This window comes from Pinus tabuliformis, chromosome 3_2 (genome assembly GCF_031772625.1).
Source record: "Pinus tabuliformis cultivar Carrire ecotype Pingquan chromosome 3_2, CPIR1, whole genome shotgun sequence".
Lineage (NCBI taxonomy): Eukaryota > Viridiplantae > Streptophyta > Pinopsida > Pinales > Pinaceae > Pinus > Pinus tabuliformis.
Genome location: NC_142302.1, coordinates 743,730,464 through 743,802,552, shown reverse-complemented (window position 1 = coordinate 743,802,552; position 72,089 = coordinate 743,730,464). Strand labels below are relative to the sequence as shown.

At 36.7% G+C, this 72,089-nt stretch overlaps 1 non-coding gene across 1 annotated transcript; it reads right to left on the bottom strand.

The window, feature by feature from the left end:
• Positions 1-47,609: 47,609 nt before the first annotated feature.
• TRNAS-GCU (transfer RNA serine (anticodon GCU)) lies at positions 47,610-47,691 on the bottom strand. Its single transcript has one exon. It is a non-coding gene; the product is annotated as a tRNA-Ser (tRNA).
• Positions 47,692-72,089: the final 24,398 nt, after the last annotated feature.

The window sequence follows — 72,089 nt, the reverse complement described above, 5'->3', positions numbered from 1 at the left end:
TAGATGGTGAAGTTTTTCTAAAAAGGATCACTAACATATATAATGTAATGCCATCAGATGGAAATATTGGCCTCAAAATTAGTTAGCGAAGAACCACTTGAGTTTTAAGAGTTAATTAAAAAACATAAGAAAGTATTATGAGATTTTATGTTGGAGATGCCTCCTAAAAGAGAGATTGAGCACATTATAGAAGTCAAAGCAGGCTCAAATATTGTCAACATGAAACCATATCGGCACCCCCATCATCAAAAAACATAAATAGAAAGGATATTCCAAGACCTATTGAAGTGTCGTATCAATCGTAATAAGGATGGATATTTTAGGCTATGCATTGATTACAGAGGATTGAATAAGATAACAATGAAAAACAATTTTCGTATTCCCTTTATAGATGGCATGCTGGATGAACTACATGAAGCCAAGTATTTTTCTAAATTGGATTTGAGATCAGGATACTACCAAATCATAGTAAGATTGGAAGATATGGGCAAGAATTCCTTGAACTCATGAACAATACTATGAATTAAATGTTATGCCATTCAGATTAACTAAGGCTCCAACCACCTTCTAGGAAACCATGAATGAAGTATTCCTACCTATTGTAGTTTCTTCAACAACACCTAAAATTTTGGGTGTATTAAAAATTTTGGGTCCCCCTCTGCTCGCCCCGATTCATTAGGGTTTTAATAAAGTTTTTCAATTGGTTACTCTCCCTATGACCCTTCCTATCAAACCCTATTGATGTGCCCTCTCACACTTTACATATTGAATGTGCACATCATGTTTTTTCTCAGATATTGACCTTATTATTTCATTAGGGTTTTGAATGTTTGCCACTTCAATCATGTGTTAAGAGTCTCCCATGACTTCAAAACTTATCTTTCCATAATATGCATCACAATAAGTAGAGGCATTGTGTCTGGATGAGCAAGATTTCATTTGGCTTTCCTTATGTTGACCATATTAGGGTTTTGGAGAAACCCTAGATTGTCAAAATAAGGGTTCCCCCTCATGCTTTAACCTGACTCGTATGCCTCTAGGGGTGAATTCTCATCAGCATAGCATGACATCATGGTAAGAATAATTGCATTTCATACTCCCCTAGGCTCATCATTGGTTTCCCATATCAGTATGTGCATTAGGTTTTGAGGTAATTGTTATCTCTTTCGAAACCCTACATGATCATAAGTGCCTGCATCACCCTTTTCAAGGTTTAGGTTATAAGAGCTCTGCATTTTGATTCACATATCAATATTTCAAGATAACATTTGAGCATTTGAGGAATTTTCCTTCACGAAGTCATCTGAATACCTCTTTTGAAATCATTGTAAGTCCTACTGGTGTTGAGGCAAATCAAATCCTATTTTCCAGGTCTCTTATTTTGCATGTCTTAAGCCTGTTATTTAAATTTATTGAGGTTATTTTGTGTTAAAATAAAATGAAAGTGATATCTTACTTTCTTACATGTGGCATCACAGGTCCCTTATCCAACCGACGAAATTCGAGTCTTCAATAAGAAAAACACGAAGAACCTTGGCACACTATAGACAAGTTGTATTGAGACAAATGCAAGATGTGTTGGGACAAAAACCAACATTAACACTAAAGCAAAACATTATTTTAATTTATATGCAACTAGGTACCAAGGGAGCATGTTTTATAAAGCCCACTATATAAGGCTTTCTCGTGCATTAACACTACTTCAAAAGGGAACTTTATATGACATTTATATGTCAATGGGAGCCCTCGAGATGCACTTTGACATGGGTTATTCAAGACTAATAGGAAATAGCATGTTAAAGGAAACCTACATAAACACTAAGGAAACACATTCTCTATGCAAAATATTCTAATGAATAACATTTTATAAAGCCTTCATGTATGAGGCCTTGAAATGTATGCTATCAACCCATCTTGGATTTTTTGAGCTATCCACATTTTCCAACACACAAGGGACAAAGAACCATGGGTGTTTACATTGGAAAAACAAGGGTAATCTATTTTCATAATCAAGGATCTTGTCTCCTCACAAGTGCAATATATATATATATATATATAATGAAACATTTGACAAAGGGTTTGCATGGAAGCACATTATTAAGGCGCAATCAAGACCACAATGGCCAATGCATGATGTAAATTTGGTTTAATATATTATGCACATCATATGTACTAATGATTGATACATAAGCCCATAACATGTTGAGGCATGGTAAAGGTTGAAGGAAATGTGTTTCAAGCCAAACCTTGTGCGTTTCAGGAATTGCCAATCCATAATGCATAAATCATCATGGTGCATGTAGATACCACACATTATTTTGGTTTATGGAAATTATGGGTGGAGTTCTCTTGCTCCCAAGTATATGTTTCCTTTCAATACGAGCATATACATGAAATGAAACCAAGGAAATTGACGAAGAGTGACTACAATAAGTAAACATGTGTTTCTTTCCATGCATTTTCGTTTGGTAGGTGATGGTAGGATTGAGGCCATGGATTTTGTGCTAAAGTTTTGATGAGATACCAGTATGCGTTAAAGTTTCCAATTTGACGACAGCTTCATTTTCCTCATCTTGGGGATATGGTAGGAATTCAAAAGCGTTTAGGAACATAGTCGATCTTTAATTTTGGGTCATGTAGAGTTTTTTAGCCAATTAAGAAGGCAAAAATTTACCCATCTACTCTCCGGTCAAATGTCACCTACCCCATTTTAAAGAAAAACCAATTGAGATATTTTTTTTTTGCATTGAATGTGCCTTTCAAGAACAAATGTTTGCATTGAAAAATTGAATGGTGACAGTAGTTCTTCCTTTGGTCAAGTTGTTAGATGTAATCTAGAGGCACAACAAATCATTGAAGTTGGAAATTTAGTAGAAAATTTAGGTTCAAGATCAACCTTGGGCGAATATTTTCCTTCGAATGGAAATTATGGGATTGAGGAGGAAATTGTGAAATCCTTCAAAAGAACATAGTATGTTTTGAAGGCATCAGAGAGAGAAAGGTTTATGTATTTAGGTCGCAATTCCTTCCAAGTCGTATAATCACAGTCTAGGCTCAGGCAAGCCTCCAGAAAGTGTGACTAGTATTGTGTTGTGACTATGCAACTTCTAGTAAGTTGCACTCCACCCAGGTCACATGATCACATTTCAATGCCTCAGGAAAGCCTCTAGGAAGTGTGACCTCCTGTAAGTCACATTTCCGCCCAAGTCACATTAGCATTTCTTATGCCTCAGGAAAAGTAGCCAAAAGATGTGATTTTGTTATAGTGTGACTATGCGACCTTCATAAGTCGCAAACTACCTCACGGGTCGTTATTTCTCTCAAAGGTCATGATGTCTTCAACAGGTTGTGATTTCATTGAGCTTCTTTGAGTCACATTTCTAAATGCAATTTGTCAAATGATTGCAAAAAAAGGGATTTGTTGGAAAAACTTTGGGAACATGAAGTAGATAGAATTTGTGCACATGATTTTTCATATGAATGATAAATGTGCTGATAGATTGATAAGTGTGTAGTTCACTGGTTACAAACTAACTCTTATATAACATTACTGATGACAGAGTGAGATATTCTCAATATCCAAATGACGAGCCATTTCGCTACATGACAACTATTTATAAGTGAACACCATTATATTATGTCTAAAGGTAAATGGTTCCATGGAGGAAGTATAGAGAAATATTGTATCACCTAGTGTTGTAGGAAGTTAGAGAAGGGTCACGCAATAGGAAAAAAAGGCAAGGAAGATCAGTCTTGTTAATGGAGTTGTCTCTTATTCGAAGTAGTGGAAGCTACATTGTTGGTTTTGCTTATAGGATTCCATTCTTGAATTATGGATGAACATCCATGGCATTGAGAAGAAACCTTCATAGTTGTCCAACAACGGATTAAAGGAAGTGGGCCACATTCATTAGAGTGTTTAATCCCGAATCCCAAGAAGTTATATGCCTCTTGGAAATGCGCTTTCTCCATAGAAGATAAAAATGCCTTGGATCCTTCACCCTAAACAACACTTGATGATTTATTCAAGAAAAGAGAGAGAGAGATGGACACTTCTTTCAGGAATTGTTGTACACATTTTGAAGCCCAAGGGCACCCCATAGAGATCACATTTATTCACAACACTTTCCACAAAAGGGGACTATATAGGCGTCCAAACTGATATTTTACTTTCAGTTAATTTTTCATGTTTCTGGCATTATTCTTTGTCGGCATATGTATGAGAGTGTTATTTGTTTGCAGGGGTGAATGCTTATTTGCATGGAGACATTTGGTGTTTCTTGCAAGAAGCCTTACAATCAAGGTTTCAAAAATAGGCTAGCTGGATCCACTCAACTGCCTGAAACACTACAATAACCATGATGGCAGAGACCGTGGAAAGAAAATCAACATTAAAAAAAATGGATCGTAACCCTATTGAGTGGCTCATCATGTGTTTGCAACAATATTAGGATATTCGAAAACCTTACTCATTCTTCGCACAATTACTTTGCTAGTAGTATGTACATATTTCTCACCATAGTTCCCACAATTACACATAAATCAATTGAGCATGTACTAGGCAGGAGGCATGAGAGAGCAGTGAGGAAGTTCAAGAGTCATGAGGGTAGGTCAAAGGTTACGGTAGGTGAACGATCACCTCACCTCTATAAATGTACCTTCATGCCTCATTGTAAGGGGACTTTTGGCACTTGAGTTGGGACTAGGATTACATAGTTGATTTGTACTTGAGATCTAGACGCACTCGGCTCTTAGAAGCTAGTAGAGTGAGCTCTAGTGAGGCCAGGGTTTTTCATTTTGCAATGGTATGATCAGCCTATGTTCCACTATTGGTATTTGACAAATTGCAAGATATGTACTCGAATTTGAAGCAAAATTATTAATATGTTCTTCATGTTTGGCATAGATTCCCATGCCTACTCATGGTGGTTGTATTGATTGTCTGATATTTTCACTATATTTGTATGTGTCCTTTCATATACACAATACGTTATGGACTGCGTCATAGTTGTTTCATGTATGTTTGTTTTTAAATTTGTACTTGCCTATTTCTCGCCATGCCGGTAATCTATTGTGAACTAATTTGTAATTAAAATCTGGCATGGTCTTCTTTATGTATGTATGATTGTGTTTTGCGTCACTGATGCTTCTCATGGCATACTCCTTTTATGATTTTTGTGACTTGCTTGTACCTATTTTTGTAGTTTTTCAATCTTGAGTGGACTTTGTTTCATTTTCTACGCAGTCCATTCTTATCCTCACTATAACACATTTTCACTTGAAAATCAAGAGTGAAAACATCCATGATGGCAGCCAGGCTCAAATACCGGATGGGGCTCCTATCCCAAACGGTGTGAGGTCTAGTTGGGACTTCACACCGGGGATACCCCCTAGTTATTGGTGGCATCCAGGACCGTCAACAGATTTTTGTGCTAGAAGGAGGGCTAGATGACAAGCTAAGCCTATGGAGCTTGCACTTAGTTTCATATCTATAAATGGCTTTGTCCCAAATCTCTATCCTAGGCTATTTTTCTGAAAAATAGTAACCTTTCGGTTCCTGTAGAAATAGTTTATCATTTGTCACAAAGGATGTTTGATGGCAAGGGTTGTATAATGGTATTTGGACACATGCTTCAAGTTATGTAGTTTTGTCACTCTAATGAAATGCATTTCAAAGATGTTATTGGAAGATTGTTTACCCTCATGCTTGAAGGCCACGTCAACTAGTGGTGCCATATGTTGCTAGCAGGTTACATCCATTCATTTGAGTAACTCATCAGTAACCTCCAACAAGCCTTTGACATGTTTTATTTTCAAGATGTTTTTTAAAAGGATAAATCAATTTAGGATGAATTCTGAAGAGTCATTAGAGGATTTTGCTGCTAGGTTTGTTCATCTTTGTTATGAATTTATTGAAAGAGATGTTAATTGGGTGTATTTGAATGAAAAATTTCGGTGATTGGTTCGTATTTCTAAAAAATTCCTTATTCTTATGAGCATCATGATAATCTGCAAGTTACAAATTATCCAAATATTATCCCTAATCTTGTCTTTCCTATCTTTATGAGTCGAGAAAAGCCTCAAGCCTCCAAGGAGGAAATTGCTACTTGTGAAATTTCTCATCCTCCTTATGATTTGTTATCTAATGAATTTTTTTTCGTAAAACGTTTAGATGATGAAGAATGTTTATAGGGAAATGAATCAAATTGCCTTGCTTCCGAAGCTCTCGTAACATCTCTCCATGTTGGTGAAACCCAACTCCAGCCCGTTAAACATATGCTAGAATCCATTCCTGAATTTCATTCACCAGTTTTCAATCACTTAGGCCTTATCTCAGATAAAACTAAATTTTCTATCAAATCTACGGACCATGACATGCATGCAAATTCATTGCTCCCTTTGTCTGACACTAATGTGTAGGATGTGAGTCTTGGTGCAATTCGTGACCCTTCATCTAAACCTTTTCATCCACTGATATATTCCATGTCTACTACACAAACGATTTATTCAAATCATTCAAATATTTATCCTACTAGTGTTGATTACAATCATGTACATGGGGGTGATGTCTCACAATCATAGTATGAGAATGTTGAATCTCTTATTCCTTATCTTTCACATTTGCAGTCTTTAATCGGTAAAAGAGAATATCTTACATCTCAAAAAATTCAAGATGGTTCTTTATTTGATTCATCTTCAATCTTAATCCAAGAAGATATTTATGTGCCAGATACCAAACTTGATCAAATTGGTGGCTTCAATGATTTTCATTCTATCAAAAACATATTCACTCACACCTTTAGTGATTCTAATTTGTATCCATTTATTGATCCTATGAAGCCACTAGAATTATATGATCCACCTTGAAAAGGCTTAGGGAATGACCATGAATTTGAGGCACCTTAGCTTCCACTGATGGTTATTTTAGGTTCTCATGATCCTGATGAGACCCCTGAACCAAGTCAAAATAGGTTTTCTTAGATTAGAGTTTTTGTGTTGGAAGGAGAAGGTCGAAGTGTTGCAAGAGGAAGTAACTTGAAAGGAATTAACCTGTGCTTGGAGGATCTTCTTATCAAGGGTTTAAGGTTTGACATTAATCAATAGAAGCTTCAATAAGAGAAATTCAACATAGGGTTTTCCTCTCAAGAGAAGAGAGGTTTTGGCCTTGGCAGAGAGCCAACATCTTGTGTTCTTGTTCTTATTTTTTTAAGTAGTTTGATGAAGTACACACACATGGATTAATAATAAGAAGAAGAATATTAAGCTAACAATAAAAAGTAAAAAGACTCCACAATTTTTTATCAAGTAACAAAGAATCACACTACACCTATTTTCCCTAGATTCTTCAACATGGTACTAGAGCTAAGGTGACACATCAAGGAAAGGGAAACTCAAGAACACTCATAAAGGAAAGTCATCTACAAGGTTGAAGCATCAAGCCAAATCTACTCAAGGAAAAGAAGGTCTATCACCTATCATTCACCAAGGAATACTACATAGAAATAAGAAGAGCCTTACATAAAGGCACCTACAAAGAAGAGCAGATTGAAGCAGGACCTACATCAAGCTACAAGTCATCGAGAAAATCTCATCATCAAGGAAGTCCACTTGGAGAAGTAAACTTAAAGAACATCAAGATCCTAGGAAGACAAGCCATCAAGTCTTCAAGGAGAAAGCAAATCCATTACATCTCAAAAATCTATCAAGTAAGTTTATGTCCCCTTTTGAATATACATCGATGTCTTTTTGTAAGGAAAACAACAAACTAGTAGGTACCAATAACTTTCTTGCATGGAAGAAGAGGACGGGTATACTTCTCAAGGAGAATGAACTTATAGAACATATCAAAGGAAATATCGCTATCCATGCTAAGGAACAAACTCAAGCCTTAGCTAAGTACAATAAGGATGAGACAAGAGCAAAAAGGATTCTAATAGAATCAATCAAAGACTCTCTCATTCCTTATGTCTCCAAATTCTAAACATCAAAAGAAATTTATGATAAGCTAGTAGAGTTATTCTCGGTATCCACAACCGAAGAAGTAGTCTCTTTAAGGAATTAACTGTACAAGATAAAGATAAAAAAGGAAGGAATAGCTCCCTACTTCATGAAAATCTCTGAAATGAGAGATCAACTTCAAGAGCTTGGGGAAGTCATGTCTGATAGAGAGATGACAATTGTAGTACTCATTGCTCTACGTGAGGATTGGGGCGACCTCACATCAAGCATATATGCTAAGAAGGAAGCAACCACACTCACTGAAATGTGGTATCTATGGAGGAAAGAGGAAACCAAACTTAAATCAAAGGAATATGTGGGATAAAAGGAGCAAGCATTTTCTACCATGGCCAAGAGAAAGGGAAAATTTGGCAAATTTGGTCCACGAAGAACAAACAACAAAGACATTTCCAAAATCCAATGTTTTGGATGCCAAGAATATGGACATTACAAAATGAATTTTCCTAAGCTTAAGAAGGACAACAACAACAAAATAAAGAGGGAAGTAGATCACATGACTCAAGAGGTGAAAGAAGAAGAAAAGAAGCAAAAGAAGGAAGACCCGTCAGATCTCTACTATGACTAAGACAAACTATTTACTTCAAGTCTTATTTCAAGGTTTTGAGTAGGATAGGAGCATGTAGGAATAAAATAAAATTGCATGACTAGAAACATGTTCTAGAATCTAGAAGCATGAAGTACATATAGTTCTAGATACTCATGAAGACGTGGCATTTATAATGAGAATAAAGATGCATGGGTAGAAATATCTTCTAGAATATAGGAGCATGGTAGATATAGCTCAAGATATTCATATAGAAGTAACATACCTAGTATAGGACCTCATCCATGATAAAAGAAGATTGATCATGATTAAGAATCTTAGAAGACCTCCATCATCAAAAGAAAAGAAACATTTGCAAGGAAAGGGTTTTTTAGATCCTATAATGGAATCTTCAAAAGAAGGTTCATGAACCAAAGTAGATGTCTCATCAGGAATCCCATTCATGGGATTCAAGAAAAGGATGATATGCAGGCAAGCTAAGATGAAGCAAGAAGGGCCACACCAAGGACAACCAAATGAAGCTAATATGATCAAAGGAGAATCAAGATTAGGTATGTATACATCAAAGTTTAGTCATGTTATCATTTGTATATTATTGAGTGATGGGAATAGTTCTATAACATAATCAAGTAAGAAAGAATCTCTTTCACCAAGGACATGCTCGAAGGCATGTACTATAATGCAATGAAGGTCAACAAAAGAATATGCTCACAGAAGGAGTATAAGATTTTTGACTACGAAGCAAGAAAAAATGTTGTCTAGTCCAGGAAGCAAACAATAAAGAAATTCTCTTACAAAAAGCATAAGATGGTTGACCTATCTATCTAAGAAGAAGAAAATGAATAAATAGATCAAGCATGTGAAGGACACCATGATCACCAAGATTCACTATCTGACGAGATACTTTGAATATATCTACCAAAAGAAGGCACAAAAACTCTGACAAAGGAAGGAAGGACCCTTGACACCTATGAAGGCCTTAAAGATATGAAATATGCAGATAATTGATTCTACTCTACAAAGATGTCATGATGAAGAAGACATCCAACAAAAGAAAAAGCAATGTTGAAGCAATATTAGGATGAAGTCATGATGGGATACTAGGTCGAAGCATGTAAACAAGAAAATACAATGAAGCTCCATGAGAAGAGTATTTCGAAGCATAGACAGATGACAAAGGAGTAACCAGATGACAAAAAAGCTTGAGGTACGATAAGAAAAACGATTTCCACGAAGGAAGCAATGACATGACAAACCAGGAAGGAAAGTGATTGATGGATGGTGCCCTACATAGAAGAAGTTTGAACAAATACTTCATGACATCAAAGAAAGGAAGGAGATCAAGCAACTGAAGAACCCATGAAGAAGAAGTTGCTGATGAATGAAAGAGTCCCTAGTTAAGAGGGAGCTCTGACAAGTCCCTGATCAAGAGGGAGTTTTGGATCACCCTTGATTACAAAGGAGTGATAATTGTATTTTTCCATTGCATGGGTCATGCACTAGACCAGGACTAACACTTGTAAGTCTAGAGAAGGCCATGAATGGAAATGTAGACACAAGATAGATACAAAATTCTTGTCTTCACTTGGGAAGAAAAAATGGGAGGATTAGGTAATCATTTGGAATTCGATACTCTTTGAGGATGTGTAGAGCATCCAAGACAAGATTAGGCAAGAGGATTGATGTTCTTTGAGGGCTGGGAACTTTGTTGTACTGTTCAACAACCCCCATTTTAATATACTATAAATTTCCTATGAAATTTATTATATTAAAATAGGGACCCTTTAGTTTTAGAAAGCCCTTTGATTTTATTTCCTTAAAAACAAAAAATAAAAAAATAGAAAATCAACATAAAAAAATGTTAATAAAATTCTATAACCAAAGTTTAATACTTTGGCTTTTTAATTAGAACCCAATTATTAAACCTTGATTATTAAAAAACCAAATTTTAAATAGCTCCCGAAACCAAGACTATACTTAGGCTTTAAAAACCTTAAGTATTAAACAAAATGGGTTATTTAATTAAAAACAAAATAATCATAGTTTTTTCAAATTCTCGAAGCTTAAAATCTTTATAATCTGCCATACCCCGCATCACAAATCGACATAATAAAAAAATTCCAAAGGAAAATACCCCTCTGCTAACACCGATTGCAATTTGATAAGGCTGGACCCAACAGGTTTGTGAACTTTAGTTTATAAAATATTGCATCTGTCGAGATCGCATAAACCATTTCCCAAGTCTTGTGACCTATATCTTATACAATAGTGATAGCTCAGACCTGACAGGAAAGTTAATTCCAGTCCATAAAATCCCGCGTTCGTAGACTATCACAAATTCCAAAGGCCAAACACTTTTCCCCTTCCCGATTACGATATGCAATTATAAGAACCGGACCCGACAGAAGAGTTAATGCAATTCATAAATCTCCAACATCTATAGATTGCAATAAACGCAGACTTAAGTCTTAGCTCTTACCAATTGTGATACGCGATATAGTCGGATCCGACGGGATTATACAATGCAATCCATAAATCCCCCGCGTCCATGACTATCGCAAGATCCAAAGGCTTAAGAACAAACCCTACTCCACACCACCGATTACGATATGCAATAAATACTGGACCCAATGGGATTATACATGCCAATTCATAAATCCCTCGCGTCCACTGATATCACAAATTTAAAGAAAAAACATGTCACCCATTCCAAAATTCCTCGTCAATTCGATTGCGATCTATGATAAGACCCATTCTCCACATCATAGTACATCACCATGACATCATCCCTTACATCATCCCACAGATCGCAAATCACAAATATTTCAAAAATGTTAGTGTTGTGTCACTTCGTTGATGCCACTGCGATTAGCCTATCCTCGGTCTTCCGCAATTGTGATATCGCAACCGAAAAATCCACAGGCCTCATGTTATTTCTGCCTCTGTTTAAAGTGCGATTGCGATAAGGATAATTTCTTCTCCCTGATTAATTGCGATTGCGATTCAATCTTTTCCATTGTGATTATGATTTGATCTTGATAAGGAATTCTCCCTGTTTTAATGCAATTGTTTTAATATAGTCCCTGTTTGAGATCTGATTGTGATATGGTTCATACTCGCTCCAATGTATTGCGATTATGCTAGACTCTATCCCCGATTCCAATGCGATTGCAATTTAAATAAATGACCCATATATTTTCATTCGATCTTATCTTTTTCTAAAAAGCACAGTTTTGATTTATGTTTTCTTATCCATGGTTTATCATTTTCCAGGTATAAACGAAGAATTCAACAGTGAAGAAAACAAAGAGGAAAAAGCTGCGTAGAGAAAGAAGTAGATCAATTCCACAGAATCTGCAAATGCGAGGATCCTTTGATTGAAATACAAGGCCAATAAGCCAGAATGACATTTCAAAAGATTATCTTTGAAAACTATTTTTATTTTTTCAATATTTGAGGGATTCCATTAATTTCCTCAGTGTTGTGCGCAGACCTATTATTTAAAAAAAATGTATTGTTATTTAAACCCATTTAATGGATCGAATAATGGTCCGGAATGTTAGAAAGAAAGCCTTGGGGACTTACATTTTTGTATCTCCAAGTTTGTTCTAATAAATTGGGTCAGGTCCATAATTTGAAAAGAAAGCCTTTGAGTCTTGCATTTTTGTACCTCTTAGTCTTTTTAATAGAATGATAGGATCTGAATACTTTTTCTTTTACTTAAAGAAGCTTCAGCTAGTTGCATTTCTGTACTTTTGGAGAGCTTTGAGATGAAAAAAGGAATCGAGATTGTGAATTTTACAAAATGAGCATGCTACATCAAGTATTTTTATCAATGTTTTAATGTTTTGTTTTGTATAATTTGTAGTCATTCCATCTTTCAATTTTTATGTTATATGTATATTATTAACACAGTTCAACATCATCTCATTTCTGAATATGCCAGTGTTGTAATTTTTCAATACATCTAGCAACAAATTGTTATTTTATTTGGATGGCGATATATGCTTTAACAATTCTTTTAATTAATTATTTAATTAAAAGAATTAACTTAAAAGTTTTCATTTCTTTTAGTATATGATTAATTTTTATTACCATGTACTAAAGACAACCATTTTAGATCACATTCAAATAACAAGTAAACCCGGGAAATAAATAGTTTTTATATGCATATACCTTAGGGATTGAATATAATTATATCAAATACTTATGTAACTATTTACTAAGTTCTTGATTGTTAGTATTTAGATTAACAAGGAGTTAGATCTCGAGAGCTATCTCCTTGATCTAATTCCTTCATTTTTACTTCAATTCCTTAATGTTTTCTTTTAATAAATCAGCTCTTGATTGGGAGAAGGATTCTTCTTTCCTTCAATCAAGATAGGATAGATTAATTGCATACTAGTTAAATCATGCATGTGTTATCTTAGAAGTCCTCTCTTCGAGGAAAAGCTTTAGATTGGTTTGGTTGTTCCACAAAAACAACTTAAGGGTCATTCTTCTTGCCTGATCAACTAGAAGAATTGATCTGATGTCCCTAGCTATTAGCAATTAAAGACATATTTAAAGCTGATAGTGATTGGGAAAAGGTAACTGGACCTAATTTAACCAGTCAGAGCCACTACCCCAAACAGAAAAGGAGCTGCTTTAAGGTCTGGACCGGGTGGTTTTCCCCCATGTTGGTGCAGTGAATTTCGAGGCATCAACATTTTGGCGCTAGAAGGAGGGCCTTGAATTAGTTATTTGTTTAAATTTTGTTATATCATTTTTTAACTAATCATGGCTCCCATATGCATTCCTACACTTGGTCATGCATTCAGTTCACCCAAGCCTACATGAGGCATGCCCAAGAAGCAGATTGAGTCCTTGTCAAAGTTAAATTTCGACGGTGAGAGTAATATTTCTGCATTAAATCATATTTCTGATTTTGTTAATAGATGTAAGTATTTTAATATAATCATTGATAATGAGATTTGCAGGCTTTTCACTCTCAAATTTAGAGGACGAATCCATAAATGGTTCCTGGTGCTTCCCGCGAAGTCAATTCATTCATGAGAACATTTTTCCTAGGTATTTCTCAAAGCGCATCAAAATTACAATTATAATAGTTTGTGTTTAGAATTAGATCATCTTTACATGTATGATAATGAATCTTTAGATGATTTTTATAATAGATTTTGGTTATTTTGTTATAGATGTCATTTAGATGATTTTCCTTCAACTGAAGATTTAATTGAACATTTCACTTCTCTTGTTTCTTCCCATTTTGAAGATAATGAATCAATTAATGAAGAACAAGACACATTTAACTCATTAACTAGTCTTGAATCACCAAATGATTTTATGGAACTCGAACCTGAAATTGTAATTAAATCACAACATTCTTCTTTAGAAAATTTCAATTCTCATTTTTTGATTTCTGAAACAAATATTTCCAATATAAATATAAAATCTGAAAATGTTATTGCAATAATTTTTTATGATGCATGTGATCAATCAGTAGTTCCAATAAAATCCAATCTACAACAAGACTTAGATAATGAACATATTAATTTATCTTCTTTCAAGGAAAATTTAGAAAATTCAGAACATGTTTCTCTAATTGAAAGAACTTCCTTAAACCTAGATTATAATACGACAAGTTATATAGATGAATCATTTCAGCCGTCATTATATTCTGGCATGCATTATTTTCTTTATCTTGATGTGTTTTTAAATCAGAATATAGTCAATGATGATCACCTTAATCTTTCAAATGATAATCTTCCTAATCTTTGTTCTGAAAATTCTGCATCTATTACTCATTTGGATGATAATTCTTTAATTGCAAAACCCTCTTCTTTTGTATTTTCTGATTCTGTTAGTTCAAATCAACCATTTAATTTTCATAAGAAGAAGGTAATTTATGATGATTATCATGACAATGAGGATAAAGAATCACATCTTGTACAAAGTGCACCAATTTCGAAAATTGATCTATCTTGTAAAGATTCACACACTTTAATTTTGTCTCCTCTTACTGAACACAAACTTAATTTTGAGAATTTTGATGAGTTAATGTTGCGAGTTTCTAATGTATTTCATTTTGATTCTCTTTTAGAAACTTTCATTTATAAGTTTTCCAAAGAATGTCCTTCTAGTGGCAATTCACTGACTGAAATCCAAGATGAGTTCCAAAATTGCCTTGTAAAATTATTTTGTAATTTTAATTTTCATAACAATTAATTTGTTTTTTCATCCTTCCATTTTGTTTTCTTTTCCTTTTGCAAGCATGTTCAATCTTGCCATATTGAATATCCTCAAGATTTATTAAATAAAAATGATGAAATGGTTACTCATAATCCTGAATATAAAAATCTTTTTGTTTCCAATTTAATTCGATATTCAGAAATTCATTCCAATCATTTCAACATCAGTCTAATCTAAATCTTGAGAGTGTTCCTTCACAACATGTCTTGCCATCATCTCCTTTGGAAAGTTTTCACTCTCTAACAAATATTCATCCATTCTTTGATGATCCCATAGATATTTGCTTAGAGAATGCTTTTAAAAAGAGATGGTTTACTAACAAGTTAATTTTAAATAAACTTATTTTTGTACATAATTTTACATTAAATGTAAATAATAAATTTTGTTTTATTTTGATCGTTTTCATCATATTGTTACTAATGTTTGACTTGTACATACAAGTAGGTAATAAAACGAGAGAATGGTTACATTGGAAGTATGACTATACCTAGTCATTTTTCCCTCCATTTAGTTAGTAATTAGGAGTAGATTAATTTAGATTAGATTCTTTTCTGTTTTCATTGCAGATTTCAATAAGCAAGTAATGAATTTAATATTTTCAACATCTATTTCTCATTTTATGATAAAGTGATTTAAAACATATCAGAGACTTTTAAATCGCATGATTGTCTTTATTTTGCAAAACTCCATCACACTGACAATAACGCTTTTAGAAAAACATGTGTGGAGAATTGCTATGTTTTGGCAATCTTTGATTCACAAGTACTTTTGAGAAAGTTATAGTCACTAGTATTGTCATCCTATGTGAAATCGAGGTGAATGTAATCCTAGAATTCATTACTTAGCATTTTAAATTTAATAAATAATTAACAAGTTAATTTTAAATAAACTTATTTTTGTACATAATTTTACATTGAATGTAAATAATATATTTTGTTTTATTTTGATCGTTTTTATCATATTGTTACTAATGTTTGACTTGTACATACAAGTAGGTAATAAAATGAGAGAATGGTTACATTGGCAGTATGACTATACCTAGTCATTTTTCCCTCCATTTAGTTAGTAATTAGGAGTAAATTAATTTAGATTAGATTCTTTTCTGTTTTCATTGCAGATTTCAATAAGCAAGTAATGAATTTAATATTTTCAACATCTATTTCTCATTTTATGATAAAGTGATTTAAAACATATCAAAGACTTTTAAATCGCATGATTGTCTTTATTTTACAAAACTCCATCACACTGACAATAACGCTTTTAGAAAAACATGTGTGGAGAATTGCTATGTTTTGGCAATCTTTGATTCACAAGTACTTCTGAGAAAGTTATAGTCACTACTATTGTCATCCTATGTGAAATCGAGGTGAATGTAATCCTAAAATTCATTACTTAGCATTTTAGATTTAATAAATAATGATTTTGAGTTAGTTACCTTGCATTGGAGAAAGTCATATCTCTCAGGTAAGATTAAATGAACTTCTTCAATGGTAAGTCTCACATACTCACTTTCATTCATTTCTTTACTTTTTAGATTCAATTTTGTTTTTAGTTTTTGCTGATATATAACTCTCTTTTGCAGCTCTTCACAAGCATTTTTCACACCTCCACTAGATCAAACTTTGAGCTCATTTTCCTGATTTTCTTTAAGTTTTTAAAGGAAACAGTAACGAGTTTCATCGAATCAGCCAAAATGGGGGATTTCTAAACATTAATATTTTTCTTTAAAGCATTACTTTGATTTTAAAATGGTTAATTTTTTTTTGCAAGTTTTGCTTTTGAAAAAGAAAATCCATAGTAAACAGAAATTTCCTCATTTGAACTGAATTTTATTGTTACTAAATGCTTATAACTTTACAAGTTAAAATTTATCTAAATTTCAACATAAGAAGGAATGTTTACATGATTATTTTCTTTTTCTTTTGTTAATAAATTTATATAAACAATCTTGTAGAGTTTTCCTTTTAGATTTGGTTTTGGTGATTTTACCAACATACTTGTGAATAGTCGTATCTTGAGAAAATTTTGTTATTATATCACATTTACATTTTTATTTTAGATAATAATGTTAATAGCATACCTTTGGCTTTTCACAAACATCTCTTGAAACCATTTTATGATTTTTTCAAATTGAAAGTAGAAATTTTTAAGAAGAGGTTACCAAAATTGAAAACTAGATAAAAATTATATAACTTTGAAAATTTTCCATTAAGTTGTGAAATATTTAAAGAACCTCAAAAATTATATCCTTTTACTCTAGTTTTAGTCAAAAAGGTTATCCTTAAAAAGTAAAGACTGTCCTACGACTAAGCACTTTCCACTTGGATTTATCATCCAAAACTCTTAGGGAGTTTCTCCCCATCCATTGAAAATATAATTTTTAGAGTGTAATTCTAAAATATAATAAATCTAAAAAGATAAGAGGTCTCATCACAAGCCTGCTTACCATGATCATAGGGAACCAATTAAACTGACATTACCATACTGAACACCAAATTAGGGTAATGGCTTATGATTTTTCAATTATAAGACAAGGGGTCTCATCACGAGCCAACTTGTTCAGTTTGATTATTACCAGTGAATGGCATTGTCATTATCTGGCCACCAAACTAGGACAATGGATTTTTAGCATCAATTAAAACAAAAAAGAAAAGAAAATAAAAATAAACTTACCTCTAATTATTGCACTATTAAATGGATGGGATACTGGATTATTGTTGGTTAAAAGGTAACCCTGTCAAAGTTATGAATGCTTGCTGACAGTAGTGGCTCTACCTGTGACAAACAAGTACATCAGAAGCTAAGTCGTAAAAGGCCCCCTACTTTATTTTTATAACTGATTAATGACTGATACAAGTAAATAGGTGTTTTTCATTCATGAAAGGTTTTTAAAAGAAATTTCCATTTAATGAGTTCTATAGTCAGAGTAATTTTATTTATCTAAATGTTTCGAAAAGTAGTTTCCACTTCCTAAATTATTTTTATTAAATCTTTGAAGAAATTCGTTATTATTCATCAAAGATAATTGGTTCTTCCAGTGAATCGCCAATTGTTGTACTGTTCAATAACCCCATTTTAATATATTATAAATTTCCTATGAAATTTATTATATTAGAATAAGGACCCTTTAGTTTTAGAAAGCCCTTTGATTTTATTTCTTTAAAAACAAAAATAAAAAAATAGAAAATCAACATAAAAAAATATTAATAAAATACTATAACAAAAGTTTAATACTTAGGCTTTTTAATTAGAACCCAAGTATTAAACCTTGATTATTAAAAAACCAAATTTTAAATAGCCTCTGAACCAAGACTATACTTAGGCTTTTTAATTAAAACCCAAGTATTAAATCTTGATTATTAAAAAACCAAATTTTAAATAGCCCCCGAAACCAAGACTATACTTAGGCTTTAAAAACCTTAAGTATTAAACAAAATGGGTTATTTAATTAAAAACAAATAATCAAAGTTTTTTCAAATTCCCAAAGGTTAAAATCTTTATAACTCCGCCATACCCCACATTGCAAATCAACATACTAAAAAATTTCCAAAGGAAAAGACCCCTCCTCTAACACCGATTGCGATTTGATAAGGCCGGACCCAACAGGTTCATGAACTTTACTTTATAAAATATTGCATCTGCGGAGATCGCATAAACCCTTGCCCAAGTCCCGTGACCTATCTCTTATGCAATAACAATAGATCGGACCCGACAGGAAGGTTAATGTCAGTCCATAAAATTCCACGTCCGCAGACTATCGAAAATTCAAAAGGCCAAACACTCTACCCCTTCCCGATTATGATATGCGATTATAAGAATTGGGCCCGACAATAGAGTTAATGTAATTCATAAATCTCATGCATCCGCAGATCGCAATAAATGCAGACTGAAGTCTCATCTCTTACCAATTGAGAAATGCGATATAGTCCGAATCGACAGGATTATACACTGCAATCCATAAATCCCCCACTTTCGTGACCATTGCAAGATCTAAAGGCTTAAGACCAAACCCAACTCCACACCACCGATTGCGATATGTGATAAAGACCGGACCCAACGGGATTATACATCCCAATTCATAAATCCCCCGCATCCACTGATATTGCAAATTAAAAGAAAAAAAACATGCCGCCCATTCCAAAAGCCTTGTCAATTGTGTTTTCGATCTGCGATAAGGCCCATTCTCCACATCAAATGCCTCGTCATAGTGACGTCACCATGATATCATCCCTTACGGCATCCCATAGATCACAAATCTTTTGAAACTGTTAGTGTTGTGCTGCTCCGTTGATGCGATTGCGATCAACCTATCCCCGATCTTCCGCGATTGTGATATCACAATCGCAAAATTCAGAGGCCTCATGTTATTTTTTCCTTCTTTTAAAGTGTGATTGCGATAAGGATAGGTTCTTCTCCTTGATTAATTGCGATTGTGATTTGATCTTTTCCATTGTGATTATGATTTGATCTCGATAAGGAATTCTCTCTATTTTAATACAATTGTTTTAATATAGTACGTATTTGAGATCCGATTGCGATATGGTTCATACTCACTCTAATGTATTTTGATTATGTTGGACTCTGTCCCCAATTCCAATGTGATTGCAATTTAAATAAATGGCCCATATATTTTCATTCGATCTTATCTTTTTTTTGAAAAGTGCAATTTTCATTTATGTTTGCTTATCCATGGTTTATTGTTTTCTAGATATAAATGAAGAATTCAACAATGAAGAGGAAAAAGTTGCGCAGAGAAAGAAGCAAACCAGTTCCATAGAATCTGCAAATGCGAGGATACTTTGATTGAAATACAAGGCCAATAAGTCAGAATGACATTTCAAAAGATTATATTGAAAATTGTTTTTATTTTTTCAAGATTTGAGGGATTCCATTAATTTCCTCAACGTTGTGTGCAGACTTGTTATTTAAAAAAAAAACGTATTTCTATTTAAACCCACTTAATGGATCGAATAATGGTCTGGAATCTGAGAAAGAAAGCCTTGGGGGCTTACATTTTTGTATCTCCAAGTCTGTTCTAATAAACTGGGTCGGGTCCAGAATTCGAAAAGAAAGCCTTTGAGGCTTCCATTTTTGTTCCTCTTAGTCTTTTTAATAGAATGAAAGGATCTAAATACTTTTTCTTTTACTTAAAGAAGCTTCAACTAGTTGCATTTCTGTACTTTTGGAGAGCTTTGAGATGAAGAAAAGGAATCGAGACTGTGAATTTTACAAAATGAGCGTGCCACATCGGGTATTTTTATCAATTTTTTAATGTTCTGTTTTGTATCATTTGCAATCATTCCAACTTTCAATTTATCTGTTATATGTATATTATTAACAAAGTTCAACATCATCTCATTTTTTAATATGCCAGTGCTGTAATTTTTCAATACATCTAGCAGCAAATTGTTATTTTATTTGGATGACGATATATGCTTTAACAATTCTTTTAATTAATTATTTAATTAAAAGAATTAACTTAAAAGTTTTCATTTCTTTTAGTATATGATTAATTTTTATTACCATGTACTAAAGACAACCATTTTAGATTGCATTCAAATAACAAGTAAACTCGGGAAATAAATATTTTTTATATGCATATACCTTAGGGATTGAATATACTTCTATCAAATACTTATGTAACTATTTACTAAATGCTTGATTGTTAGTATTTAGATTAACAAGGATTCATATCTCGAGAACTACCTCCTTGATCTAATTCTTTCATTTTTACTTCAATTCCTTAATGTTTTTTTTTAATAAATCATCTCTTGATTGGGAGAAGGATTCTTCTTTCCTTCAATCAAGATAGGATAGATTAATTGCATACTAGTTAAATCATGCATATGTTATCTTAGAAGTCCTCTCTTCGAGGAAAAGCTTTAGATTGGTTTGGTTGTTCCACAAAAAAAACTTAAGGATCATTCTTCTTGCTTGATCAACTAGAAGAATTGATATGATGTCTCTAGATATTAGCAATTAAAGACATATTTAAAGATGATAGCGATTGGGAAAAGGTAACTGGGCCTAATTTAACCAATCGGAGCCACTACCCCAAACATAAAAGGAGCTTCTTTAAGGTCCAGACAGGGTGGTTTTCCCCCATGTTGGTGCAGCGAATTTCGAGGCATCAATAGTATGGAAATGTTATTTTTTTGCAGGTGGGAATTCTTATTTGCATAGAGAAAGCCATGGTTTCTTGCAAAAAGCCTTGCAATCAGGGTTTCGAAAATATGTTGGTTGGATCCATGCAACTTCCCTAAACACTATGACAACTATGATGGCAGGGACTGTGGCAGGAAAATCAACATTCAACATAGCAAATGGATTGTAACCCTAATGAGTGACTCATCATGATTATGCAATAGTAGTAAGGTTTATGGCAACCCTACTCATTCTTCTCACATTTACTCTGTTGGTAGTATGTACTTATTGCTTACCACAATGCCCATAATGCCCATAGTTACACATAAATCAATTGAGCATGTATTGGTATTAGGCATGAGAGAGTAGTGAGGAAGTTCAAGAGTCATGAGGGTAGGTCAAAGGTTATAGTAGGAGAACGGTCACCTTACCCTTATAAATGTGCCCTCATGCCTCATTGTAAGGGCAATTTTAGCACTTGAGTTGGGGCTAGGATTAGATAGTTGATTTGTGTTTGAGAGCTAGAGGCACTCAACTCTTGGCACCTTGTATAGTAAGTTGTGGTGAGGTTATGGTTTTTCATTGGGAAATGGTATGAGAAACCCATGTTCCATTGTTGGGGTTTGACAAATTGCAAGATATGTACTCAAATTTGCAACAACATTAATAAGATGTTATTCATGTTTAACATTGATTCCCATGTTTACTCATGGGACTGTATTGCCTGTCTGACAATGTATAAAATAAAATACTGAAAATAGAGAATAAACACAACTATAATCACCCACAACCATACTAATACAAGATATGACTGGTAAACCCATATGGGAGAAAATGTCAGTGGAATGTGAGATTTCTCTGCTCTCTCTAAATTCTCTTATTGAATGGAAATGGATGCAAGTACAAAGAAGTGAGACCTATGGCCCATGGGATGGTATAGGAAAAAAAACATGGTTGTTTGCTCCTTCTCTCTCTCTATCCACTCTCGACTACTTTTTTTATTTATGGAATAAAATGCACTCGAATAGAATGGAACCCCTTTCCCTACTAGTGGTTAAGTTTGACTCCCTTAACTCTTGACTAGAGTTACAATATTGACTCTTCTAGATTCTTTTTCATCATGATCATGTATATATCCCCTTTCCCATTAATAATTTGGGCTAACATGACATCCTCTTGAATCAGGGTAGTCAAAGCAGTAAGGTCAACTTCTAGATGGCATAAATTTTGTATATGGACTCTGATTGAGGTGATTCTTACATTGCTAGAAAGGTATCTATGTAGAATAATACTAGGGAGTGCAAAGTTTAGCCAAAAAAATTACCCTAAAAAACATCATTTGAATCAAACAATTTTTTTAGTGTTTCAGAACCTAATTCGCCAAACTAAGACCCACTGATAAAAGTGGTCCCGTGAGATGATTCCTCCCATTTTTCCACTCTAAAAGCATCAAGATGAATGACAAATAATATAATGATCCAATCTGCATCGATGTTGCTCCACTAGGTTTTCTCTACAATAGATTTAGATCTCCTAAAACACTTGAGGAAAACATGAAATTTTTCATATGATGTCATAGAGGAAAACATCCATAGAATTTAAAACTACGATTCATTGTTGGATCCCAAGTGTTAATTAAAATATGAAATGTAAAATGTACAGGTGAATGTAAATTTCCATGTGATGGAATGTAATGGAGGGAAAAGTTTTCACTATATATTTTTATTAAACTATTAAAATATTCCCTCATGCATTAGAAAAATATTAGGGTTAGGGGTTTTGAGGAGCATGTAAGGAAGGCTTTGAGTCTATCTTTTTGGTAGTGTTGGACATGAGGGTTTGGTGGCTATGTAAGGAGGAGCTTTGGAGGTAGCGCAACCTCCCTACCACCATGGCAGGGAGGGATGCACCTCATGTAAATTATTTCTTCTGTTAATGTAATAGAGAATCCAGATTCCAACATCATGTGTGTTGTTCAGTTATCTATCCAGTATTTGTAGTAGCTTATATTTATTTGCAACAGTTTATTTTTGAATTCAAGCTTTTGTGATCCATATTACATTAAGAAGAGTCTTTTCGGTAGAAATCACATAGGAGAAAAAATTTCCGACACGTTTCGAACCAGCTAGTGTGGTGTTTTGTGTTTTCGCAGTTGGTGCTAGTATAGATTTCCATGTTAAATACATGGCAACAGTTTCTTGGTGGTTTCAGTAGTGTGCTAGTTTATTTTATTTTGCATAGATGTTTTTCTATTGTTGTTTTTGCTGTTAAATTCTCTTATTATCCCTCCTTGACAAAGGGCATCCAACAAATTGCATCAGCCAGGAAAATCTTAGTTCCCCTCTTCAACCAGGGGGTGAAAGTGGTGCAGAGAAACCCAAGTGGATGAACTTGTGGGACCGGCTAACCTATAGCTTCAAGAAGAATGAAAATTAAGTTCTTGGTTTGAGATTTCTTGGGTTCTGTGGCTTGAGATTTTTTAGGTTCTGTGTCTTCAGGGATGAAGCTACATATAGATTTGGATAGACTCTTGATAGTGGCTCAAGTGTCTTCAGGTGACAATGATCATCAAGGATTTTCACTATTAGCTAACAATGAAGCTCCTTCATAGCTCCAACTTAAATCCATGGGAGCTATCGATATTTCCTACTAGAAAGGGATCGATAAGCAAGCCTCAATGGAGGAGGTCATTTTATCCCCACTTGATGCAACACACACCTCTCTCCTCTTCTATTTGTCCCTAAGCATGAAGGTATTGCTTCTTTGTGCACAAAATGGACCAAATTCCAGTGCATCAAGAGCAATGTACATTATGGAGACTATTCATTATTTAGACTTAGATGGAGTGGAGAAATTTGCAGGACATAAGCACTTTATTACGAGAAAGAAGGCATAATGGAAGCGACGTGCAAGAGAGAGAGGCATTATGCATGAAGAGGAGCATGCAGTGCCCAATAGGCATGCATTAGACCTTCTCCATGTTTAGAATCGAGTCTTGTGTGGAGAATTTAGATCAAAAGTGAAGTCATGGGTCCTACATGGATGCCCTTCTAGAGGATGCATGTTTGTCAAAAAGTCCAAATCATAGAGTCTGAAGCTAGAGGAAGGAGCACCGAAAGAAGACGCGGGTGTTTTTCAAGCTTACATTTTGTTGGTGTGATAATCCACAAACTTCCTAGGCATACTGAGGTGGAGCGCACCACGAAGTCATTGTGTCAGAATTATGGAGAGCTTGGTTATGTTGCGAGTCAATGTTCTAATGATCCTAGTTGTCATACATGCACCAAATCAGTTCATTTATTAGTGCGCTCAAAAAACTGTATAACCAACCCAATTTACATAAGTAAAATTGTGCACGATTGTGTTTATTTTTGCAAAATGAAGAGCGTTGTTTGAGAATTTAGCTCAATTATGTCTTTAGCACTTGGCAATGAATTGTGTCAGGGATGTGTTGGGGGAGCCACCCAAAACCACAAAAAACCCATATTTTTTTGTTACAACGACCTATTTAGTTTTTTTTTTTTTAATTTTATTATTATGTTGTCCTGTACCACACACATTATCTCAATTCATGCAAGCAGACCCGAGAGCAAGGAATGAAGCCTAGGATAGAGTATATGGGTAGTATTCATAAAGACTCCCACAGGTACTATCAGTTGGTTCCTGCGCAAACCAGTGGACACACCGCAGTTTTCAGATGTCCCAAAGTAGCATAAAATGCAGAAAGAGAGGCAAAGTTTTACAAAAAAGACTCCAACCCAGCGGAAATAGAGAAATCCAACAACACTGACAACTAACAGAAGATAAAGAGTCTGAGAAAGTGCGACGGACATGGGTAGTGGAACAAAGGAGAGTGATAAAGAGATGATTGAAATATGTTGTAGATAGAGTATAGCAGAGAAGAAGAAAGTGGGATCTTGCGAGCAGAGGCTGGGATGCCCATGGGAGAAGAGAAAACATGGGGTCTTACAAGTAGGAGGTTGGGATGCCCACAGAGAGAGGAAGAGGTGTACCAAGAAGGATCGCAAAGTAGAGGTTACTAAGCATCCCTTAGTCCAACAATTAGAAGTGGTTTTGGATTGTGTAGTGATAACACAAGTGAGTGTGGATGTCTACCTGCAGCTAGCTTGAGACGAGCCATGATTTTTGTCGGGGGCTTATTATATCCCAAGTGTTAATTGAAAGATGAAATGTAAAATGTACATGAAAATGTAAATTTCCATGTGATGGAATATAATGGAGGGAAAAGCTATTACTAGATATTTTTATTAAAATATTAAAATATTCCCTCCATGCATTAGAAAAAGATTAGTGTTAGGGGTTTGGAGGAACACATAAGGAAGGTTTTGAGCCTGTCTTTTTGGTAGAGTGTTGGACACAAGGGTTTGGTGGTTGCGTAAGGAGTGTTGGAGGCAACACAACCTCCCTACCGCCATGGAATGGAGGGATACATCTCATGTAAATTCTTGCTTCTGTTAACGTAATAGATAATCTAGATTCCAACATCATGTGTGTTGTTCAGTTAGTTGTCCAATATTTGTAGTAGTTTATTTTTAATTACGAAAGTGGTGTTTTGTGTTTTTGCAACCAGTTTCAGTATAGATATCCACTTTAAATACATGGCAACGATTTCTTGGTGGTTGCAGTAGTGTGCTAGTTTATTTTTCTATGCATAGATGTTTTTAGGTTGTAGTTTTTACTGTTAGCTTCTCTTGTTGGCCCTCCTGGACAGAGGGTGTCCAACAATCATCCTTATTTACTCAAGAAAATATACAAGGAGGTCACTCCCAATCAAGGATTATATTTTGATTACCATGATTTATGGACATAATTAAAAGGAAACTTTTCGAGGCAATCCAAGTGTCTATTCCAAGAATTTTTCTATTCTATTGAGTAAATATATGACCATTTGAGAGTAATTTCCAAGTTATTTTATATGTTCTATGAAGGCTAGTAATTTATTCAATTTATTAGAAAACTCTAGCATTTAAGCTACAACCATAGACACTTCCATCCAACATGTCCATGGTCGAAGTTATAAGAGGGTAAGATAACCCCTAGATTATTTATCATTTCAAATCACTAGAAAGTAGCATACTCATAAGGACTTTTCCATCATCAAATAGTCTCTCAACATGCCATTAATTGTCCATACACATAAGACTCTTTTTAAAAAAAACATCCGAACAAGAGCATTTTTCAATGAAAGAAAATGTTACAAGTGAAATTGATTTGCATGAATTCTAGGAGAACAAGTAGCGACACTTATTAATTTATAAGCTTCTAGTTGAATAGGTTTGGGCTCTTTTCTACCCAACCATATCCTCAGTTGCACATATTTCTTTCTACAACTGACCACCCCCTAGCTAGGCCATCATACCATAAGGGAAACTTCTTCAAACACTTAAGACCAGGTTAGGTGAAGGAAACTCTCCCTCATATCACTTAGCCTAGGGTCTCCATGATTTTCCATATGCACCTCAGTTGGCTTGCATAACATATGAGGAAATTCCTTCATTGCTCTAAAGTCCCACAATTATTTCCTTTCCTTATGCCTCGTATGCTCACCTAGCACACATCAAATTGCAACCCTCTCAACATGTTAAGGATCTCATAGGTCCCCTGCTCAAATTCAAGGAAGAAAATCAAGTATATCATATTTGAAGTCCTCGATCATGGGCATCTCAATATGTAGAAATTTGGCCCCACCTTCTCTATTCTTATGTCTCTCCTTTAGAATTCTTACACATACATGTGATTTTCCTCTTTTTTCCATGTAACTTTGTGGTCAACCTCCAATTTTTAGTTGGGTACTCTTGCACATAGCCCCCAATGATTTTTAAGAGACCTCCTCAACCACCACCCTACTTCCATAATTATGGAAGGTGGATTCTCCAACCACTTGTCTTCTCTCAATCAATGAGATTTGAGCAAGAGGGAGAAATAAGAGGATGATTTCAAATTCAAATTTCACAACATGGCTTTTGTGAGTTTCTTGGCAGGTAAGGTAATTCCCATAAACCCCTCACCAGTTCTTGCTTGCAATATCATAGTATCGATGTTCATATTCCTAGTCAGTTATGTCAACACTTTTCATCAATGAGAAAATAAAATACATACATAGTGTTTCTAGTTTATCTAATTCAACTTGTCAAAATCATGATATATAATGTTAATATAAACAACATCAACATAATTAATAATAGTAATATTGAATGCTAAAATGAAGATGTTAGAAGCCAAAATTACAAATCATTGTGATCTTAAGCTAAATTTGAAGTTTGTTTCATGTTTCAATACAAGCTCTAGAACTATCAACAACAATGAACTTGTTACAACTTTTGCTAAATTCAATTCTTTCATTATTTTGTAGAAAGCCACTATATTGTTATAGTAGCACCTCTATATTTTAATATCATGCTACCATTTGCCAAAAAATATATAAAATATAGTGAGCATATTCATGTATGGGACACTGAATAGCCGATTTGAAAACTATATGTCGATAAGAGAATGGTAGCGACACACACAAATGGAGGGTTGGTTTAACTAAAGAAAAGAATCTACTAGTGTGTTTATGAGATATGCCTCATGTTCACATGACCCTTACAACTTATGATAGGAGAGACACATAATGAAGGGGAGGCATGTGGTTTTTAAAAACAAGTCATAGACTCAAATACGTTTCCTGGTGGGTTTTAAAACCAATCCATGGAGTCAAACATATTTCATAAGAGGAGTGGGAGAGACACATAATGAAGGAGAGACAGATATATGATAATCAACATCAAAAAGGAAAATTTTGTTTTTTTGTAAATTAAATCTTTGTATTACTCAAAAATCAGAGATACATGATTTTTTCAGATTGCTCCCTGAGGATTTGATCCTCCTCAAAACATTATTCAAGATGAAAATAGGACTGGAAATCCCATATAACACCAACCACAAAGTTCCCATACAAAGCTAAATGCCATGGATGACACCTAACCCACCACAGAGCACCAAAACTGAAAAATAGACCAAAAAAAGTAAGACCATCATAAATGCCATAGCTGACTCATAAACAACCAAAACATAGCAGGAAGCCAAAACCAACGATTATATAAACAAAAACTAAGACCATCTTAAAATACAAAGACCATGTTAACAAGGCTAAAGACAAACATAGGATCCAACAGACTGCATAGTCGACCAATTGAATCAGTAATGATTTTTTGAAGAGGAGATAGTTACAGGAGCCCTCACACTTAAACCCATTTGATCCATTAGATCCTCACTATCAGATTCATAAGCTATATCTCCCTCCACATGTGTCAGGTGAGAGTTAATCCCGTCTAAACATAATCATCGATTTTTAAGCATCCTTTTAATTCCTTCTAAGGCGGTGAAGACGTTATATCGCTCCACTTTCTTATCTTTTAGGACCAAACCCAATAAAGTTTTCATTTTCTAGTGCAAAATTACAAAATTCATATATTACTTCTTCCTTCCCCTGATGTGCCTAGGGTTAGGAACCCATGATTACATGTCCTCTAGGATTTTTGAATCAAAATGGTATTATCTCTCAATCCCTACTTGAGTCTCCAACTTACGAATTTATTTCCTAGTATCCGGCTAAAAAACATTGAAGTAGGTAGCATCTGAATTGTGAGCGAAGAATCTCGCCTCTCTCTACCCTTGTGGAGCACTGCCACCTCCCCCCCATCTACAATGCATTCTTTTTCTTAGTGAGATAACTGAGACATGAGGGGGACACCTAGAGCACCCACTGTAAATTCCTCCCCCTGTAAAGAAACAAGAGAAAAAAAAGGACGCACCCACTACAGGACCAGGACTCAAACCCACTAAATCATAATTATAGCTCGAAACACAAACCTCAAAATCAATAGGGGTAGATGCATGGAAAAAAAGGTCACGATAGACACAATGAAATACCCACACCCCAACACCATTAAACAGAAACACACACACAAATAGGACAAAGAACCCTGAGTGATTGAGACACGCAAACATTCACGATAATCAACCCCAAAGAGGCCTACCGAATGATATATAAAATTCACACATCACCCCAATTCCTTCACCCAGACAATACCCACATGCCCAAACATTAGCAGATCCAAGATGCCTCAAAAAAATGACGCGTGCAGGCTACCATGCCTCCTCAACTCCTATCTACAGATTGAGACTAGAGTTCAAAACACTAAAAAAATAACCCTACCACCTTAGACCCAAACAACAAGCTACATATAAACAAAATAACCAGACGATGAAAGAAATTAACTTGAAATTTCACATTGTGATAAGCAATTGACACCCCCACCATCCCACCAAAACACTAGGTTATAGACAACCATACACAAACTTATTCACTAAGGGAAACTTCATTGCATCCTCCAACACCCATGCAGGACAACAAATTCGCATCTCACTACCTCAATTGCAGGCTCACTTAAGGACCCAAAGCTCCACATTATCCCAACCAAAAAAAAATACGTGTGACTAGAGGCCAAGGACCAGCCATCGCCTCCACTCAAACCACAATAACCATACTTTGTATCCTTAATAAGACAAGTAATTAATAGCGATTTCCAACTGGAGATATGCATGTAGGGGCAGAACGCGCCTCCCTCCTACTCCCCACCTCCCCATTTACATAAATGCACATCACGTCTAAGGGGTGTTGGGCACTACCTCCAAAGCCCCCACTTCAACTTCATTAACACCCCCATCAGGGGAACAAAAAGTGATTTAAAAGTAAAGGTAAACCATAAATATATATACATAAATAGATGTACCGAACTTAATGGTTTTAAGACAGATAAATTTTGAATAAAAAATTTCTCCAAATAAATGCCTTAGGCATAAATAAATCCAATCATAACAAATTCAACAATACCTTTTTACTTAGTTTCTCAACTTCATATTCATATTTTTGTAAGGAAATTGGGACTAAAACACATTTATTAAGAGTCTTTATATGTAGTCCTCTTCTGAATCTGTGTGTGTTTTAATCCTAACCAAATTTATTGCTTCTTGCTTAAACCTTTTCTTCCTTCTCTCATCCCTGAAAATCAAGGGGGGTTCCTGGCCAATAGACAAATAACTGATTCCATTCTCCTTGTACAAGAAGCCATTCACTCGAGTCAATCCAGAAATGAGAAAGGGTTTATCCTCAAACTTGATCTGGCCAATGCATTTGATAGAGTGAGACATTCCTTCCTCTTGGCCATTTTGAAGAAGATGGGATTTGATGCAAGCTTTCTAAATCTCATCAAAGCTTGCATTTCCAGGCCCTGGATCTCCCCTCTTGTTAATGGCAAACCAGGAGAAGCTTTTCAATCCTCCCGTGGTCTAAGACAAGGTTGCCCTCTTTCACCTTATCTTTTTATTTTGATGGTTGAATCCTTTAGCAAAGTGTTGGACTTCAATCGGAGGGTTGGCCTCATTACAGGCATAAAATTTGGGAATGGAGTCAAGAATATAAATCACTCACAATTTGCCGATGACACTTTATTAATTGGAGGGGCATCCATCACAATAGCCAGGCGCTTCAAGTCTCTCCTAGACAAATACATGAGATACTCTGGTGGTTTGGTTAATCAGCTAAAAAGCTGCATTTATGGTTGGAATACAACAACACAGGTTCTCCACAATATTGCCAACACTTTTGGAGTCTCATGCAATTATGATTGGACTCATTTTTCTTATTTTGGCATGCCTGTAAGCGCAGGTCCCTTGAGGGCAGAAGTCTGGGACACTATAATCGACAAGATGAAAAGGAAAGTGCAGCAGTGGGGCTCCATTTGGCTCAACCCAGCTGGTCGCCTCATTCTTCTTAAATCAGGTATATCTTCTCTGCCTCTATACCAATTCTCCCTTCTACAAGCTCCGACCTCCTTTCACTATAAAATGGAAGTCATCCTCCGCCAATTCCTGTGGCAAGGAGGGAAAAATGACAAAAAGAAATTCAATTTGATTAGTTGGAAGCAGGTAATTCAGTCCCAAGACCGAGGAGGTCTTGGAATCAGATCCCCCAAATTTCTCAATTTAGCTTTCGGAGGTAAAATTGTATGGAGACTCATAACCGGCCTTCCTGCCTGGTGGAAAAGGGTGTTGGAAATTAAATATTTAAATTTTCCAAGGCAGCAGCTTCTTGATCAAGATATCCCCAACAGAGATTCTTCCAAAATTTGGTGCTTATGCAAAAGAGAAATTCCTCTAATTGCTCAAAACACTTCAAAAATACCCAAGGGAGGTGCAAGCATCAATATTGGAGCTGACAAAATCATGGGTCAACAACCAATAAACAGACAAGTTGGAGTTAATCCTATACTCTTTTTTTTTGAAAGAGTAGGCATACATCATCTGGATCAGATCTCCCAGTGGGATCCTTTCTCCCTTCTATGGTCTGGTTGGTCTTTCCCAACCATACCCAATGACCTCAATGCAAGCCTTTCAGCCCTTCAATCTCATCTGCATAGTATAGCTCCTGTTAAAAAGAATGATTTAGATGGGTTTCGCTGGGATCCATCTGGATCTATTTACACCATACAAGCTGCCCACCAGTACATCTGCAGCAATAACTATCCCATGCCAATCTGGAATCATTGGAAGGTGGTTTGGAAATCTGAGGCCCTTCCAAAAATCAAATTTTTCCTCTGGACTCTTCTTAAGGGGAAAATTCTTACGGCTGAAAATTTGCAAAAGCATGGCATCAATGGTCCTTCTCGTTGTCCCAACTGCCTAGCTGCTGAGGAATCCATTCAACACCTCTTTATTGATTGTCCCTTTGCCATCGACTATTGGAGAAACTTATCTCATAACAACCAAATCCCGTGGAGCAATCAAAACACCATAGGATAAATTCTTCATAAATGGAAAAAGAATTATCGATGGCAGCAAAGGAAGAATAACATAGTGAAGAGAGTCTGGGATACCCTCCCCTACACTATGCTATGGAATATTTGGCTGGCTCGAAATCACAAAGTTTTTAAGGATAAGGATTCGACCATTAGAAGTCTTTGCAACAAGGCAAGGGGTCTCGCCCTTGAAACTATATTAGTCAAGAATCAGAGAAACATAGACATCATTGAACTCAGCGTTGAAGAGCGAAGTTTCATTGGATACTTGTTGGATAAAAACAACAGCAATCAAATTGGCAACACTGCTAGTAACTGACATAATAATGTTCCTCATAATTGGAAAATTAGATTAAAGGAAGAAGAGTTTGCAGTCTGGATTCAAAATTGCAACAGGCATTGCCTTTTTTTTTATGGGGCTTCAAAGTCGAATCTCGGAGTTGCAGGAGTAGGAGGAGTTATTTTTAATGCTAATGGGGATAATGTACTATCTTATGAATGGGGACTTGGACACATTTCCAACAACAGGGCAGAAGCCTTGGCCCTTTATCAGGGACTCATTCAGCTTAGAAAACTTGGTATAGACTCAACCCTAATTTTTGGAGACTCGGCGGTTGTTATCAGTTCAATGGTTTAGAATAGGGAATCCTCCAATGCTCTTCTTCAGTAGAATATTAGTTGATGCCAAATTTTAGGACAATCCATGACAGATTTGCGCTTCCATCATATTTTTCGCTCTCTCAACAAAAATGTTGACAACCAAGCCAACAAAGCATGTGCCAGGCCATTGGGCAGCCTAGTTTGTAATGGCATGGAGACTCTACAACATTTGCCATGACAACGATCCTTTATATCCTCAATCAGTTCTTCAATAAACCTGAAATCCCTGACATGTTGGAAAGGTCAAAGATCCATCAAATCCTCTTCGTGACTAAGATCCGCATAGGGATCTGGAACTCACTCAAAATCCTCAATCACACGCTTCTAGTCAGTCAATCGGCCGTCCTTCTTCCCACTGGCCATCCCTCCCCTGCTCCTCCGAATCGCCTCCTTGATCTTCCCTGTCCCTTCTCGATTCTCCCCTCATGCCCTGTGACTGCCCTTCCGAGCTCCTCCTCTTCTTTATATGCCCCTCCTATTTCCCCATTTCACACCCTTCCATTTTCCCTTACTGTATTTTTGAATCCATGTTCCGCTCCCTCATTCTCGTGGTATCCACAGCCCTTGTTCTTTCTTTCGATTCAGATTACTCTCCAACCTCTGGAACCTCTGGGCTCCCTTTTCTTAGTGACCCTACCTTCTGGCAGCAACTCCCGTTTGTGCCATCAAGTGCAGCGCCTCAAGCTCGTTCCCTGGTTCACTCAGTTTTTTCAGGCTCAGCCATCTTCTTCACCTATGGCGAGGAGCGAGGATTGCCTCCATTGTGCGGATCTTCAAGCGAAGTTAGAGCAGTTAAGAGCACAACAAAGGATCTTGGACAGCAAGATTGATAGCCAACAGGTGATCATGGAAGCAAAGATTGATAACCAAAGCCGGCTTATTAAGGAAAAATATGAAGTTGACATAAATTTGTTCCTGCACAGACTCTCTTCTTTGCATGAGCAGTTCAAACAACTATCCAATAGATGTGCTCATGCTGAAGAATCTATAGAAATACTGAAATACATGATGGAAAAGAAAAACGCAATACCGACAAGCTCTTCAAGTATCAAGCAAGCTGGAGAAGATGATAAGCCTGAAGAATCGACAGCGAGGCATATCAGCCACATCAATATAGATTGATGATGTTCTGCAAATGTTGTTTTTTAGTGTTTCAGTTTGTTAGGATTTATTTCTGTTTAGTCTTTACTTCAAAGCCTAAGTGGCAGGAACAAGGAGGATTTTGTTATTGTAACTCCTACTCTCCTAGCATCTCATGGAAACTCATTATGTATCTCAGGGGAACAACCTTCTCCTCTTTTTTTTTGAAATTTAATACAGCAACCGATGATGTTAAAAAAAAAAGAGTCTTTATATGTAGTCCATACCTTCACTTTTCACATATCCATTCATTAGGTGTTAAATTTCATATACTTAGGTGCTTAACTTCATATTCATATTTTTGTAAGGAAATTGGGACTAAAACACATTTATTAAGAGTCTTTATATGTAGTCCATCCCTTCCCTTTTCACATATCCTTTCATTAGGTGCTAAACTCCATATTCATATTTTTGTAAGGAAATTGAAGGACTAAAACACATATATTCATATTTTTGTAAGGAAATGGGGACTAAAACACATTTATTAAGAGTATTTAGGTGTAGTCCATATTTTATTTTTTCACATATCTTTTCATTATCAACTTTGATTTTACGTTTCTCAAATGTGATATGATTTTATTTATTTATATATTTTTATTTATTTTTAAAATCTTACATTACTTAAAAATTGCAAAATACATCATCTCAAACATCACAATTTATATTATCATCAGTGTTAATTTGGCGTAAAGGAAACTAGATTTGTTGACCGATAACTTAAGAGCAAGTATATCAAAATAAAGTGTCTTCTATTGAAAACTACTAGAACTATCAAGAACTAAACTACATAGTGAAGAAAAATAATTGCTAAAAGATATATCATGTGATCAAGAGTCTGAAGAAGTCACTGGAGTAGGATATTGGGGCACTTACATTAGTAGGATTAATGGATTTAAGCTCACATTTAAGATGACTTTCCAGGTGAGAAATTCGAGCATCAAGGCTAGCCAAACAAGAGCATTGATATCGCCACACCCTCTTGATTTCGTTCAAGGAAGAGATGACGTCATTATGGTCTTCATGTTTCTCTTTCAAGGCCCTACCCAAAAGAGTTTTCATCTACCAATGTAAGGTGTTGGGACCGTCTTCCCTTGGTATGACTAGGGTTAGTAACCTAACTGGTTGCTTCCTCCAAGATTTCAAAGTTGGAATATGCTTTACAATCATTAGTGTTAAAGGTTTCAAGCTAGAAAATTTCTTCAGGGATGTCAGGAGGAGTAATAGAGTGAAATATAGTAGTGGCTCCTTGGGTCTAGGCTTGGGTATGCAACCTAGCCTAGGGACCTCTACCACCAACTCCTCGATCACTACGCATATGTTGTTGTGGAATTTTACACCAATAGTGGAAATATCAGGCAAGACAACTGCCCCACAACAAACTAGGACTAAGGGGGTTGAGACTAAAAATGTCGAAACAAATGAAAGGCTAGGAGATATAGAGGATTTTGGACGACCCAATCCAATAAGAAAAGAAAGACCAATGAACCAAAGACACATATGAACAACTCCAGGCAGGGTCACTCGCTCACTAGGAAACATCAAAGTGCAGATCCTAGTGCACTCCCATAAAAATTAAAATGAAGCTTCCACATTCATTTTGTGAAAACTTAGAGACATAACAACAAATAACTGAGATAGAGAGATAAGCCTGTAACCTAATATCAGTAGCCCACTTTGCTTAAGTCAACACATTCACATACATCGAGTGCAAGGTGGCGCTGCTAACAACTTCAACCTCTAGCTGTAGTGAAATTCACAGTGTCATGGTGTGAAGTCTTAGTGTGCCTAGGATCTAGCTCTGGTCCAAAATCCAACATCCAAAGCAAGCAACAGTTCCCTCTAGACACAGAGGCAGAATTAGCTGGCGTACAAACCCAAGCCATTTCCACTTCATTATCAGAGGCAAACAACCTGTCTTAGGAAAAGGGCGTGGATTATACCATGGCTCTGCAATCTTCTCGTCGTGCATAGACCTGTCACTGCGAGACAACCAAGAGAATACTCATACCAATGGTGATGTGAAATTTATATTTAATTTTGTAAATCCATTTAAATAATATAATTTTTTTATTTTTCAATTTTACGATTTTATTTTGTTAAATTAAATTTATTTTTTAATTAATTTAAATAATAATTATTTTAAAATAATAAAATGCTTTACAATTTAATAAGAAAGAAATGTTATCCCACTAAATAATATTATATTAAAAAAATATAAAATACATATCATATAACTTATATTAAAAACTTAAAGAAACACAAATTATTAATTATTAAAAATATGTATTTCATCAAAGTTATAAATTTAAATCTTCAAATAAATTATATAACTTTAGAAATATGTAATGAAAAACATATATTTTATCCTTAAAAATTATAAATTTAAATCTCGATATAAATTATACAACTTAAATAAACTTAATAATTAAAAACATGTATGTCATTTAAAAAAAATTAAATTCAAATTAAAAAATAATTATCAAATTACTTAATCCATAATTTTTCAGACAAATTTCATTTTATGAAACAAATTTTTATCCAAATAAATTTAATCCCTCCATAATGGATAAATCCAAATTTGTAATATAAAATATACATTCAACTTTTATGACTACTATATATTTATTAAAAAATTGTAATTTGCTAATACATACTTTTATATGCATGTGAATATTTTACACTTTTACTATATGAATATTCCAATATCTCTTTTACATTATACTCTATAATTTTAATTTTTCAAAATATATTTTAATTCAAAATTTCATTCTCTCTTGTGTTGTATGTGTGAAAACTCTCTTATATTTTTATAATTTTATCTTTTTCCAAATGGTAATTTAATTCAAAAAAAAATTATTTCCAAATTCACATATTCTATGTGTTTCAAATTTAACATGAATTTTATTTCCAAATCCACAGATTCTATGTGTTTCAAATTTAACATGAATTTTTATTATTAACTTTGGATTAATAATTTTTATTATTAAAAGCAAATAAATATTAATGTAATAGTATTTTTTCATTAATTGAGTTACTTTAGGTGGTTGAGTGGAATAATTGTTATTTTTTTATTCTAAATTTAAATTCATATTAATGACATAATGAGCTATAATACTTTGATAAATATTATTATAATAACTTCATAACTATAAATATTATTGCATTGACATAAAATTTTGTAAACTCTGAATCTAAGTTCAAATTCCCACTGATAATATAATGAACTATATTATTATACCTGCCTCCGGCATGGTATGAGGCATTCAGGCTTGGTATTAGTTTGTCTTTGACAAAAAAATTATGACGTTTATTCATAGTTTAACATTAGGAATTCAATTTTTATTATTTTTTATTATTATTGAAATTTATTTATTTGTAAGGTGATTGGTTGAAGTCTTATTATGGGTTGTTTAGTAACTTCTATTTATATTAGTTACTAATTTTTTGTTTTTAATTTTATTTCCTTTTTTTTCATGAATTATAATTTTTTGACAATATTTTCAATTTAAGCTGACTTATTATTATATTGAAAACATATTTTAATAAATTTAATTATAGACAATAATATATATATATATATATATATATATATATATATATATATATATATATATATATATATATATATATATATATATATATATAACACATATAAATATATGTATTTTAATATAAACAATATCAGTGAATCATCTTAATTTTTGGTAATGACATTCAACAATATAATATTTTACTAGTTGTTTTATTTTTGTGATCAAATTTTTGCTTTTATTATTTTTTTGTTTCATTTAGCAATATTTAAACTAAATTGCAAGTACAAGCTACTATATAACACGTGTTTTAATATGGAGATCCTTGAAGGCTACCTGGTAGGACGCGGCAGCTGAGCGGTGGAGTGCAGGGACGTGTGGCCAAAGGAGAAAGTCTGATGAAGCTGCAGCCAACCAAAGCGCAAGAAGGAGGGAGACTGGTGGAGCTGTAGCCAATGCTTGCTAGCCTTTTGCGGAGTTTGCATGCGACTCTCAAGACTCGTAGAATAGGTCGTTTCGACACTTGGCTTACGGAAATGCATGCTATCCTGCTCTAAATACTCAAGGGTGGCATGAGGAATGTTTTTTCGATGGTCAGAATCTCTATAAGCTTTATGCGTTTTAGCCCTCCTTGTCATGGGTAGATTAACTCTTCAGAGCCTGAGGACCCTCAGCTCCTCTGAAATCCGCCATTTTTAGACTTTTCAACTTCCCCTGTCATATTCCAAGTCCGTTGTTAGGCTCAAACAAAAGGATGGTATGATTATCGTCGTTCTTATCTGCGCGGCAAGGCATGCTCTATCCTGTCCCTTAGGTGTCTCTGTTTCCTGAACATCTTCAGTTTCGTTTTTCTATAGCCTTCGCTGTCTCCTTCCAAAATCTCTTTTACGGCTCTGTGTGGGAGAAGTTTCTTTGGTTATGGCTCACTATCAAGTATGGTAGGACGATTATCGTTCTGAATCTCTTTTTCGGCTCTGTGCGGGAGAAGTTTCTTGGGTTATGGCTCAAGCCTGCAGCTTGCTCCTGCACTTTCCGCTCAGCTCGCCTGCGGCTCCAGGTCAGTACCTCTATGCTATGATGTTCATATGCTTTTTTAGTTAAAAAGGAATTTTTAAAGAATGGTAATTAGCAGCTGAATTTCGTTAAGTTTTTAGTTAAGTTTCTATGGGTCTATGAAAGCTTGGAGTTGTTATTCTGATTTTAGAAGAAAGGAAGTTAAAGAATGGATGTAGAGTAGTTTGTCCTGTTTTTGCCTCAAGGATTACAGAAAGTCTGTAGTTTTTTCCATGTCTGTGGAAGCGAGACGATCATGGGTATCGTTACTCAAGCCTCAGAAATATTTCGTCGTCTCAAAACCTTGCTCGGACTTTCGGTTTAAGATTGGCCACTGGTGGTGTGTCTGTCAATTAGTCTGTTGCTGTATTGTCTGCCCAGAGGAATCATCCTGAAAGTCTCAGCTAGCTGAATCCTTCTGATCCCTGCAACTTAGGCCCTTTCGCACTCTTGCCTGAATCCCCATGTGTCATGCGGAAAGAGTCAATTTTGCGGACAAAACCGACCTCCCTAGAAACTAAGGCTTTTCTAGTGACAAACAAAACAATCAAGCACTATCTTTCCCTAAATATGCATTTAAAATAAAAGCAACCAGGTGTTTAAGGCTTACCTTTAGTCCAACGATGTTTGTAGCAGTCAAGCCTCTTCGATCCAGATGAGCTCCTCTCCTTGAAGCCTGCATACACAAACAAGCAAACGATTACATAGCACCTGAATAACTCATATAATAAAACATATTCATCATAAAGACCAAGGAGTTTATGAAACAAATTATATATAACAACTTGTTGAGAAAAATGAACTTAGTTGTATTAATTGGAAACAAAAGAAACCTTACAACCAATGCCTTGGTGTTGTGCAGGTCCCTCCCAAGGTCCAGCAAGAGTTCTCCTCTACTTTGATCAGCTCACCCACTTCCAAATGAAGCTAAGAAATGAATGTGATCTCTCCTCTCAAGCTCTATAAGGGAGTCCTAATTTCAGCAGCATCTACCCTTAGGAATGTTCAGCTTTCAACCTCTCTTGCCTCTAGCCCAATGCCTGTATTTATAATGCTTTGGAGGAAGTTAAACAGGTCCACCATCAATGTGATAAGCCCCTCTTTCAAATGGATAGCTCCCCTCTTCATGGGATAAGTTCCTCTTTCATTGGGATGCATGAACCATCTGGAGGCACTCAATCCACGTCAAACCATCTTCTAGAATGCTCTAGAATCGACCGCAAGTAAGTTTTTTGAAGTAAAACTTGCGCCTTTTGACTTTTACAGGGGTACACACCCACCCCTTTACAGACATAGCGTACAAGTACGCAGGTATTATGTACTTGAGGTGCGGGCACGCAGGTAAGAGTAAGAGAAAGTGCGGAACCAGAGTTATATTGATTTTTTAAAGGCTTTCTCTCTTTTTTGGAGTTTGACATGAGGAGCAGAGGTATAAGACTTGCCAAGGAGGACAGTATGGTTATTGATGGAGCCATACTGACTGCAAATAGTCATGGTGACAAATTTTAGTGTAACACCATGGAATTTTCCAGGTCGGTTTTTTTTCCGAGTTGCTGGCTTTTGCCTTCAAAAGTAAAAGTCTTAAATCCTTCTCTGACTAAGAATTTCGGGCAAAGGAAAGATTAGTACTTTCTCTGGTTTTTCGAAATTTCTGCGGGGACAGATCAGATATCTAATTTAAGCCAAGCCGTCATAATTCAAAAATTCCTTATTGCTGTTAGAATCCTGTCAATGACATAGACCATCCTCTTAATAGGAAATCCGATCGAGGGACTTATAATTAATTTCCTTAAAGTTCAAATTAGGGGTATCCTGATCCCGAGGCTTCACGGGTCAGTACTGTAGCTAGAATTTCGAAGATCAAGGTTTTCTCTCTGGGATTTTTGTTCAACCCCATCTGTCATTTCCTGTCAGTCCACCCTGGGCCATATCTTCCCTGGATTTTTCGTGATCCCCTCGTTTTCAGAAGTAGGTGGAGGAATAAAGAATGACTGACACTTCTGATCTGGAGGTGATGATTCAAGCAACTATACAGGCGGAATCAACACATAAGTTTGCCAAAGTGGATAGTGAGTGGCAATCCACGCTGGAGGAGATGTTGATTCACCCCTCGGTCCCACAAAATGAGAAGAAAGGTCTGTTAAAAGATAACCCTTATAGACCTATCCGTCAGCCCAGAAATGACTTCTCCCAAAAGACCTGGCAAGAGGACTGTCTTAAGGGAAATAATAAACCTGTTAAGACTATTCCCCCTCCCGCTGCTATCAGAATAGAAAATAGTCATCTGACAGATCGTATTGAAAGTCTCCAAACTAAGGCCTTAGTCGGGAGATGGCATTTCCCGGAACTAGATGACTCGAAGATGAGGTGCTGGCTTGAGCAGCAATGGAAGCCGTTAATTGGATATGTTCCAATTATAGCCAGGTTACTAAAAGAATGGTACTGCTTTCACTTTCTAAACTCAAATGACCTGGAAATCATTCTAAAACATCAATGGGTTTACAAAAGAAGCTTCTTGGCTTTACACAGATGGTATATGGGCTATAATCCATTGAAAAACATTCCATCTAATAACTTAATTTGGGTCAAGCTTCCCGGATTACCATTAGAATTGTGGTCAAAGGAAACTCTAGCTGAAATTGGCAATGCAATCGGAAGATGTGTATATGTGGATCCTTGGGTTTTAGGTGAGAAAGACAAACGAGTAGCATGGATATTAATAGACAAACCATTCAGAGGAGGGTTCCCGGCTCATATAGACATTCAGTGGAGGGATTCAAAAATCAGGCAAAGGCTCGATTTTTGGGGGATTCCCTTTAGATGTACAGCTTGCCACCGCACTGGGCATCTAATAAAGAATTGTCCAAGACGCCTGTCAAATAGCCGAAAACAGCACAGCCATCATCGCTTTGTAGCAAAGCCTTACAAAGTCACATCTCCTTGCAGGGAGTCAGAGCGATCTTCATTCTCAAAGAACTTGTCTCTCTCAGGATCAGAAGTCCACCCGGATCTCTCTGCCAAAGACCATCGGCTCCCATCTCTTCCAGATGATTCAAATGCTCCCCGCGAGCCTATATCCCCATCCATGCCCCCTTTGGAGCCAGCCTCGGACCACGTCACTCCTTTTAATACAAATATCCCGGAGCCTATATCCCCTTCTATGCCTCCTTTGGAGCCCGCCTCGGATCATGAGATCCCATGCCCGCGCCCGATTCCGCATCCTCTTAAAGTGACCAGTAATGAAAGTCAGTTCATCCAATCCTCGACTCCTTCTCCAAATAATAAAAAATTTTCAATAGAAAGAGGAAAAGAGAATATGGTTACTCCTACACCTGCAAACTCGCCTACATCTTCGCCCTCGAATTCGGTAGGCAGCGATTTGGATTTCCTGCTAAATAAAAAATCGCTTCAGCTCAGGGCGCTTACAATTCATAAACCCCAATCTCAATTGTCCCCTCAAATTAGTCCGAAGTCGGCTAGAAATATCACGGTGAGGAGGAAAACAAAAGGGGGGAGCAGGCACTTCAGGGGGAGAGGTGAGGGCAGAGGGGTCCGAAATTTATCTCTTGTAGAAGTCCCAATCATAGACATGACTGAAGACAGGCCTCTTAGAGCAAGCAAGGCCGGAAAATCTCCAATATGAATTTTGCCATCTCCATGAATATAAGAGGCTTGGGGGCAGGACCCAAGTTTTTGGCCCTAAAAAATTTCTTCCATTCAGTAAGTCCCAAAATTATTCTAATACAGGAAACAATGCATGATTCCTCTGTTGCTATTTCTTACTTCAGGAAGATGTTTCCTTCATGGCACATCTCTGCCATCGAAGCGACTGGTCTCTCGGGAGGGTTAGTAGTCTTATGGGATCCATCCTGGATCAAGGCAAAAACATATAGATGCTTGGCAGGAATTCTGATCTCGGCAAAAATGAGAGGACACAATTTTCCTATTAATATCCTCAATATATATGCCCCCTACAAGAACAGAATGCTATTCTGGGAGAATATTTTGGATTCTGAAATTTTTGATGTGGAAAATTTATTGATTGCAGGGGATTTAAACCTCACTTTAAGCATGGACGAGATATGGGGCAGTAAAAGGAAGAAGGATCCTCTTGCCGAAAGGATTAAAAATGAATTACTTAAGAGAAATTTTGTTGACATCCTCCCTCCTCGAATGATCCCGACATGGGAAAATGGCAGAATTGAGGAAGCTTATGTTGCTAAAAGGCTGGACAGGTTCCTTATTCATGCTAGTGTGATTGATTGTATGGGTATGCCATTCTCATCAATTGAAAACATCTTCATTTCAGATCATAGGCCAATCATTTTAGGCTGGAAGGAAAAACGTTTCAGGAAAGGATACTCATTCAAGTTTAATAGCTCTTTTCTGGAGGATCCAGGCTTTAATGACCTCATCAAAAAAACATGGAATGAGCTGGCAAATAATAGTCCTTCCACGCTCTTGATGACATTTAGGGACAAAATGGTTTATATGCGGAAGGTGGTGAAAAAATGGCAATATGAGAAAAGGAAAGCCAACAGAAAAGAGCTCAGGAGCATTCAAAGGGCTTTAGACATGGCGTCGGAGGCGATGGCTACTCATCATTTATCTCTTGAGACGAGATGTATTATAAAGGAGTTGCAAAAAAAGAAAATAAAAATTCTAGAGCAAGAGGAATCTTTTTGGTGTTTGAAAAGTAGAGCGATATGGATAAAAGAAGGGGATAAGAATACAAAGTTCTTTCACAACTTTGCAAATGCCAGGCGTGAAAAAAATTCCATATGGAAGATAAGAGATGGAAGTGGTCAGTTCATTTATTCCCAGCAGGATATATCAAATGAGGCAGTGAGTTTTTTTGGTAAACAGTACCAAAGATCTTAAGAATGTAGGTTTCGGGATATTCTATGGGGCATTGAAGTTTTTCCAAAGATGTTTGATGAGGAAACTAATCATAAAATTTTTCAACAAATCTCTGAGGAAGAGCTGCTTGGGATTATGAAATCATTTAAAAGAGATAAATGTCTAGGGCCGGATGGCTGGACAATTGAGTTTTTTACTCATTTTCGACATTTTCAAAGGGGATTTGTTAAGGATGATAGAGGGTTCAAGAATGGCGGGCAGTATCAATACAAAGGTTGCTTCCACCAACATAACACTCATCCCGAAGAAAGATGAAGCAGAGTCTTTTATGGACTTCCGGCTGATCTCCCTGTGCAATATTACTTACAAAATTATTGCAAAAATAATTGCAGAGAGAATAAAAGGAACATTATCCAAACACTTATCATTAGAGCAGCATGCTTTTCTTAAAGGGAGGAACATACAGGATGCAGTGGCAAGTACTTAGGAAGGATTATTTGCTATTCAGGCAAGAAAAAGAGATGCAGTCATTCTTAAGATTGACCTCCAAAAGGCATACGACTGCCTCGATTGGGGATTCCTAAGGTGCTTATTGGCAAAGATTGGCTTAAAAGCTGGTATGACAAACTGGATAATGGCATGTGTTGAGTTTGTGAATTTTTCGGTGATCATAAATGGGATTCCCTCTCCTTTGTTCTCTGCCTCCAGAGGTCTCCATCAAGGATGCCCCTTATCACCACTTTTATTCATTCTGGCAATGAATACTCTCAGCCTTCATATCAATAAGGTTGTAGAGGAATCCAGATGTTTTCCGCTTAAAATTTGCAAGAGCATTTCGATTTCCCATAATCTTTTTGTTGATGACATTATAATGTTCGGAATGTTGTGCAGACTTACATGGTTATGTTACTATGAGATTTTAAAAAATTTTCAAAGGGCAACAGGCCTTCAAATAAATTACGAAAAGTCTGTCTTTTTCCATAATGATTCGTGCCAAGATGAGATTGAATGGTTATCAGATCTGTTTGGAATCAAAGCCCAATCTATCAGTCTAGGATTAAAATATTTGGGCTTTCAGTTAAAAGTCGTTGGTTACAAAAAGGCAGACTGGGGATGGATATTAGACAGGTATTACAAGAAGATTTCCGCCTAGCAATACAGGTACCTCTCTCTTGCAGGAAGAGTGATCCTCGCCCAATCGGTTTTAAATCAGATGGTTGTATACTGGGCTCATTTATTCTTCATCCCAGCAAGCATAATTATGGCAATGAACAAGCTTACGGCGAATTTCATATGGGGAGGTCAAGTGGGTAAAAAGAAATTTCATCTCTCAACTCTATCCAATATTTCTCAACTGAAGAGCTGCGGCGGATGGGGGCTTTTAGACTTGAAATCTTTTGGAAGGGCTTTAATTTGTAAAACTCTGTGGAGAGGCATTTACTTTGTAAAACTCTGTGGAGAGGAATTCGGAACAAATATCTAAGAAGAAAGGATCTGGCATTTTGGCTCAGAAAGAAAAATTTAGGCTCTTCTAAGGGGTCTCCTGTTTGGCTAAGCCTCTGAAAGATTGGCAAATTTTTTCTGGAAAATTTATATTGGCACTTCCAAACAGGTAAAAATATACTCATTGGAAAAGACCGTTTCATGAGTGGTGCTGAAGTGATTGAGTTTCAAGATTCATTTCTAAATTTTCTCCATAGGAAAGGATTGTTTTATTGGGAGAGTCTAATTGCAGGCTGGCAAGGCCCGATTCCTCTTTGGAAGGAAGCTGTTTGTATGGGGATGCCGACAGACATAGCTTTTCAGTGGGATCAAATCAGAATCTATCTTAGGAACTATGGAATCTTTCGCACAGAGAATCAGGATGGTCTCATTTGGAGAAGTTCGAAAGTTTTGTCTGTTGTACAGGTAAAAGATGTTTATAGAGACCTGATTAGGCTTAAGCCTTCTCTCCTTAAGCCTACTTTCCCGCCCATCCTCTGGAAATCGGGATGTCCCTCTAAAATGATCCTTTTCTCCTGGTTGTCCTTCCACAATAGAAATCTCTCTTGGGAAAATTTAAGAAAACGCGGATGGCAGGGTCCTGGTGTTTGTCCCATCTGCTGGTCAGAAGAAGAAACCAACTTCCACCTCTTTCTAGATTGCAAGAAAACTCGTCTTCTTTGGAGGACTCTGGAGGAATCCCATGGTATCTAGCTTATGTCTCAAGCCTCTATTTCAGATGCTTCTTTATGGAGCAGTCTTCAAAAAAAATCATGGAGATCAATCTTCATTATTACTGTATGGTGTATCTGGAAGTGCCGCAATAAGTTTATTTTCAACAGTAAGGCCTCCCATTTTCTGGAGATCATCTCCATCATCATTTCCATTTATGAGTCGATTTCGCAGTTCCTATCCAAGGAACCGGTACAGAAAGGAAATGAGGTTTAGCAAAAACTGTCTCCTACGCCGAGGGCCTTTTTCGACGGGGCTGAAGAGGGTGGTCAATGTGGCTGTGGGGTCTCAATCTCGGTAAATGAAAATTGTCATTTTCTCATTTACTGGAACGGGGGGAGAGGATCAAACAGCAAGGCGGAAGCGATGGCCCTTGCTGGCCTTCTTCATTTCTGCCTCTTTATCAATCTCCAGGATGTTTCCATTTTTGGTGACTCAAAGGTCATGGTTGATGGTGTTCTTGGTAAGAATATCATTAGGAAGCCGCAGCTCATTGGATGGATTGACAGGATCAAATATTTATGGAACAGATCCAAGGGAGTTTCCATTCATCACATCAAAAGGGACCTTAACTAGCGCGCATATGATTTATCAAAAAGGGGTCTACAGGCAGCTCCAGGCTTATGGTTTATGTAGGTTTCCTATGAGGGCAATATTTTCTCCATCTAGGACTTCTTTCCTCCCGATTTCTAACCTTGCTTTTGCTTCGGTTCTGGATCTTTCATCAATTTTTGGTTTTGTTTTCGATTAAGTTCAGATGATTCTCTCCGGATGCTGAAGTTTGTCATCCTCTAATGTTGCTATTTCCAGTGAACACAGGTTCTCCAAGCTTGATGTCTGCAATCTGGCTTTCTTGTTGGCGGGGAGCAGATTGTAATGATTCTTTTTGTTTCTCAGTGGTTAATTTTAGTCTTCTCTATGATCAGTGAGACCATTTTAGACTCTGGCCTTTAATGGTTGTTAGTTTTTTGTTCTCTTGGCATGCTCTGTTTTGATGCTTTCCAGTTTTGGCTGGAGCTCATTTTGGTGTTAATTTCTCCATTCCTATGTATAGTCTCATATATATGAGGAACAGTTGTACTGGTATAATGTTATATTTATATTTCTGATATAAATACAATTACGTTTTTTTTTACTTGAAAAAAAATAACACGTGTTTTAATAAATATTATAAATTAATAAGATAATAAACTACATTATTTTAATAAATATTGTGAATTAGTAAATATAACTGTAAACTAGTGGCAAATGAGTATACCTATGGGATAGTGTTAATTGATACCAAGTGACCAGTGAAGGGCTTCCAAATACATAGCATCTTACTTTCCTCATATTCTTTAGTTCGTCTCACGGGCAATTTTTTACTTTTCCAATCTCAGAACATACACACGTTTAAGTTTAAAACAAGTCTCTTAAAAAAGAATTAAAAAAATATTCTAACAAATTATTATTATGTCCTTTAAACTTTTCCAAAAATACATAGATTATGATCTTAAACATTCTATTGAGATTTGCGTCTGCCGGGACTCGAATCCGGGTCTATCGCGGGTCCTGATTGGTTATAATAATCACTGTCCGTAATCGTTGGTTTAGCCTAAATCTGGCAGGGTCTATTCTTTGGAAGGCAATTATCCTCACCATTTTATTGAATTTTTTTTCCAGAAATTTTAGAAATGATCCTAAACGTTCAATTGAGATTTGTGTCTGCCCGGAGTCGAACCCGAGTCTAGGGTTTATAGCCAGGAAGGTACTGATGCTCACCGTAACTAAAAATACAGTGTGTCTGCCCGGATTCGAACTCGGGGCTAAGGTTTATAGCCAGGAAGGTACTTATGTTCAGGGATGGAATTTGATAGCCAATTGGCCATTACAGGGTGATTTGCCTGGTTTAAAATTTTACAAAATTTTCAAAATTTTTCTTTGAAATTGTGAAGGTACAGACAAAATGGAATTTGATAGCAAATTACCGTCACAGGGTGATTTGCCTGGTTTAAAATTTTACAAAATTTTCAATTCTTTTTTGTGAAATTGTGAAGAGTTCAATTTTTTTTTTGAAATTGTGAAGGGACAGACAAATTGCCTGTCAAGATTTGCCTAGTTTAAAATTTTATAAAATCTTAATTTTTTTTAATTGTATAGACGGGGAGAAGTGAAACTGTCAACGGTTGGGTCTGTACTGAAACTCCAACCCTGCAGTTATGCTAACCGTTTAATTGGAAAAAAATTATGGAGAGACACGCCCATTCCCTCTCAGAGGGTGATCTGCCCACTTTAAATAGATGTGAAGAGACAGGCAAAATGAGAGGGTGATTTGACCAGTTTAAAAGCCACAAACGTCGCCTGAGAGATTCGAACTCTCGCGGGGAAACCCCATGTACTTAGCAGGCACACGCCTTAACCACTCGGCCAAAGCGACGTTGCTGTAAGATTTTGTCAATGTATTCTAGTCAATAAAAGTTTTAGTTACGTACAAATTGTTATAAAAGTATATGATATTGATTTATAAGTCGCAGCACTGAAATTAAGAATACTCGACCCTCCTTGGAACTATATCATATTGAGTTACAAGTCAATCATACCTAACCCTTAACATGAATATCTAAATTTCGGATAGTTGAAAGTTTTGTTGGTTTAGATGAAGCTGTTTCGATAATAATTTGCTATTTTTCACATGGTTTCAATTTTTATTAAAAAAAGTTGATATGTTAGTTTATTTTGATATAGTTTAAAGAGTAAGTGATTTTGAGATGAATGTCATAAATTATTGATATATTTTGGTTATGGGTTGTTGAATATATTTTTGATGTTACATTGACAATAAATAGATTTGAAGCTAAATTTTATTTAAATTACTTCAACAAATTACCAATTCACTATAATTAATAAAAGATAAATTACCAATTCACTATAATTAATAAAAGATAATTGACAAAAAAATTATCTATAACTTTTACTTTTACTTAATCATAAACCAACACTTCATTTATTTATAGTTTTTACTTAATCATACACCAACAATTCATCTATTCATAATTTTTACTTAATCATAAACCCACAAGTTTTCATTATCAAATTATCTAATCCCAAAATGAATGCTAAACCAATAAAGTTTCAAACTTCGTTGTATTTGTAATTCCATATCCAACACTTTCTCCACCTTTCTATTTATGAGCTTGTGAGTTGTAATTCCATATCCAACACTTTCTCCACCTTTCTATTTATGAGCTTGTGAGGAAGGCTTTCCAATTTACCTCTCTATGCACATCTAAAATTCCATGAACTAACATATGGAAATTTGATTTTTAAATCACTTATTATTCTTATTTTACAATTAAATCCTTGGGATGGTTTTGTATTTTAAAGGATTAAATTAAGTCAAAGATGGAAGAAAAAGGTATTATTTACTGATTGGGGAAGAGCTAGGAAGCTCAAGCAACTCTATTCATCTTGATATGGGGCATCTTCAATCACTACATTTGTCCATACATGGTGCATTGTCACTATTGCAACCATGTTGTATCATCTGTGATTTGAAGGACCTACATAAAGGGTTTAAATAGTATGAGAGAGATGTGGCAAAACAAATGGAATGTAACCTACATGAAGTTGTAATGGGATCATTGGAAAAAAAGATTCAAGCACCAACTTAACAAAAATAACAAGATAATGGATTGATGTGCTATTGAACCAAAGAGCATATACTTAGTCAAGAGAGTGGGAAGTAGAGTCTTGAGCCTTCATGGCTATCTATATAGAGAAGGAAGTGGAAATGGCCTCCACTATTGTGTTTATGCGTTTGGTAAGATACATAATGATCCACTCACCTCCCCTATTATTATGGTGTCTCCTTTGCCTAATAATATAAACACTTATAGTGTGGATTCTTCCTCATCCTCGCATAATGGTTGACAACATCATAATTCACGCTATGCATGCCATTGGAGCCTCCCTAGACCATTCAATTGCCTCTAGCGCCATGGCAATGAGATATATAGAATCAAGATCAATAGTGTATCTAAGTTCTAGGCTCACTTTATGCTTAGTATTTTGTCTTTTTATTAAGACAATATGGTAAGTAATAGGCTCATGGTTGTTTGTGGACGAATAATTTTTTTAATTGAACCTATGTAATGGAAGACTCGAGGGTAATGATTACATGCATGCCTCCAATTTTGTAACCATAGACTATATGCTTTAGTTGCAACCATTTTGATAAAAATATTAATTATTACCGTGAAAAAAACCACCACATAAAGCAACGATAGACCAACAATGTTAACCATAAACTAGGGATAACTGGAGTAGGTATTACAAAATTTCACCTTAATATATTTTACTTTTTTCCTAAGTATGGTTACATAGTTTCAACCATTGTATTATGGGTGCAGCATGGGATGTACACCATCGTGGGTGGTTTTGACACGAATCATCGTGAAAATTTGGCAGAGCAGTGATGACTTAATCATGTAATTTTGATGTTGCAACCTAATCACACATTCCAAGGTTTGGTTGTGCATTTTATCAAAAACAAATATCTAACTCATTTGTTGTGTACCGGCATGGATGGATAGCTTGAGAAGGAACCATGTGTGAAAGCCCAACAAATTAAAGCAATAATCTATGTTGTTTGTAATAATGTTTTTTCATTATTCCTCTCAAGTTGTTGAAATGATATGGGTAAATATATTAAAACACAACTTCGTTAAGTAAGGGTTAGTAAAGGACCTTCTTATAATGTTCTAGGGCTTCGTGTCACAATGAATCAACTTCCCCTTTGTGTTTCTTTGTCTTCCCAAATTTTTTACACTTATCCATTTGAGGACATAAACAAATGTGAAAAAACATTTGATATTACATTGAGATAAATGCTTCATTTAACTATTAATACAATAAAATATGTAGAAGGAATTATATACAAAAGGTTGGTTATGCTATGCAAATGTCCTAAGTATAAAGTCCCAAAATCGAAAACCTAGAAGCTATGAATTTATTAAAACATATTACAAAATATCCACTAGGGGTGAAAAAAAGTTGCCAAAACACTAAATTGAGATGAAATAAACATAATATAAAACAAGTTGACTTCATTAAGATAAAAGAGGAGACATGCATAGCAAAGAGTATGGAGGAGACATGCATGGCAAACAATATGGATGACCGAGGTGACAAGTCATCTTTAGGGGTGACCTTAATCTTTCAACATCTTGTTTACTATTTGTAATAATGGTTTCCCATATGGCCTTTCTTTTATCTAGCTCAAATGACTCCTTTGTTTCAATTATGTCAAAGGGCACAATGGGGAACATATCGTTAATTGACTAAGGGGAAAGGGGGCAACTATGGCACCTTTCATGACAATCCCAAACAATCCAAACAATGTGATTTCGATGTTGATATGAATGATTTTATTAGTTCAATAAATCATTATTGTTACGAAAGGGTTCCTTATTCACAGGAAAATGTGCACCACCTTATAATTAATTAATTAAGTGTCACAAATGATCCATCTCCACATGTATCTTTTGAACTAGATGGAGACCTACAAGTACATAATAGAATAAGTCAATGCACTATTAAACCAAATTAATTTTCTATCGTGCTCAACACCTTTAAAAAAACATTCATTTCTTCATTTTCAATTAGAAAATAAAATTCAATTAAAAGAATCTTCCAAGCTATTCAAGATAAGAAATGGAAGAAAATAATAAATAATGGAAGAACTAGTGTGTGTGTGTAGGGGGGTGGAGGGTAGAGCAAGGTGAGGGGGTTTTAATTTAGGGTTTTTTTAGGGTTCTTTCAATCAGGAGTTACAACTTTCCTCATGTTATTCCTGGTTATTTCCTTGTCTGGTGTTGTCCTTTTTGGAAAATGCAACTAGTTTTGGTCTTCATAATTGTCAATGTACTCAAATCATTATGTATATTTTATGTTACAAAAAAGAAGAAAGAAAAATATTATTTTGAGTATGGGTTTCATGCTCCATTTTGATGGTCATCTAGGTAAAGCATGTTCTTCATGCTTCTAGGGTTTGACATGTCAAAAGAATATTTTTATTGAGTCAAGATAGTCTTTATCATTTATATAAGATCATATCGGGCAAGATGTAACATGTAAAAAATATTGATTTTGAGTCTAGAAAGTCCTACAAACCTCCAATAACAAGTCATCCAAAGAAATGATAAGTCGGCCTAAAAGAAGGAATTTGAACCCCTTAGATGTGTGTAAATAGAAGCATCATCGATCTCATTTGATCACCAATTCGATCTCTCTCAGTAAGAAGTTCGATATGAAGTTGGAAACACCAAAGAAGCAAGTGCGAAGGTCAGGAAGGCAAGGAGAACTCAAGAAGAAAGAATACAAATTTTTTTTGGGCTATTTTCCTCTCACACGCGCGAAGAAGCTAAGGTTTCCATAGTTTCTTCAGGGCCAAAGTTGTAGGTTGAAGTTGCAGATCAAAGTTGTAGGTCGAAGCTGTAGATTGAAGCTGGGGGACGAAGTTGAAGCTGGAAGTTGGTTGAAGCATAATTGATCCTTGTTGATTTGGTTGATCTTTGACCATATTGGGGGGCTTATTGGAGGGATGACTTGGTGTTTGGAGGAGGACTTGTTCTATGGCTTTGGGTCTTGGTTTTCTCATTTGAAGTAGATTCTCTAAGAAGAGAAGAAATTTTTCGGGTTTTCCCCTTAGAGGGGTTTTTCCTTGGCTTGGAGCCTAATTTATGTATCCATTATCTTTATTGGTTTTGCACTTTATGTTGACACCTAATCCTTGTGATTGGGTAAATATATGTAAATAAATAAATGAGAAATGTGAATAGTCATCGGGAGATGAACTGAACAGTCTCTCCCTCATGTATATAACAGACCTACCTGATTGAATGAATAATACGAATCAATTTTTGTTTTGTGGAGTTACTTCCTGGCCTGACATGGTATCAGAGCCAGCTCCTTTTTTAGCTTTCATGCTCCTTGTAACTCCTCTGTCTGTCTGCCATATTCCTTACCTGCGCTCTCTGTCTGCCTGAAGGCGACTGTCCATGAACGTTTGTTGTTCTGCCATATTCCATTTATCAGACCTGCGTCTGACATTACCTGCGTTCTGAATAATTGCTCATTTGAATAAGTGCGTAGCGGTTTTGGAAGGCCATACAGCTCCAGTAAAGTGTATCAGTGCACGCATTGACGATTTGTTGAACTGCTACCTGATGTATACGGGTAGCCTCGATGGGGAAATTCGAGTATGGCATGTATTGCATGAAGGCGTGGATGAAATGGATAGATATATCGATGTTCGCATTAGATTGAGTGGCCTTCATTCTCTAGTTTTGTAAAGCGTCTCCCAATTCTATATTTGAAGGTTTGCGAAGTGAGTTTTGCCATTTTCTCCGCTTTTTCAATGAAAACACTGTTGTTACAATTATTATTAATACACTGTTACAGTTATATGCACACACTTGGCGTCGAAAGCAGGGATATTAACACTGCGCGTGAGAGATATTCACTGCTCCATTGATATTAACACTGCGCGTGAATATTTGAGATAGCATGATATGCGTGGTTATGTTATTGTCCTGATATGCGTGGTTATAATACCTGATATGCGTGGACCTGATATGCGTATGCATGGTTATGTTATTGTTAATGGATCTGATATGCGTGGTTATAATACCTGACATGGCCATATTTTCGTAATTTTCACCATAGTTTTTATGATTGTATCAACGCAGAGGGTTAAAAGAGTAATAGTTTAATTTTTGTGTGGTAGATGTTAAGACTGTGAAGGTGTTTGACTAGCCTTGGTATCACTAAAAAAAAAAAAGAGGGGCATTGAGTAGAAACAATTTTGCTCAAGGTTTTCCTTATTTTATTAGTCATTTTGGAATACAATATATTGATAATGGTGCAATGAGCAGTTCCTTCTTGTCAAGGGCATGGATGCTTGATATATTGTATGAAATAAGGTTGAAATTACAAATGGTGATATTCTATATGGATAAAATATAGTTTTGCTCTTTGCTAGCAGAAGTATTTTTCTATCAGCAGAAATAATTTTTTACAGAATGCATTCAATCATATCCATGGTGGGAATAGTTCTCACTGGCAAGGAGAACTATCATGAATGGTCCTGGATGATAAAACACACCCTCATTTTCAATGAGTTGTGGAAATGAGTGTGTGTCGGAGAAGGAGACAATGACCCAATACAACCTACCTCAGACAAAGAGCTCGTCATTTGGGAAAACAAGAACAACAAATCTTATGCATTAATTGCAGCATCTCTAAATGAAGAGGCGAGTCGCCATATTTCGTCATATTCAACTGCCTTTGAATCCTTACAAAAGCTGAAAGAACTCTATGACTCACATTCTGCACTTGAAGTTGTCAAACTCATGATTAAACTCTTCACTCTTGAACTGCAAAATAATGATCCTCTTGCTCTTGCATCTGAAGTAAAATATATAATGCATGATATCAAATCCACTAAGGTTGAATTGGATATTCCTCTTATCGCTTTTCTCAAGGCACTTTATCCTACTTACTCCAATTATCTTGAGTCATTGCAAGCAAATGGAAATCTCAAAGATATAACCTTTGACTCTCTTGTGAAAAATTTTGTTGAAAGAGAGAAAGCTTTTGGAAATAAGACAACCCTTGAATCTTCTGAAGAGGTTGTGTGCCTTGCTCATAAAGAAAAGCATCCTGCTCAAGATTCTACAAGAGGAAGAGGTGGTCGAAGAGGAAGAGGAAGATATTTTAGAGGCAGGGGGGCAGACTTTCTCAAGGAGAAAAGGCATATTTTCATTGCATTCACTGCAAAAGAAATGGATCACATAATGCCTCTACATGAAAGCTACCATGGGACAAAATTGAGCAGAAAAGAAACCAACAGAAAGGTAAAACTGATGATACAGACAAAGGTAAAGCATCTGAATCCGCTCACTATGTTGAGGCACAATGTAACATTGGAGTAAATGAAGATTTGTTTGATGCTTCACTTGCTTCATGGAAAAATGATTGGTTGCTTGATTCAGGAGCAACCTGCCACATGACTCATAGAAAAGATTTTTTTGAAGATTTCACTGACAATGTTGATGGAGTAGTATACTTTGCAGATCAATCAAAAATCAAGCCATCAGGGCTTGGCACAATCAGGCTTAAACTGCCTGGTCTTCCAGACGTTCTTCTAGATCATGTTCTATATCTCCCACAGCTCAAGAGAAACTTGATGTCCTTGGTCCACATCTGCCAACAAGGTCACTCCATTCATATGTTTGATGGCAAGCTTGAGGTAAGGAAAGCATTTGACCACTCACTTGTCATGAGGGGAATAGAAGAAGAAAGGCTTCTCAAACTGGAAGGAACCTCTGCTCATGCACAACATTTCTCATACAATGCTCATCATGAAGAAGGTACACTTCCATCAAGTTTATTATGGCATGCTAGATTTGGACATTTGAACTATGACAGTCTCTGCTTGTTGAAGAAAAATGGTGTTGTTGGTTTGCTTACAATTCCTAGGAAACTTAAGCAATGTGATGCTTGTATTCTAGGAAAGCATAGCAAACAATATTTTCATGATTCACATTCAAGAGCACATAGGAAAATTGAACTCATTCATTCAGATTTATGTGGTCCAATGCCTGTTCCTTCTGCAAATGGAAATAAATATATCATGACATTTATTGATGACTACACCAGAATGTGTTGGGTTTATTTATTGAAGAACAAATCTGATGCTTTTCAAACATTCAAGAATTTTCATAAATGGATTGAAAATGATGCACAATCTCATATTGGGTCTATTCGCACTGATAATGGAAAAGAATACACATCAAATGAATTTGAAAATTATCTTCGCCAACATGGGATCAAACATCAAACAACTGTGCCTTATAATCCCCAACAGAATGGTGTAGCTGAAAGAATGAATAGGACAATCTTAAATATGGTACGATCCATGCTCTTCTTCAAAAATGTAAAGATAATGTTTTGGGCTGATGCTGTTCTATGTTCTACATATATAAAGAATAGATGTCCATCTAATGCTATAAGAAACAAGACTCCATATGAAATGTGGTATGGACATGTTCCTTCGGTAAAGCATCTCAGGGTCTTTGGTTCCACCTGTTATGCTTTGATACCAAAGGTACATAGAAACAAACTTGGTGCTAGAAGTCGTAAGTGTATCTTCCTGGGGTATTCAAACACCTCTAAAGCATATCACCTCTATGATGAAGTAAATAAGAAATTTGTTGTATCTAGAGATGTAATTTTCCTTGAATCATCCAAAACTGACAATGTTGTTGAGCGGCAACTTGATCGCTTGGATAGATTCGCAAAAGCAAAATCATTTCAAGAAATTGATTATCATATTCCACATCTTGAAGGGGGGATTCCTATGCTAGATCAACATGTGGAATCTTCTTCTGAAGAACACTCTCCCCCGCATGAAACTCCAACAACGGATGATGCTTTAAGTGATGTAATTGATAGAATTGGGAGACTCAATCTTGATTCAATCCCAACTCAATCAATGGAGCAACCTGGACCATCTCAGAAAGGTCCCCCAAAGTGGCTGACAAAGACACTTGAAAGTGTTCATCCTGATGAAGTTGGAAAGACAGGAACCAGAAATTCAAACCGACAAAATGGAGGTAATATAGATGACTCTAATTCACCTGTTGATATGGATGTTTCTTATGATTGTGAATTGAACTTGTCTACAGATTTTGAACCAACTTCCTTTAAAGAAGTTGCTTCTCATGATGAATGGAAAGAAGCAATGCAAAAGGAGTATGATGCCCTCATAAAGAATGGCACTTGGAAGCTGGTTGATCCTCCATTAGGAACCAAACCAATTGGCTGCAAGTGGGTCTACAAGAACAAGTATAAAGCTAATGGCTCACTTGACAAGCACAAAGCTAGGCTTGTGGCAAAAGGTTTTGCACAGAAGGAAGGGGTCGATTATGAGGAGACTTTTGCCCCCACAGCAAAATGGGCTACCATCCGGACACTCTTTGCACTAGCAGCTCAGAACGGTTGGAAAGTCCATCAAATGGATGTAAAAACTGCTTTCTTAAATGGAGATCTAAAAGAGAATGTTTTAATGTCCTAGCCTGAAGGATTTTCTGTGAAAGGACATGAACATAAAGTATGCAAACTTGTGAAGTCCTTGTATGGCCTCAAACAAGCACCGCGAGCCTGGTATGAAAAACTAACTGAGCATCTTCTGAAACTCAATTTCAAACATTTTGATCTTGATGATGCAACTTTATTTGTCAAGAAAGTTGGCAAAACAATTGTATATCTTGTGGTATATGTAGATGATCTTTTGATGACAGGGAACAATGAAAGCTACATAGCATCCATAAAGAAGGAATTGGGGAAAAGTCTTGAAATGACTGATTTGGGCTATGTCCATTACTATCTTGGCATTGAAGTAACCCAACATCCAAAGTCCATATTTCTTTATCAAAAGAAATACATTGGAGATCTGTTGAACAAATTTGGCATGACAGAGTGCAATCCACTTACTACTCCAATGGAACAAAACTTAAAGCTCACATCTATTGAAGGAAAGGAATTTGAGGATGCAACAAAGTATAGACAGCTTGTAGGAAGTCTCAACTACCTAACTACTACCAGACCAGACATTTCATTTGTTGTTGGAATCCTCTCCAGGTTTATGCAAAAGCCTTGTGAGGGACATTGGTCTGCTGCAAAAAGAGTTCTAAAGTACTTGAAGGAAACTCAAGACTTTGGAATCAAGTACATAGGTGGATGACTTCAGCTTGATCGGATACTCTGATTCAGACTTCGATGGAGACAAAGAAACTGGGGTATCTACTTCAAGATATGCTATGAGTCTTGGATCAGGAGCTGTCTCTTGGAGATCACACAAACAATCAGTTCCAAAAGATTCCACAACAGAAGCAGAATACGTGGCAGCAGTTGAAGCAACAAAAGGAATTGTGTGGCTCAGGAAAATTCTTGAAGATTTGCAGGTAAAACAAGTACAATCAACTCCACTCATGATTGACAACATCTCTACAATAAAGTTTGCCAAGAACCCAAAGTTCCATGATCGAACAAAGCACATCAATACTAAATATCATCTGATTCGACATCATGTTGAGGCCAAAACAATCCATCTCCATCATTGTTCCACAAATGAGAAAATTGCAGACATCTTCACCAAAGCGCTTGGAAGAGAAAAGCTTGAACGATTCAGAACGATGCTTGGACTCACCAACATCCCTTCAGATTAAGGGGGGGAATGTTGACACCTAATCCTTGTGATTGGGTAAATATATGTAAATAAATAAATGAGAAATGTGAACAGTCATCGGGAGATGAACTGAACAGTCTCTCCCTCATGTATATAACAGACCTACCTGATTGAATGAATAATACAAATCAGTTTTTGTTTTGTGGAGTTACTGCCTGGCCTGACACTTTATAATTGTTTGATGAAGAATATCTAATAAATAAACACACGAAGATAAATAAAGTTCACAATAAATTATTAAGTTTAAGGATAACTTGAATTAATAGATGCCCTATTGCATTCTCCAACATGGTATTAGAGCGAAGGTGAATAAGGGAAGGAAACTGGAAGGACACAAAGAAGGGTTTTCATGTCAAGGGGAATCATTTGCAAAAGGAAACAAAGAAAGAAGTAGAAAAACTATTGATCTAGAAGGAGGGTTACTATATCAAGCTTTCGTTGAAAAATACCTCATCATCAAGATCTCATTAAAGGAAGGAAGGACAAGTATTTGTTGAATATTCTCTAGTGCATCATCTTGAAAGTATCAAGGAATCTTTATATCATCATTCAACCTTTGAAGTTGTATGAAGACATCGTTGCTGAAGGTTTCCTGAAGACATATTTCTAGGGCATCTTTGAAGTATCCTTGAAGGTCTTGAAAGCATCAAGATAGTTGGAGACATCATCTAGAAGGAAGACTCTTGGTTGATAAGTAAGTAGTATATTGTTTTCTATGTCTCAATTTACAGATCATATGACTACATTTTCAAGGAAAGCAACAAGATCATTGGATCAACAAACTTGCTAGGTTGGAAGAAAAGGATTGACTTAACACTCACAAAAAATGAAGTCATGGAATATGCCCTTGGTGAAGTTGTTGAGCCAATCAAAGAGAAGACTCAAGAGTTAGAAAAATACAAGAAGGGTGAAGTAAGGCACATAGAATTGTTGTTGAATCTATAAAATATCATCTTGTTCCCTTTGTTGCTAATTTGAAGACATCCTTGGCTATGTATGATAAGTTGGTGAAGTTGTACTCTATAAGTACATCAGGTCAAAAGATTTCCTTAAGGAATAAACTATATAGAATAAGGAAGTCAAAGGATGAAGACATGACCAATTATCTTATGAATATCTCACAAATAAGGGATCAATTGCAAGGGCTTGGAGAAATTGTTTCGAATCTGAAATGACCATTTATGTACTAAATGCTTTGCCACTTGATTGGATTAGTTTTGCAACTAGTATCTACTCTAAGAAGGATACTACATAGTTTGATGAGTTATGGGATCAATGTATCTTGGAAGAATCTAGGATTAAGGAAAAGGATGATATGGAATCAAATAAGAGGTCTCAAGCCTTTATTGCAAGGACCCATCAGTTGAAGAAAGGAAATTTTGGAAAGTCCAAGAAGAAGACATAGATGTCCAAGATTCAATGCTTTAGATGCAATGAGTATGGACACATTAAAATGGATTGTCCAGACACTAAAGTGAACAACAAAAGGAAGGAAAGAAGTGTTATAGACATTTTTGTGCCTTACAGCTCTAAGCATGAAATGTCCATAAACCAAGGGATCCTAAGTCCCTAAAAGTGTTGTTCCGACCCCTAAAGGAACAAGGTCAACAAATTACAGCTTCTCCCAGAAGTTCTCCGCCAGAAACTGCTCAGAATCAGTCAAATCAGGATCATTTCAGCTGCTCCACTAGCTAGTTGCGTTGCATAGCACCCAAGTACACTAGCTAGGTGCGTTGCAACGCACCTAAATACACTACCAGGGTGCGTTGAGCGAGAAATGACAAATGGCAGTGTCATTCCGCGAGGTGGAAAGACAATGGAAGCTTCCAAAATCTTCTCCAATGGCACTTGCCTCACTGAGTTCGACCAAGGATGAGTAAGAGGCTCTCAGTCTCCAAGTGGAAGCAAGAACTGACAAAGAGAAGCCACTAGTCAAATCATAAGCTGACTCATCCTCTTTGCATACATCTATATATGGATCCCTCATCCTAGAGATCCAGAGGCTGGAATTTTGTACATTGCAGAGAATTGTTGTTAGTTTTGAGATAGATATCAGAGTATTGGGTGATTTATGCTTTGTTGGAGGTGAAGAGGGGATTCTATGCTGGGAGGTTGATGCTGGATCAGGAATCATCGGTTGTAACTCCTCCTGGATCTTCTTGTTATATCAATAAAACTATTTGAGTTTCTCCTACATGCTTGTGTATCATTGATGTTTGTTACATTTGTATGTTTAGCTTAAATCTGATCCTAAGCTATTTATGAATATAAATCCATGTCTTTGTGTAGTTTTCTTCTTCTGTGATCTTACAGGAACTTGGTGAAGCTGGGAAAGTAAGGGAGCAGGTAGCTGGAAGCTGTCAAAGAGGAGAGAGATTGGATCAAAGTACTAGCGCAAGACACAGGAGTTCGTCTTATTCCTCTTCGTTTATAGTTCATAAAGAAGAATACGAAAGTAGTTTTCTCTATTTGTTTCTAAGGTCACTGTCACACCTTAGTGGGATAGGGTCGTTCTGAGTAGACACTTTTCCCGTTAACAAAATGGCGACTCCACTGGGGATCGTGTCTAGTTAGTTTGTTTGTGTTTCTCTTGTTGTTTGTTTCATAAACTTAGAAGTAGCAATCGAACTGCATTTGCCATTAACAAATGCAAAGTAGACATCTGCTACTTCAATCCATTCACTGGATCTGTTTATGATTTGAACAGCTGATTCACAAATGATCTGATTGCCCTTTGTGATAGCTCTTAGACCTCCTTTAAATCTACCCTCTGATTGTGCATTACTGATTTCTTTTACTCGGCCAAAAACCATAGATTAAACTGCAAACCGTGACCCAGAACCCGGATAGAATTCTCGTTTCTGCCCCAGCACAGGCTCTGTGAAGAGGTTCTGCATTTCAACGCACTTCCCGAGAGGGCTACCTGCGCTGAAATGCAGTTTCTCTGTGTAACAGGTGCGCTGATCAGCCTAGCCCTGTGCAGCTGAGGTTCTTTGCTTCATTTTTTCAGTTTTGTCTCTGATTTTTGCAGCCTGTGATCAATGTATGTGACTGTTTGAAAACCCCTTTTCTTTGCCTTAATTCCGCCTCCTTTGTACAAAAATACTGTAGATGTTTTTGTGTGTTTGTTACATCATTTACAGTTTTCCATTGCAAAAGTAGAATAGTCATACTGTCATCCTTTGATTTAGATCTGTCGTAACTGTCGATTTTGATCTTAGGATAAAGTTTATTTGCTGTTGACAGTCGATTATGCTTTTACTTTTGCCTTTGGTTTGAATTTGTGACTTTCTAGTGTTGAAACGAGTATTTATTTCAAAATCGTAAAGTGTCGTAATCATCTCTGCCTTTTGATTTCAAAAAGAAGCTTGTTTGTGTTTGTCACTTGAAAGCAAATTCAGATTTGTACATCAACTTTCTTTTTAGGCATCAATATTAAGAAAGTGAAAAAACAAATACATGCACATGTGCATTTGCATATTGACAGTCTGTTTGGCTTGATTTAGGAAAGTGCATTTACAGTGTGCTGTTTGCTCTTTGTGAAAAGATTGTGTCTTTCTTTTCCCCTTGTAGCTAGGATTTTCATTGCTGAAAAGAGATAAAAGTTTGCTTATCATCTTTAGATTGCATTTTAGGAATTACATCTACATCTCGTGGTGAACCCAAAAGGCAAACTTCATAAGAAAGATCAACTTAAAATAAATTCAATGAATCTAACAACGCTTTGGAACTTAACGCACAACATTTAGAGGTCTAAGCTAGAGACGTGTTCCGGCGTCGTAAAGCCTGGTAACTGTTGTCCTCACTGATGGTTGGGTGATTCCTCCACTTTGAGACAATAAGTGCCAGTACAGACTTGTGCTCCCACGTACCGTCGAGTATATTTTGGGAGACCCCTATAGGATTAAATCCTTTATCCATAGGAAGCCGTGTCTGCCGCCCTATCGATCGCAATGCACTGAACACATCATTCGGGAAGATTGACTGCCGTACCGTAAAAAGTATTCTGCAGTTTTGCGATTGGTTTGGTACTCCCTCTACCTAGATCTCAAGAGCAGTCCCTTTCGTTCCTTTTCAGACTCCTTAACGGAAAAGGTCCATCTGAGCACTTGTCACTTCAGGCTCATTAAAAATCGAAGGTGACTAGAGTCATCTTTTGTTTTTTCTCGACTCTTAAAAACTGAAAAAACAAGTTGTGTCAAAGCGTCTAAAATTTATTTTAAACGGAATAATCATCACCTTTCCCTTGTTGGTCTTCGAAGTTAGTCTCCCTTCATCGCAAGTTCTTGTCGAATCGCTAGGAAATTTTTTGGATAGACTAGATATGTCTGAACAACCGTCGACATCTAGGACTGTGTCATCCGACACAGCAGCAGCAGAGCCTTCTGCTGCTACTCCAACAATGTTCACCGGTATACAATCTGTCCCGGCAAGTTATCAACAACAAGCCGGAGTCCAATCAAGGACTGTTTCGACGACATGGTCTGTTCCTATTTCTTCATCCGGATTATCATCTGGTATTTATTATGTTGAAACTCAAAAAATTGATCCAATGTGTCTTCAAAGGCCAATTTACCCTTTAGATAGTGGATTGCCACCATATGGAGGGCAGTATGCCTTTTCATTGTTCCCTCCCAGAGAACAACCATATGGGAGTTTACAACAAAGTTCAGGTCAAACTGGAATTACATCCAGCGGTTGGGTACCAATACTGCCTCAGCAACCAAGGGTTGTATATTCAATGCAACCAGTGCACCCTGCGTCGAATATTCCCACTATACCTGCTATGGTGACTGCGTCGCAAGTACAAGCGCTACCTATTGTATGTCAACCCCAAGTTTCTCAGGTTGCAATACAACAGCCTCTTGTATCGACAACTCAATCACAACCTCAGGTTAGTGCCTCCTTATCTGGAGCGACTCAGGCTCAAACAAGTACTATGACTCCTCATCTTGGTCAATCATCCAGTATTGGACAACAGCAAATGGTCCAACAACCAGGGCTGGTTCAATCTCAACAACCGCAATTCCAGCAATCATATCAAGGACCTGAGCAACAAGTCTTTGTAAGTAATGGGCAACTGCATTTCCAAAGCAGTTATCGACAACCATACTATAATGGTTATGCCCATCAACCTTGTCAAAGTTGCCAGCATCAAATACATTATGCTGGTATGCAAAGACCCATTGCTCAGGTGATTCCATCTTATCCTGGGTATGCTTCGCCTAACCTGAATCAACAGTTGCCCTTTGTATCAACTCTAGAATTACCAGATCTAAACCGGCTGACGAATGATCCAATTGCTTATGCCCCTTGGTGGCCGGTGATTCCGCATAAACTTCCATCAGATATTCCTAAATTTAATGGAAATCCAGGTGAAGATCCGTCGAATCATGTGATGACCTTTCATCTGTGGTGTTCATCAAACACCCTAAATGATGATTCAATTAGGCTTCGCCTTTTTCAGAGGACGTTAACTGGTCCGGCAGCAAAATGGTATATCGAATTGCCCAGAGCTTCATTTGACAACTTCAGTACCCTAGCCACAACCTTTCTAACCCATTTTCAATTACCAATAAGGTACGAAACGGGAACGGAACTTCTTACCAATTTCAAACAAACAACGACCACTCACATATCTGATCATATACATGAGTGGCGACGTCGTCGTAGAATGGTAAAAACGTATGTTCCCGATCAGCTTTTAGCTGAATGGTTTATTAAGTCATTATTGCCTTCCATCACGGAAGATGTGGCAAAAGGAGGAGTCGTCACCGAAGAGCAGGTTATCGCTCGTGCGCAATATTTGGACTTGATTTACACTCAGTCTGGCATGCTCTACGATAAAATACCTGACGCTCCTAGACCGGAATTCTCAGTCCCTCCTCCTCCTAAATCAAACGATGACTCTCATGCCGGCGATGGTGTGATTGGCGCAACAGACACGAGATCGACAAAGGCTACATCTAAAAAGGCCCGTAAGATTTCTAGTCAAAATGCAAATGAGGAACTTCTTGCCTCGGAAGTAAATGTTGTGTCGACCGACAAGGGCAAACAACTGAAGCAACCAGGGGGCAAGAAGAAAAAGAAAGGGAGGAAAAAGAAGCAGGATGAGTCATCTCCTGGAAAACCTTCTACAAACCCTTTTGGGCAAAGGAAACCCCCTGCGGGGTGTCATATATGTGATGAGGATCATCGGACGAGAGATTGTCCTCATAAAGCTGAAGTTAAGAAACTCTTTAAGAGTTCAAAAACCTCAGCAGTATTGAATGATCCGTTTCCAAACCCAGGAACTAAACTGGTTGCTAATCAAAATGTCTCCCGATCCCAAGTGCTTATGTTGTCTATCTCAAAGCAGCAAAATGATGCTTTGACAAGAAATAAAGATTACGGGAATCCACAGCTGTCGAATAACAAGGCTAATGAACAACCTAGTAGTTCGACAATGACTTTGACCGAAGTTGTGCCACCCATCATTCCTGAACCAATGATAAAGTCGCCAAAGGGAGTAGTACACAAATCGACATTTAATCCTCGTGCAAAAATAACACAGAATTATAATATAATAGAGGACCAGGCCCAATCGCCGTCCACTATGTCGACACTTGAGGTACCGTAAAATTGCCCCTCCCAAGAGCAAGCTTTATTATCAGCAATAGGTGGGATTGACCCAATGGATTCCAGTCTTGTGGCCTTTGATCATAAAGGATATGACCCTCAGTTACCAGCTCAACTAGCTTTCCTTATTCAAGTGAAAGCCCTCAACAAAACTGTTCATCGAACAATTATTGATGAGGGGGCATCTACATGTATTATGTCGATGAGTTGCTGGAAAAATTTAGGCTCACCACCCTTGTCGAGATCGTCAACGACATTAAAAGCATTTGATGGACGATCATACACTCCATACGGGATTTTAAGTAACTTGCAAGTTGAACTGGGGGGAAAAACAGTAGAAATTGATGTTGAAGTAATCGACGGAAACCTCGATTACAACATCCTACTGGGAAGGCCCTGGATATATGCCATGGCTGCAGTTGTGTCGACCTACTTCAGGAAGATTGCATTTCCCTTTCAAGGAGGAATTACAATCGTCGACCAACAAACATTTCTCCCCAATAGTTCACAAGTTACGGGAAGCATTCCAATGATCCATGGAAGCAATGATTCGCTTCAAAATATTGGAGTAGGACTCCTAAAAGACCTTGCCTTAATGGGTACTTTTGCCCTACCGCCTCAAAGTAATCCGGCGGAAGTGGCCACAGTGGAAACCTACAATATGAAATCTTCTATATCTAATGGATTCAGAAGATTCCTAAACATTTTGTCAGCATGGATCATCCCCATTTTAGAAATATTGTAGCAATCAATTTTCTTGGCATGGGGGGCAAACCCAAATCAATGCTCATCGAGTGTTTGGATAGATAGGTCTAAGGAATATGGTACCTCTTCAGATCCTTGGTCGCATGTACATTCTACAAACGAAGGAATCATTCAATCAATGATGATAGGGGAGGCACAATGGGAAGATTACCACCATCACTCCCATCTGCTGGATTACCGCGAAGATTATTCCAGCAACCTTAATCATCCATCAGGTTTGATTTTCTATCAAATACTGTAAATACGGTGGATTTCGAGGATGGTTCTTATCTCGTGTCGACCTCGTTAAAAAATGAAACAAGGAGTTATGAGGATAGTTCTTTTACTGTGTCAACCTCATTAAAAAATGAAACAAATCCCCTTTCCAAATCTCAAAGGTAAACCTTCATTCCACCGAGTTGAATGAAATGAAGCTTGGGGGCATGCACCTCAATTTGTGTTATTATGTTGGGGGCATGCAAACTTATCATGAGCAGTGTTACTACAGGGTTCAAGCTCGTTAAAAAATAAACCCGCCACAAGCAGTGTTACTGCAGGGTTCAAGCTCGTTAAAAAATAAACCCGCATCGAGCAGTGTTACCGCAAGGTTCAAGCTCGTTAAAAAATAAACATAAGACATGAGCAAATGTTTCCACCCGCGTTTAAGCTCGTTAAAAAATTAACTATTCCCCGGTAAATAACCACCGTGAATGTAGTACTTCAGCCATTAAAGCCTTGGTCGTGTTTGCACTGTCACCTCCACTTTTTCATTGGCCGATCATTCACCTCCATTTGATTGTTTACCCATTTTGAGGAACAGCTGCGAAGAGTGATTCACTAGCCATCCTTGTGACACTGCCGTGATTGGAAAATTCCAAACCTTACCTGGAATCAGCTGCTACCCATTTTATCACTCGCTCCTCAAAAGACGAGTCTTCTTTAAGCTCTTTTCAACTAACTCGTAAAATATGAAAAGATTGCCGAGTTTTGGCCTTCCAGCTCGTTAAAGCGACGAGAAGTGCTATCCCTCCTCTAGATTTTAATCTTTTTGGACCTGAGGGATTATTGCACAAAAAGATCGAGCGCTTGTTTTGTTCGGCTCGTTAAAACTATCGAAAATTCATCCCTTCTATATTGTTTTATACTTTTTTGGACTTAAGGGATTAGATGACGAAAAAGGAATTTTGGAGTTACCTTTACGTACCTTTTCAGACTCTCTAAAAATGAAAAGGACCGAGTTATCTTTGTCGTTAGACTCGTTAAAAATATTAATAGCGACAAACTTGTCTTTAGATGAAAACGAGTTTCACTATCGCTAGGCTCGTTAAAACATAGCGATGGGTTTGCCCGAAGGGAAAATTATAGAACAAGCATATGTTATCCTCCTCAAGCTTGACAAAAATAAAGAGGTACTGGTCAGCAATGACTGGGGAAAAATTGGGAAGAAAACTCAAAGAATCTTTATTGGTAGCAAGTCGCTCTTGAACATGACACTTCCACTCCGTGCCTGAGTCGGGTTGGGTTGTTTCATTCATCGGTCACATCACCATGGTCACGCCATACCATCCACATTTGGGGTAAATGCTACCAATCCATCACATAAGTGTCGCCGACATGTTCAAGAGAAGTCATCCAGAGAAGTCACCTGTGTCCCATCCACTACCATACATTATACTTCGTTCTTTCATGACCGCCGTCCTGAACCATATATCATCAGATTGTTTTCACCTCCATCAAAATCATTTTCTCTGTTCCGTGTCATTGATGTGGGATTCATTAAGGCCCTCCTTTGATGGATCGCTTCTTGTCGACATCAGCTCATTATCCAAGAAGTTGATCTAGGAACACCCCATTCAGTACTTTGAAGCTTGCATGCCTCAATGGCAAGTTTCTCACTTCCGGCGACAGGTATACATCAATGACCTTCGACCGAAAGATTTTGCGTGGTGTTCGATGCCAAGTCCTTTATTCACACCACGTGAATTGTACTACAGTACCTTGAGGGTCATCATCATTATCGTTGATTCCTCTCGCGCTTGTTAACAGTTTACATCATTGACTGGTAATCAAGCGATGTCTTTCCATGTTCGACTTCAAAACATTTCTCACATGGATCGACTTGTACTTCGAGTAAAGATCGGATGAGGTTGAAGACCCCGGATCTAGTTTCATCCATCTGGGCTGCGATATATATTCAGGAAAAATAAAGACATTGAAATGTACAGCATTGCAGCACAGATAATCATCCTACCAAAAGGATGATGGCTCTATCAGAATCATCAGTCTACCATCAGACGATTGTCTGTCCTATGTACATGAAAATGAATTTATAAAGCTGAGCATGGGAATGCCCGCCTCAAATAGATCATGAAAACAGTATGAAGATAATGTATTGTATTGTATCTTATTACAGGTCTCCTCCTAGCATTGAAAGAACTTCGGATCCTCCTAATAAAGCATTTAACCCGATAAACGGCCTCATACTTTAGGGGGTAACTATTATAGACATTTTTGTGCCTTACAGCTCTAAGCATGAAATGTCCATAAACCAAGGGATCCTAAGTCCCTAAAAGTGTTGTTCCGACCCCTAAAGGAACAAGGTCAACAAATTACAGCTTCTCCCAGAAGTTCTCCACCAGAAACTACTCAGAATCAGTCAAATCAGGATCATTTCAACTGCTCCACTAGCTAGCTGCGTTGCATAGCACCCAAGTACACTAGCTAGGTGTGTTGCAACACACCTAAATACACTACCAGGGTGCGTTGAGCGGGAAATGCCAAATGGCAGTGTCATTCCACGAGGTGGAAAGACAATGGAAGCTTCCAGAATCTTCTCCAATGACACTTGCCTCACTGAGTTCGACCAAGGATGAGTAAGAGGCTCTCAGTCTCCAAGTGGAAGCAAGAACTGACAGAGAGAAGCCACTAGTCAAATCATAAGCTGACTCATCCTCTTTGCATACATCTATATATGGATCCCTCATCCCAGAGATCCAGAGGCTGGAATTTTGTACATTGCAGAGAATTGCTGTTGGTTTTGAGATAGATATCAGAGTATTGGGTGATTTATGCTTTGTTGGAGGTGAAGAGGGGATTCTATGCTGGGAGGTTGATGCTGGATCAGGAATCATCGGTTGTAACTCCTCCTGGATCTTCTTGTTATATCAATAAAACTATTTGAGTTTCTCCTACATGCTTGTGTATCATTGATGTTTGTTACATTTGTATGTTTAGCTTAAATCTGATCCTAAGCTATTTATGAATATAAATCCATGTCTTTGTGTAGTTTTCTTCTTCTGTGATCTTACAGGAACTTGGTGAAGCTGGGCTAGTAAGGGAGCAGGTAGCTGGAAGCTGTCAAAGAGGAGAGAGATTGGATCAAAGGACTAGCGCAAGACACAGGTTAGTTCATCCTATTCCTCTTCGTTTATAGTTCATAAAGAAGAATACGAAAGTAGTTTTCTCTGTTTGTTTCTAAGGTCACTTTCACACCTTAGTGGGATAGGGTCGTTCTGAGTAGACACTTTTCCCGTTAACAAGAAGTGAAGCTCACATAGCTAAAGAAAAGGGAGAACCTGAGAAGAAGTTGAAAGGGGAATATCCCAAGTATCTCTACTATTAAAGGAATCTCCATCCCTGTCAGGTTCTTTATGAAATTTATCTTTATTTTATTATGTAGAAAGTAGAGTAGCATGCATTGTTTTTTACTCTAGAAGAGTCTTGGTTTTTTAAAGCAAGGAATCATAGATAGAATCACATGATAGTAAAAAAGATAGAATCTACTTGTTTGATTTGCTTTGGGAAAGATCATATCGTTTAAAGAGAATGAAAAATTTGGAACCATATTGCATATTATTCATCCAAGCATTTTCTAACATCATGTTAGAGGTAGTCATTTTGCAAAGCGGGATCATCAAGATCCTACAAGAATCATCATTTTGGAATGTTCTTGAAATTTAGATAATTACGACATAACTAGTATATATTCCATCTAGCATGGAAACAATACTTTTGAGGGATGAAGAAATGAAAATGGTCAAGCTATAGTATGAAAGGCATAATGAATGTATTTCTCTTCTTGGAAAAGGAAACCTATCTTTGATAGGTATAAGAAGCAAACACGTTCAAAGGATGGCTATATTATTATATGAAAGAAAATGTATGCATACTATTCCCTAGAGCATGGTTCATATCTACAAGAATCATGAAGGAAGATTTGGTTATGAATATGCTTGGTAAGTCTTCCATATGGCTACATGATGCTCGAAAGAAGAAATTTGACATGCTTTAGAATAGATTGAGATCAAGAATCTCTCACAAAATTGCATGGCATATAACAAAGTTGGTCAACATCAAGTATAGCTTCTAGAAGAAATAAATGGAGTTAACAATGACATGTCCAAGGAAAATATTGTAACTTGGTAATCAAGATCGATCCATGGGCACTCTGATTAAAATTGGATGCATGGAGAAGGAATCTTGTACAATTTTGAGATGGATCATGTGAAAGGATGTTGATCTCAAAGGACTCAAGTATGAAAATATTTTGATGAAAAGGGGCCATCATGATAAGGTAAGTTTGATTTTTGATATTGGTTATCTGGTTAACATATTGTTTTCTACTTGGAAGGATGTTGCAGGAATACATGATGACAATTGAGGCAATTTCAAATGTTGGTATTGTACTCGATTCAAAGAACATATGGATTAAGTAAACGGCCTTGAAAATCCTTAGAGGGTTATATAGTCAACGTGTTCACATTGTCACCTTGGAATTGAAAGGAAACATTGTAAGAATATAACCTGATGTTCATGTTGCTACATCAACAGTTGGAATAAGGAATTACTGGGGGGGGTTTGAATTAATAATATCGAGATTCTTTATTATTTTTCTAATATGCTTACAATCCATTTTTATATTATGTTATGTGTTAGAGAATCCATTTATAAAGGAAGTGAGAAACAAGTTTAAAAATTCATGTTCATACAACCAAACACATGAGTAGCACACACATTTGACACAATGTTTTTACGCGGAAACCCAGAGGGAAAAGACCACCAAATTGTATTTTGTTTATGATGTAAATTAAGCACCTACTTAATTAAATTTGTTTTTTTGTGATTACCCACTCAAAGGAGGCACCGAAACCCTTAGGTTAGCAAACACCAACTTTCCAAGAGGCACCAACCTCTTCTGAATAAAGGCACCAACTTGCTCTTTCCATTTCTCTACTTTTTCATATAATTTTCAAACTGAAAATAGAGGCATATGCATTACAAGTAAAATACCAATATGGTTGGCTACATAAACAACTTCTAATCTCAATCCACTACTGTTCCAAAAACTCCCTTTGGTATTATGCAACTTCTCTTTGCTTGCTGGTCATAGGAACATGCCCTCAACACTCTGCTTTCTCCCGCACAGGTTCTCTGCTACACACTCTTCAGCTCTGCCCTCATTGTTCTTCTCACAACATTCACACTGCTCTTTCTGCTCCAACACTCTGTCTTCTCTTGGTGCTTAGACCTCTCTGTCTACGCACAAAACTATCACTCCTCAACACATCAACAATATACTCTACTCCCCCACATTGCTCGAAGGAAATCAATGGTTTTGATTCACTGATGCACAATGCACAAAGATGTCTCTATTGCCTATGTCCATATTTCCCAAGCATACTTCCGCATGACTCCTCTCTGTTATAGACATTTTTGGGCACTGCAACCCCAAGCATAAAATGTCCATAAACCAAGGGCTCCTAAGTCCCTAAAAGTGTTGTTCCAACCCCTAAAGGAACAAGGTCAACTGATTACAACTTCTCCCAGAAGTTCTCCATGAAAAACTACTCAGAACTGGTCAAAACAGGATCATTTCACCTGCTTCATAGGCAAAGTGCATTGCATCTCACCTAAGTACATTCAGTGGGTGCGTTGCATTTCAAAAAGCCCTTCTATGGGGTGCGATGGGCGAGAAGAGACAAATGGTAGTGTCAATCCGCGAGGTGGAGAAGCATGGAATCTTCCAGAAACTTCTCCTGTGACACTTGCCTTTCTGAATTCGACCAGGGATGAGTAAGAGATCATTAATCTCCAAGTGGAAGCAAGAACTATCAGAGGGAAGACACTAATCAAATCACAAGCTGACTCATCTCCCTTACATATATCTATATATGGATCCCTCATCCCAGAGATCCAGAGGCTGGAATTTTACATCTTGTAAGGAATTGCTGTTGGTTTCTTGAGGCAACATCATAGTGTTGGGTGATCTAAGCTTTGCATGAGGTGAAGAAGGGCTTACTTGCTGAGAGGATGATGCTGGGTCAGAACAACTGGTTGTAACTCTCTTGGCTCTTTCTTGATTATCAATAAAGCTATTCAAGTTTTCCTCCATACTCTTGTGTAATCTATGTTTTGTGCATTTGTATGGTCAATTTACATCTGATCCTAGATTGTTTATGATAATATATCCATGTTCTCATATAGTGTTATGCTTCTTTGATTCTATAGGTACTCTGTAAAGCTGGGTATACAAGGAAGCAAGTAGCAAAGGACTATCAGAAGAGAGAGGAATCGAGTAAGGAACCAAGCACAAGACAGAGGTTGGTCTCTTTTATTCTTCTCTTATCTATCTTTCATAAAGGAAAACGAAAGTAGTTTTACTTTGTTTGTTTCTAAGGTAGCTACCACGCCTTAGTGGGATTAGCAGTTCTGCATAGACACTTTTCCCTGTAACAAAATGGCGACTCTGTTGGGGATCGACTAGGTTGTTTGTCTATCTACATTTGTTTACTTTATAAACTTACAGACGGAGCCTGAAGTTGAGCCAAGTAGCTTTCGAACTACATTTGCTATGCAAATGCAAAGTAGATAAATGCCGCTTCATTCAATCTCCGGGTTTTGTTTATGAATTAAACAACTGATTTACAAACTCTCTAATTGCCCTTGTGGTGGCTCTAGTAACCTCCTTAGATCTACCCCTGTTGTTGATTTACTGATTACCACTTGCTCGGCCAAAATCCCTAAACTGAACTGCAAATTGTGACCCGGAACCCAGGCAAAGTCTCGTTTCTGGTCCAGCGCACGGTCTGTTCTGAGAATCTGAAATTCAGCGCACTTCCCCAGTGTAGTAGGTGCACTGCATTTCAAATTCACTGTGTTACAGG